The sequence below is a fragment of the Malus sylvestris genome, chromosome 15, assembly GCF_916048215.2.
Source record: "Malus sylvestris chromosome 15, drMalSylv7.2, whole genome shotgun sequence".
Lineage (NCBI taxonomy): Eukaryota > Viridiplantae > Streptophyta > Magnoliopsida > Rosales > Rosaceae > Malus > Malus sylvestris.
In genome coordinates this window covers 15759132-15830700 of record NC_062274.1, presented here as the reverse complement: position 1 = coordinate 15830700, position 71569 = coordinate 15759132, and the positions used below count along the sequence as shown (strand labels likewise).

The window sequence follows — 71569 nt, the reverse complement described above, 5'->3', positions numbered from 1 at the left end:
TACAAAGAAGTATGTGATTGTTCTAGGATCCAGCTTCTTCTATATTGGATTGTATGTTCTTGCTTCTGTTGTGCATCCCTAAATCCTCAAGTGATATAACACTGGTTTACTGCTAGTCCATAACTCAAAGGGTGTCTTAGGAGTAGACTTGCTAGGGACTTTACTTAACAAGTAATTTGCAGTTTTGATTGCTTCTCCCTAAAGGAAAGTAGGTAGCTTCAAATTACTCATCATGCTCCTTACCATTTCGATCAAGGTTCTATTTCTTCTTTCACTAACTCCATTTTGTTCAAGGGTACCGAGATTGGTGTATTGAGCAACAATTCCATGTTCTTGGAGAAACAATGCAAAAATACCAGGCTGTCTCCCAGATTCACTAAACTTTCCATAATACTTTCTACCCCTATCAAACCTTACCACATTGATTTTGTAGTCTAATTGATTCTCAACTTTTGCCTTATAAATTTTGAAAGCAGTAAAAGCACTAGACTTCTCAGCCAACAAGAATACATACCCAAACTTGGAAAAGTCATATGTGAATGTAATGAAATACTTGTAGCCATTGTGTGTTTGTGTTGGAAAAGGCCACAAATGTCTGTGTGGATTAATTCTAGCAACTTTGTATTTCTAGTTGAACCATTCTTCTTCTTGTTTGTCAACTTACCCGTAATGTAGTTAGTGCAAATTTTGAAATCACCATAGTTCAGTGACGGCAAAATTTGTTCTCTAGTTAATCTTTGTATTCTCTCTTTTGAAATATGCCTTAATCTCTTGTGCCATAACTTGGATGAGGTGTCGTTTGTTAGTGTTTGTTTGTGCCTTATTATGTTAACTACACTCATTGGTATATTGCAATTAAGCTTGAACATGTCACCAGTCACTACTCTATCACCAATTAGGTTGGAACTTCAAAATATTGCAAAGCCAATCTCATTAATATCAAACTTAAAATTTGATTTAACAAGCCTACTAACTGAAACTAAATTCCTTCTAATGGAAGGCATATAAGCAACATTAACCAAATCTAGCAAAAAACCAGAAAATAATTCAAGCCTAACTACTCCAATTAACTCCACTGCAACTCTAGCTCCATTGCCTATGAACACTGACACCTCATCTTTGTTTGGCACCCTCTTACTAATGTACCCCTGCAATGAGTTTGTTGCATGAATTGTAGCACCAGTATCAAGCCAGCATGTATCATAAGATATCTCAACTAAATTCGATTCAAAACAAACTGAAATTTTATGCACCGTACCTTTCTTTTTCTTACTTTCTTTGTTTTCTTTCCAACGTTTATACCTAGTGCACTCCTTTTTCTGATGTCCTACCTTTTTACAGAAGAAACATTTCATTCCAACACCCTTATGAATTCTCAGACGGTTATTGCCTTTATTGACTCTTCATGCAGCCCTTTTATTGTTTTTCTGTGGAGGGTTGCCTTTCTCATTGGGAGGACTTGCAAGATTGACATTCTGCACTGCATTGACTTGTTTCTTCCCTTTATCTTGTCAAACATTTTGCTCTTCATGCACACAGATAACAATCAACTCATTCAGGTCATATTTTTCTATCTGAGCTATGTAAGTACTCTTCAAGTACTCGGGAGGTAAGGAATTGAGGGCGAGATGAACTAGAAAATGATCATCTATCTTGATATTAAGTGCATTAAGCTTTGCAGATACATCAACCATCGAGATAATGTGTTTTCTCACAACACCACTAAGGTACTTAGTGGTTATAAGAGTGTTCATGAGTGTTCCAGTTTCTACCTTCTTGAACTCTTTGAACTTTGCTTTTATGGAATCAATGTATGCCTTAGCATTGTCTGATTCAGTGATAGCCCCTCGAACCAGATCAGACATTGATCTTTTGATCACTAGCAACGCCATTTTATTAGCCTTAATCCACTTTTCATATTCATTTTTTTTTCTACAGTTGTACCTTTAGTAGGCTTGGCTGGTTCATTCTCTCTTAAAGCTAAATCGAAATCCATGAGCTCTAGAGTTGTTTCAATATCTTGCCTCCACTTTTTATAGTTGGTTCCATTGAGTGTTTGAATTGAATTCAGGGAGCTAATTACTGAAAGATTTTCAAATGAAAATAAGCATTCATGACTCTATATTCTGTATAACTGAAACAACTTAACATTTGTTTGGTTTTTCAAGTTTAATTAGTATCAATGCAAAACATATAAGTTGCGCCATCCACCTTTGTTTGGCAATTAACTTTCACAACCCATGCATCTTATATGTTTTCTACTGAGCTATCAGTAACCGAACCAATGTCGATTAGTCACACCTTTATTTGGGGATATAATCTCATTGTTATGGCTACTGATACAAGTTGATCAATTTAACCCTTGAATTTTAGCAGTTCTTGAATGATTGAAATGAATTTGTTGTGTTTCACTCATTCAATTACATCTCAAAAACATTAATCATGAGCTAGAAACTTTCGATTATCAAACATGCTTAACAATCAGGACTTCTAAAGCAAACAATTTCTCAGTTTTTATAGGCCAAAACAGTTCTTTACACCAGTTATGCATGGTAGACAGTTTTAGGGTTTCTTGAATGCAAGCACAACATTCATGGCACTTGTTTGCAGTTCTCTTATGCATATTACTTAGTCATATACTTAGTCGAGATTCTTATAGATATGCAAGGAAAATATCTCAAAACTTCATACATGCAAGTATTAATCATAGCAGCAGGAAAGAAACTAGAATCGAAATTTAAAGAAACATAAGTTCATTCATATTGCATGCATGATTTCATGTACGTCAATTCTTTATGGATTTTAATCACACATACGTTGGCTCTGAAACCAACTGTTAAACCTAATACGTTCATGTATAATAAAACACCATTGAACTAACCTTGAGAATCTTCCTTAACACACCAAGCATTGCAGTTGCAGCAAGCTCATTCTCGAACACTATGAATTTCAAAGGTTGATCTTCTGCACACTCACCTGCACTGTATTACTCAAACTTATGAAAAGTTCTCTAAGTATGTGTATTGATGGTGTATGCAGGGACATTCCCTTTGTATTTATACTACTACAACCCTTGCGTACATTCCCATAATCATACACTAGGATCCCTTATTGTACAAGGATATAATGTACCAAATCTCAATCCAAATAGGATAGTATCAAGAGCACTTATTCTCCAATTATAACTGGGTTATATACCTTTACTTGGAGTCCAAGTTATAGCTTATGGCTAAACCCTAATCACACTTACATTCCACATCAATCCTTATTAGCTATATTGACCTATTAGTCGTTGGATTAGAGTCTAACATCCAACAAAAAACAAAACCTCAAATGTGCAGTATAATTGAAATTAACCTCAAACTATTGAAGCAAACTGTTAGATAAGCTAAGTGGAGGAAATTAAAGAATGCCAAAACCACAGTAATTCATTTGACATTGACATTTTGACGAATATGTTATAAGCAAAATCAATTCATTTATAATACATATGGTGTATGAGGCTGTGTTTCTAAAAAGTTTCTATGTATGGAACATGCTTCTTTTTCGTGTGTAACCGATGAAAGTGACATTTGATTAATACATGCCTTGTTTTTTTATTAGTAACCCATTACCTATGCATGGATGACTTTATTTGGAGGTGATCATAGATGTACGAGAATGAAGTGTTGATTACGAAAAGAATAATGTATATAATTTTGTAAAGGCTCATTGATGCGTTAGGGTTACTACACTAAATATGTATACAATCAGCTTCTTTAAAGAGATGATCTTTCTGCAAAAAAATGAGATTACAGGATCAGTAGCTTGGTAATGAGATCGTGCGTTTGACATTTGACACGCCTTATTTTTTTTTCTTTTCTTTTCCTGCAAAGGAGCTTCCACGGAGAAAGAACTGTTTCACGAACAACAAATTCAGATATGTGGGGATCCTCCACCTTATCATTTTGGGCAATTTGAAAATTCAGATATCGCTTTGTCTTTGAACCCAACCTACAAATTGTGCGAATTTTCTTGCTTTTGCGACGAGGTCGATCTAAGCTCTGGTTGGAACCGACGTCGGTCTTCTCCATCATAAGGGCAAACAGATTTCTGATTAGGTTATTATAAGGCATGCTTCCATCCTAGCCACACGATGATTGAAAACAAATCCGATGGCTGATTATCGTGTGAAAGCTAAGTATAGTGATTTACGTAGAATTATTGGTAGGTATGATCAATTGTCAATGCATGCACATTACAGTAATAATAATACTGCATATATGATTGATAGCCGTTCATTAATACAAAAATAATCGAATTCAAATGCTTTGACATGTTACTATTTTGTAGTTACTTGATTACTTCGTTGTGTATGCTCCCTGTCGAGGCTACACAAGGTCAAGTGATGCATATCAGTTCGCCAATGTATTTATTGAATTATTGGGATAAAATCAATGACTATAACCAATCAAAAGAACTTAATAACAACCATTAGTAGCTCTTAATAATGGCTAGGACATTTTGGACGTTTTTTGACTAATTGGATTACTTTGTTTATGTAATTTTCAGCTTTAGGTGTTTTTATGTTTATTGTCTTTTTAATTTCTGAATGTAAGATCAAAATGGTTATAAAAACAATTTCTTGCTGTAAGATGAGGGAGTTGAACGTTTTAGTTGATGAATGAAAATTCTCAAAGTGTTTCTCTGTTTCAGTTTTGTGCCTTTCTCTTTGTGAGATTATTCTGCTTTGTTCTTCTAGTTGTTTACGTTGTAGGCTGTTACTAGAGATGGGGTTTTGGGGTTTTCAGGTTTCTCCTCGCACTAGGAGATAGTGGACCTTATATATCAGTTTTCCTTTTCGTTTTATTCGTTTTTATCCGCTGCACCCTTGCATCATCAAGTCATGTTAAATATTTCTTTGACATTATATAGTTAGCAGATGAAGAAAAATTCAAACATAAAATCTCGAGTGCATCAAGTGGCTCTCTACCACAGTGGAGAGGAGTGTTCCTCTTACACTACAGTGTAGATTCGAACCTTGTCGGTTTCCTAATCTCACATCTAATTTAACAAATTTATCATTTGACATAAAAAAACATCTTGAGTGCAAAAATAAGTGTACTTAATTATAATTAATGTTTTATAACCTTTGTAATGTACAGTAGAGCCTAGTACAATTCAATTTGGATAGTGCTATTCACAATTTTACTTCTCACACACTTCATTTCAATTTTTGGTTGTCGGAACAAATAAATTAAAAAAGATCAATGACAAAAAAAATTAACAGAAGTGGATGAGAGGTGAAAATAAATGTGTGGGATGACACTTTTCTTCTATTTAAGACACTGAAAGAGATGGACAAGGTTGCCAATTGCATGTTATTTTATATATATTATGGATGCTTTTTAGGGGATGTTGTTTGCATATAGTAATGGTTTAGGAATTACGAAAGATTAAACAAAATCATGCATCTTTTAAAGTTGGCTTGTTTCTAAAGATTGGACCTGTAAAGTGGATAACAATAGATTTACATGTTTATCTTTCGACTAACCTATTGCCCAAAAAACAAATATCTACTTTTTGTTCCATAGATTTAATGGTAGGTTTTGGACTACAATTACCACCAATTCGTAGTCTGCCAATATTTTTCGTACATAATTTTGTAAGATGTCTCAAATTCGAATCTTATGACATCCACAATAGGAGAATAAAGAAAAAAACAAATGGGTAGAGAAATCTCTTGCAAAAGTAAAAAATTGCAGCATTTATTTTTTCATGGGTAGCCCAAATTCTTTTGTTGGTAAAAAATGAAAATGTAGCCCAATTTATTTGGTTATGTGTCTGTTTATATTCTTACATAAACAATTGGTGTGCAGTGTATGCATTTGTCGACATTTGATCGGGTTTAGTAGAAGAATTAGTTGGGCCGCTCACTTTTGGGCTATGTACTAGGTGTGGTACAGTGGCATTTCCTTCTAACTTCGCACATTTTATTTTACTTTCTGATTGTTTTGATGTGCTTTTGAAATGATCGAAAACACTTTTAATGAAAATATTTTTAGAACCAATCATTAGTAAAAATGCAAGTAAATCATGAAAAAACACTTAAAGTACTTCATGGAAGAAGCACATAATTGATGTTTCTTGCAAAAAGCACATTAAGTGCTTTTGAAACCCAATAATATTTTCTGTAAAAGTGTTTTCAGTCATTTTAAAAAGACATCCAAACGATCCAATATAATAGTATAAAAAAATTCGAATTTAGGACCACGAATGCAGCTTTTAAATATCTCCTCAATTGCAAAGGATCAAATGGCAATTTTCAAGAAGTTTGAAAACTATCGGAGCTCAACATATGATGGTGTATTCTACTAATTATGTTTTGGCTGATAAAAGGTGTGGTGTGTTTTTGCCATTTGGAGCTCTGCATAAGATTATGTATTCCATTACAGTGTTTAGTATTGGATAGGAATCAACAATCAATCGTATATACATACATATATACATACATACATATATATATATATATATTTATGGTAGGAATAAAACGAGATTTATATAATAAACAAATAAATTGCAACTGTGTATATTGACAAAATTCGAATAAACATGACTGATATTTAAATAGATGAAATGAAGATTGAGGCTTGCTTACCGCAATGTCCTTGAAATAGAAATTAGCCTTTACTTTGTGCTTGTAGTTTTGTAGACATCTGATTTACCAGGATTCAACGATCTAAGTCAAGATCTAAAATGATGAGTATGATCAAATTAAAGGATAAACTAAATTAGAAATTATTTAATAAATTTAAAATATATTTAATAAATTAATTATTGAATTTAAATCCCATCATATGACAATTAATATATTTTAATTATATATGTATTGTGACAACTCTTCCCTACTTTTACGATTTTATTAATTTTAAAAGAGTGAATTGACGAAAATGCCATTTGAGGAAAGATTGTTGACTTTCGTTGACCGTCTTTTCATGACGTGTACGAGTTACTAATTTTACCGTATTCTCTAAGTACTCGACGATACGAATGCGTAGGCGCAAGTGAAATTGAAATCGGAGTCACAATTAAAATTTTACGAAACACTGAATACTGAGGGCAAATTAGTAATTTCATGTTTAGAGATATTTTGTGTTGTTTTGTGAGCCACGTGGGGCCCACACCCCACTTCTGCCGTATTTCATGTTCCATCCTCCCAGAAATATGGGTCTCTCTCTCTTTACTCACCCAATCTCTTGTTGCCACCTCACCTCACCTCACCACTCAACTCTCTCTCTTCACTTATCTCTCTCATAAATCTCTACCTCTTCCGTCTCTTTAGGCTACACCATCTTGTCTCTCTCAGAACTCTCTACCTCTTCCGTCTCTTTAGGCACCAAGATGGTGTAGCGGCGAACACCAAGCCCTGATGACACACGCACCAAACAACCTCTATCCTTCTTGCTCATCTTAAACACTCTCTTAGATTTGATATTGTGCTCGATGCATAAATGCAGCAATGGCAGCCACCATCACCATACTTCTCATCGTTTATGAAAGATTTTGAAGATATAGGCCTGTGTTTGTAGGATTTAAGGACATAAACCATGAGGGGATGTTTTCCCCAGTTTTTCCCGTGAGATTCCGAGGTTTTGCAGGTAATTCTTGGCCAACTCCAGTCACGGTTCCGTCTCTTATTGGTATATTTCGAACCCTTACTTCACGAGCTTCATTTTGACTTTTATTTCATTGCAAATGGTTAAGTTTTGAGATCGAATAGAGCTCTGGTTTGCTGCCTAGTTTCCGTCCGAATCCGATAACCTGCAACCGGGTTAACCCGGCTCGATTTAAAAAAAAAAAGGCTAATCCGAATTTGTGGGCCAAATCCGACCTGGCCCAAACCCAGATCCGACTTGGACCCATTTCAAATTTGGAGGGAATATTCTGTTAACCTTTCAGTTAACTTTAACAGAATCCATCTGAGAATGGAATATTCCGTTAAAGTTAACTGTTGATCGTTAGTTGACTTTTTCGGAATTTTCTCGGAAACTCTCATAGGTTAATTTCGACGCCCTGAGTCCTTTTTTGACATCCATTTAGTGAAATTCTGAAGTTTTAATATGGTTGACCACCGGGGCGTCTCGGTTGACCGTTTAGGGTTGCCCGTTGACTTTTCGTTGACTCTTTACAAAATTTGTCTGGGACCCCTGTTAGCGTATTTCGATATCTTGATTCCAAATCCACCATCCGTTTCTCCAAATTCAAATGTTTTAATTGGGTTTTGCTAATGGGTCTCTATTATCCTCAGGTACGTTTAGCACCGGTTTTCCTAGTTCAAACGGCTATGACCTCACAAATATCTGTAAGTGGGTCTTTGCTTTTAAATATTATATAATTATTTAGTTTCCATTTATATATTTGAAAATGAATTCCTTACGTATGCCTAGATTAGTCTAATGTTTATAAAAAATTAGTGAAATGATGGAATTTACGAAATTATCCTAACTCCTACGGGATGCACATGTATGCATACTTTTGTGGGATTTTAATTATGGCCATGATTAATATTTATTAAATAGTATGATGTCAACGTAAATTATTAATTTACCGCTGTATGATTTTATTTACGTAATCTGCTCGTCGTTGCTGTACCGGTGTTAATACTTGCTCGGGCCAGGGCCAATCTTTCACGTGTATGTTCATATCGCACCGTACGCTCACTTTGGATTTATTGTAAATGCCAGTCCTGTCCTAAATTGCTATAGGCAATTAGGACTCGTATGTGATGTGCAAAGCGCCAGTCTTCACGTGATTGTAGTACTAGAGCGTAAATCATTATTACACCAAATCATGTTCATGTCAGAATACATCTGCATGAACTAATGTGTCAGCATATGTCGATGAGCACTCGATGCGATATGTTCATTTCTGCGAGATATTGTGATTACTGGTAGTTATATGCCTATTTACGTATTTTGTGACGTATTGAATTCTTGAGATATTGCAGGCTATGGTAAGTGTTTTCGTACTATACGTATTATGTATATTTGGAAACTATACTTGTTTTACTGCAAGGGGGTTATAATGTTTTCAAAAAGATTTTTATAAAACTTTATTTTTAAGCCCACTCACCCTTGTTTTTTCGCCCCTCTAGGTTTTAGTGTTGTTCGTGTCAATGAAGATTCTTGGCAAATCTTGGTATAGGTGGTTACCTTCAATGGTATGATTCTCATCCTACCTTACTGCACTTTACTTATGCTCTGACATCATGTGTTAAATGGGTCCATTCCCGCTCACAAGCGCACTCTTATATTTAGGCACTTTTAGGTTTAAATTTATTCATATTTTCCACATCACTACACTTTATGGCTTCGTCACCCTCCTTATGTCAGCTAACATAGCTCGATTCGGAGTCTAGGTGGATATTTCGGGTCGGGGTGTGTCATATATAACTATAACATCCCAAACCTAGGTTCAAGTCAGTTTTGCTCTCCATGGTCCATCTTTCCAATCATTTTTTTTAAGAAGGACAAGGTGTTACAAAGTGTGAGAAACTTTTGATGGAGAGCAACTTGTGACAATGAGATAGAATGAGATTTCTACTAAAAAGAAATTTTAACATTTAGTCTAGTAAAGTTTTCTACTATCTAATGTTTTATCACTTGAGCTCAAAATGCTATTGTTTGAAGACGGAAAACCGTCAAAATGGGAAGAACATGCGAACGGAACACGTCATGAAAAGCAAGAAGTTTGTATGACGCCACTTGCGGAAATATCTTTGGTTGAGATAACAGTACATGACGGTGTGGCGGGTACACTACGTTTACTCATGGCAGGGTAACAAGTGGCAACGAGGTATCCATTGAAGGACCTCAATTTTGCTATCCATAGTCCATTTGAAAGCCCAAACTCAGGCTCAAGCCCAATTTTGCTCTCTATAGTCCATCTTTCCAATTTTTTTTTTTTTTAAGAAGGACAAGGTGTTACAAAGTGGGAGAAACTTTTGGTGGTGAGCAATGTGGGAAAGTGAGATAAAATGAGATTTCTACTAAAAAAACTACAACATTTAGTCTAGTAAAGTTTTCTACTATCAGATGTTCTATCACTTGAACTCAAAATGCTGCTGTGTTGAGGATGGTGAACCGTCAAAATGGGAAGAACATGCGAACGTAGCGCTTCATGAAAAGCAAGAAGTTTGTATGAAGTCGCTCGTTGAAATATCCTTGGTTGAGATATAAATATGGGACACTTTGGATGCGGCCCCTAACTACTAATGTTTTTTTACTGAAACCTTTATGGTTTTGGGTTTTCGATTGAAGTCTCTGATATTAATGTATTTTTATGTAGCTTATTATATTTTTAACTTAAAAATGAAATTTGTATTATTTATATTAAAGAGATTTAAAATAAAACCCCATAATTTATGGAATTAAAAATATTAAAGATAAATTATACTCTCCAAGAAGAAGAAGAAGAAGAAGAAGAATTTTATATAAACTTGACATAGATATATTCTCAAATCAACGAAATAGAATGTACCTATATAAGTTTTAAAATGGATTAGAGAGAATTTTATATAAAAAATTGGTACATTTTATATTAAAGAAAGGGTACGGTTTTCATATAACAAATTGGTATATTTAAGAATGGGTACATATCAATTTTTTTTTATAAAAATTTAATGGGTGCAAACTTATTCTAATTTTATTTTTTATATTTTGGAAATGTTTGAATTGAAAATTAATTAGGAATTTAATAAGGGTGAGTATTAAAACTCTAAATCTAAATCAATTACTAATTTTTATTATAAAAATTATGTAATTAATGATAGGGACTTTGACCAAAATCTAAAAACTAATAAAATCTTAATCAATGAACATTAGAAATTAGGTAACGGATACTAATTTTTCCTATAAATAATATTGGTAGAGTAATAACCACACATAACAGTGCGGTGGGTACACTACATTTAGTTGTGGTAGGGAACTATGGGAGACAGTTTCATTTTCTTGACATATATTGTACACCAACAGGATCCTGGGGATCCGTTCATCATGTTCGTTCATTGTACATTATGCGATCAGTTTTTGTCAAGTACTGTTTATATTTATTTTTAAATAAAAATATTTAAAATGATTTATGACTGCACGATATACGATAAACAGACACGATTCACGAATCTCTGAAATCCTTACAAAGAGGATCCGGACTCTATTGTACAAAACGTTTTTCATTTGTACAACGGGTGTCCATTGAAGGACCTCAACTAAAAGTTGTACTATTCTGTCGACAAAACGTTTTTCATTTGTACAACGGGTGTCCATTGAAGGGCCTCAACTAAAAGTTGTACTATTCTGTCGACAAAACGTTTTTCATTTGTACAACGGGTGTCCATTGAAGGGCCTCAACTAAAAGTTGTACTATTCTGTCGACAAGAAAAGGTTTTGTATTATGGAATTATGAAGCGTGTTCAAACTACGATCAATCAATCTTGTGTGAGTACCGACATATGTATAAAGTTTCATGTATTCAAGTAGGTATGATTTCCGAGTCCCATGAGCAATTTAAACATCGTATATTTTACTGGGTAATGCTTTCTTATCAAACTTGCATATAAAGAGAGTGCATATAAGAATAAAGAATGGTAATCATGATATATTTTAACAACTATCCACTGCAAACCAACAAAATTTACAATCTTATAATATAATCATGTTATACGTTATGCAGTCTAATAAGAGAATATTTTCAGTAATTTATCGTAAATCATAGCCGGCAGTGGTATTAGTTTATACCAGGGAAATGATCTACCGAGCACTATCCTCTAAGATTACAGCCAACCAGTGCATTATTAAGAATATAACACATCTGCATGACAACAAGAAGACAGTGCAAGTTTCAGTCTTGGAGGTTGATGTTCTCAGCAAACTACTGCAAGTGTTATCGGCGTCCCAATGTTCAGTCATGGCCGTCGATTTTCATTACCCTACCGTATTAATCAAATTTTAAATGGAAAGATAAGGAGGATCACAGCTAATCTGTGTGATCTCACACTCCAACAAAAAGAAGGGAAAAGTTATTAGCAGTGTCTCATGAATTTCTGTAATTGTTCTACATTCACCATGAATATTTAGGTTGGTTTTCACCTCCACTCAACGATTTGCCTTCGCCCGTCAAATGCGTTAGATTTTCGATTACACTAGTAAATTTTACCCGCACATTGTTGCGGGAGCGAAAACATGACTATAGATTATGTTTTTAACATATAAATATGGAAAGAGTGTTATAAATACTAAACAGAAAATGGAACAAATATTAAAACAAAGCTGTCCAAGTTTATATAATTTATAGAAAAGACATTATCAAATGCCTTATCATCAGTATACAAAAATGGTTAACCTAGTATTTCCCCTTGACAGTAATCCTAAAGAGCCCATTGTTTATATACACAAAAAGAATGAGGAATTCATGTTAGGATCAACTATTTACACAATAAAAAATGTGAATCAGGTCACATTCTCCTTCCTCTGCAAGCTATTTTAAAAAATATTTATATAATTGTTGTTTTGCTTTTCTTAATAAAAAACATATACACAAAAAGTTTACTGCAAGCTTATAGCTAATCGGGTCACATTCTCCTTCCTCTACAAACAAATAAATCAAAATTCGATGCCGAAAACTATTTAAAAAAATATATATATATAATTGTTGTTTTGCTTTTCTTAAAAAAAAAAAAAAAAAACTCGGTTTATTTTTTGCTCTATCATTGTCATCAGTTTAAGTAGCAATCATTTATCCTAATTCATTGTCAAATTAGGCTACGAATTCAAAATACAAAACACGAAAATCCAAATTAAACGGAAAATTCAAAATTCACAACGCAAAAATCTAAATGCATCTAACATTTATTAACCAAAAAAAAGCAAGCTAGTCATGATAAACAATTTGATCAGTTAAGAAAATCTCTTTCTTTTATTATTTTACAACACTCTTGTTTTCAAAAATATTTAAGCAAAGTTATCCCTATGGCACTGTCAGCAACCAATTTTTTGCCTTGGTATTCAATCCATACATATACCCTCTTTAAAATTATACTCTCCATCAATCCCACTAAACTTTTGTCCAACGACTTACATAAGAAAACCAATTTTCTTAACCAACCATGCTTACTAATCCTTACGCTCTGTGGCAAGAAAACCAAATAACTCACCAAGACCCACAACACTAACCCACAAAATCAGCCAAAAGATACCAAATAGGGGAAAAAAGCTAAATCTGGAAGAGAGAGGAAGAGAGAGCAGGCAATAGAGGAAAAAATGCTAAATCTAGAAGAGAGAGGAGGAGAGAGCAGGCGGGTGGAAAAGAAGAGAACCAAACGCAATGGGACAAAAATTCCATTAAAACTTTAAAAGCAGTCAAAAGGAACTGAAAAACGAAGAGAAAGCAAAACGCGGCGATGAGAGACGCGTGGAAGTGAAGGGCACAACCGTCATTTAATTGTGGAAAGCAAGAAAGATAACAAACAAAAGGAAAAATTTTAAGGGCAATTTCGCCATTTCACTATTAATAAACAGTATTAAGAAACTGAGTTTTAGTATATATAATTTAGTCACGTGATGTACACGTAATGTCCATTTGAGACCCTTTAGCCCTCATCGGTGACTAGTTTTTATCATAAAGAGGGATTTTATTAATTTAAAAAAAGAAGGTTGTAAACCTAATCACACGTAGTAAAAATAAGGCCAATTTTTTTTTCTTGGTTCATGTGATGACATGACACTTTTAATATGATCCTTGTGGCCAAAAAATTATTAATTAAACCCCTGTGGTGAGCCTTGTTAGCAATTGAGGTCCAAATCCAAACTTTCGTTAGTGTTTCGTTAAATAAATTCATGTGACTATCACGTGGATAAGTCAAATTCATCATTTCAATCCAAATTACATCTTATTCTATGGACATTTAGCATGACTTAGGTATACCGTATGCATGTGTCCTTTTTGGGCAAGTTATGACATACTCTTATTTCTCTTGTGAGTTGGCATATGATTCCAGTGTACAAATCAAATTAAAATAAAGAGGAGATAATTTACATTAACCATTCACGAAAGAAAAAATAACTTCATCATTTCTCGTACCATAATTTATTTTGTAAATTTTACCACGCCAAATTTCACTCAAATTAAAGTTCTGCAATCTCTTTGTATAAAGTTAGTTGGCTTGTCTTTTTTATTTTTTATTTTTATTTTTGCATGTTAGTGATTCAACCATGCGTCCCTCTTAAGTCATAAGTGCATCATCATCGCAAGATAGATTTAAGAGAAATTCTAACACATCCGACGACGATAGCGGGTGAAATTGAACATTTAAAAAATCAAAACAGTTAAAAACCGAATTATAAATTTTTTTTGGATCAAATGATGAATTTTATTAGATTCTAATCGATAATTTATATCTTCCGCAAGAATATTGAAAATAAATTCAAGTCTTATACAATCTCATTTACGGTTACCATCAACTTTTGAGATGTAAGCTGCTGCTCTTCCATTGCAAGGGACCATATATCATAAATAACAGAGTCAACAAAACTAGCAAGGGACCATATATCATAAATAAGCTCTTCCATTGCCGCGTCAACTCCAATTTCTCTATGGGAAATTTTATTTGAACCCTAAAAACTTCTTTCCACATCCAACTTAAATATTTTTTCCATTAAACTCTCCACTTTACCCCTAAATTAATGTGAGATAAGAAAAATATATTGAAGGGAGATGAACCCATATCAGCCCCACCAACGCCCGCTGTTTTCCGGCATCTTCTTCATTGAGGCGGGTGAATCTTTTGTGCCAGCGTCTTCTTTTTTTCAAGCTTTTTTTTTTCCGTTCTCTCTGTTTCCATCTTATATTCTCCTCCTCCTCCTCCTCTTTATTGCTCACTTCCTTCAACCGACAAATGCCGAAAGCAAATTTGGGCCTACACAATTTTCGAGTGTTACAGAGTTGGCCACGTGGAGAATCACGACCAAGGGTACTTTTGTGTTGTATGGAAGGCGTTAGATGTCAAAGCTTGTGGAAGGTAAATGGGCTACCATGGATGGTAGAAGTTGCCTTGAAAAATCACCAACAAATCTCTGGCGGCGTTTGAGGTGGAAGTGACAGTGGGTGTAAAAAGACATTTTGATTTTGTTTTTTGTTTTTAAGTTTTATACAAGGGTGAATTAGGAATTTAAATAAAATATTTTAATAATTGGGTGTAAAAGGAGGTTGAATGGGTTTTAATATAATTTTTCTCTCTCTATTAATCATTCGTATCACATGGCATCAGATTCCACCATGATTTGCATGAAAAACCGAATTATAAATTCAAGATGCAATGCGAAAAATGACGTAATTAAGTTCAGACGTCAACGTTTCTAATTTTCTAAGACTTAAAAACTGAATTAAAAATAACAGTTGCATGCATTACTTGGCCATGACTAGATTCCATGTCAGTAGATCCGGCCAAGAATTTTGGATAATGACATCCACGTAATTACTGACTCTAAGTCCTCCTTTAATTTATCCAATCATTTTAGTTTTCTAATATAGAAAACTTCATTTTAATCCCTAAAAAAGATGAGTTTTAGATTATAACCATATGTAAGATTAAAATCCAATTTTAGTCCCTAGCACATTTAATCATATCATTTATTAGTTGTATTTTGATGTTTTATTTTATCTTTTTTATTTTTATTTTGATGTATTAATTACATTTAAATTTAATTTTTATTTCATTCATCATAATATATTTTAATGTCTACATTTAGGCAACTAAATTTTTTATAATATATATTCCGATAACAATTTTGTATGTTCTTCATTTAGGTACATTAATACATTTGAATATTTTGGTATATCTATCGGTACAAATATGTAGTTACATTGATTCAATAAAATGCATTTCGATCAATATAATGCATTTCGTTACGTATACTTTGATACACACACTTGAGTATTGACTTTTAGGTACATTAATTCAATTATTATTTCGGTAAATACATTTAGGTACATACATTTTGGTATTGATAATTAGGTACATACATTTTCGGTATTGACATTTAGGTTCGTACATTTTGGTACATACATTTTGGTATTGACATTTAGGTACATTAATTCAATATAATACATTTCAATGCATACATTTAGGTTCATTATAATATATTTCAGTACAATCATGTAGGTACAAATATTTTGGTAAAAAAAAGTCAATTTTATATATTTTGGCACAATCATTTCTGTACACTTATGTATCTATATATTTTTGTATCACAAATTTTTTTTAATATTTTCTCATTTATGTTCATTTCTAATTAAAAAGATTAAATATGTGCATATTAATAAAATTAAAATTTAATATGGAGAGATTAAATAAAAATACACATTAAATAAGAAAAATTGAATGTAAATCTTGATAATAGTACACTCAAGGGATTAAATTGAATATTTAATCTAGCATCAGGTTTTTTTTAAATTTTGATCTTTTGCAAGGACTAATGTTCAAAAACCCCTTTCTAATATGGGCAGATCAGCCTTATCATCTGTTTCTTTATATATACAACTGCGTTTTGAACGTTTCATTCGGAGTTGTTGGATGATATTTTCAGTTGAGGACTCCCACGTTTCCTAAATTTTCATGAAAGGACACTATTTATGGAATTTGTGCAATTTAGTTGGATAAAATAGGAATTTCAACAGGTCGGTTTTTTAAGTTGAAGGACTCCCATGCTTCCAAATTTTCATGCAAGGACATTTTAGGTTGCTATATAAGAATCCAGTTTTGCAACATATCGTACCACGCAGAACCAATTTGCTTTCTTCTCTGCTTTTGGCTTCTTGTTTGCTTCGAGTCGTATTTTAATTGCTCCATTTTTCGTCGGCAAAGATGACTATCCTCACCGAGCAACCTGAGCTTGGTAAACCCTTCTACCCTTTTCCTTTAATTCGTTTTTTTTTTCTTTTTCCGAGCAATGGTGGCGGAGGGAGGAGTTGAACACAGAACCTTGGGTGAATGGTTGAATGCTGGCATCCAAGCGAGCTGCAAGCCCTTGCCCTTTGTACCTTGTTTAACTCTTTTGCATTGGTTTTATGTTCCGGTTTTTTTTATGATTAGTTAATTAATTATGATATTAATTTGCTCGATAGGGTTACAAATGGGGGAAAAGAAGATTATTTCTTCAGAGATCAATGGAGAAATCAGTGAATTAGTATTGGATGGTGGGTTTGTGGTGCCCAAAGAGATCTCAAAAAATGATGGAATTGTGGCACAAGAAATTGCAGCGTCCAATGAGGCTTTCATTGCACCTGAAATTAATTCATTTGGCCAGTCTTTCAGGTCTGCATAATTTTATAAAATTGTTCTTAACTTTTTGTCACATTTTTCATGTAGTTGTTGTGAAATATTGAGGTCTGACGTGCATACGCAAATGCAATGCAGGGATTATAACGCTGAAAGCGAAAGGCATAAATCTGTGGAGGAATTCTACCGGTTGAACCACATTCATCAAACTTATGATTTCGTGAAGCGAATGAGGGAGGAGTATAGCAAGTTGAATCGAGTCAAAATGAGCATATGGGAATGTTGTGAACTCCTCAATGAGGTTGTGGATGACAGTGATCCTGACTTGGATGAACCACAAATTGAGCACTTGCTGCAAACTGCTGAAGCAATTAGAAAAGACTATCCCGATGAAGATTGGTTGCACTTGACTGCTCTTATTCATGGTATATTCCCAAATAAAATTCCTTAATTCTGATTTTAATCTTAGCTGTTCATTTGTTAGAATATATAACGGACTTTTCTACCACATTTTTAAATGTGAAAATGTCTTCAATAAACTTGAATACTTAATTTTAAGTGCAGTTAACCCGCAATGTAGAAGGACTCATATATTATAGTTTACAGAATTCTAGAATTAGAATGATCCACAACTGCTTATGACCTTTTCCAATGAAGTTCTCTATACCCAATTTCTGGGATTTGATAGAAGTGCTTCTCCTCTTCCATTAACTTTAATCTTGCATGGGTTTCAGATCTTGGAAAAGTGCTTCTGCTTCCTAGCTTTGGAGAGCTTCCTCAATGGGCTGTTGTTGGTGAGTGTTGTGTTTTGACTATTGAAATTTGATTACCCTTTCGCAATTTTGAGCTATTTCAACTGAAAAAGTATTCAAATTTTATGTTGCAGGAGACACACATCCTCTCGGGTGCGCTTTTGATGAATCCATTGTTCACCACAAGGTATATATCATTTCCCATGAAAGATTTAGTTAGACTGAAGTAAACATCTTAAATGTGATCATAAATATATAGTCAATCATTTCTTTGTTCTTGCAGTATTTCAAGGAAAATCCGGATTACAACAATCCTTCCTACAACACTAAGAATGGGATCTACTCAGAAGGATGTGGACTGGACAATGTCATGATCTCTTGGGGTCATGATGACTACATGTACTTGGTACGTCTTTCACTTCATGCGTTCAAATTTCAAACGTTACTATCAAGGCAACCCTGATTTTGTTAACTGGTGTGTTCAAATTAATCTGCGCAGGTGGCCAAAGAAAACGGAACAACTTTGCCTAAGGCTGGATTGTTCATCATCCGGTATCACTCATTTTATCGTAAGTACCACGAAAATGCAGAATCCCTTCCAAGAATGCAAATGTGACCAAATGCTAACTTCCAACTTATCATTATGTTGCAGCTTTACATAGGGCAGGGGCATATAGACACCTTATGAACAAGGAGGATGAAGAGAATCTTAAGTGGCTTCAAGTATTCAAGTAAGCTCCATTTCCACTTCACTTAATTTATGTATACATATGTATGTATATATCTTGTGATTGCAAGATTGCATGAACAAAACTGACCATACTGTGCTTTTCTTTTTGTGATGTTGTGCAGCAAATATGACCTCTACAGCAAGAGCAAAGTTCGAGTTGATGTCGAAAAAGTGAAGCCATATTATTTGTCCCTCATTGAGAAGGTGAGTACCGTAGTTCCTCGAGCGGATTCTGAATTTTCGATTATTTACTAACTCATATTCTGATTGATTTGGATGTGAATTTTTCTGCAGTATTTCCCAGCAAAACTGAGATGGTGAGCCCTTTAGGTTTTCGGCGTGATCTATATATTAAGGAAAATTGAACCTTTTATGTTCTGCTTCAAGATGTTCAATGTTGTACAAAGTGTTTGATTAAAAAAGAGGCTGTTGAGTTGTATTAAATTCTATGTGAGGAGTTGTATTGTATGCTTGTAACTTTTAATAAATGTATTCTTCTTGTGCCGCTGCCCCATATTCAAAGATAAATAAAGAAAATTGTATTTCTGCATCTTTCATTTCAGTAATTCCATAAGCTTCTAAATATGTTCTATGCTTTCTCAACCTATTTCCTTGGGTCGAAAAATTTCTAGATCCGCCAGTCTGCGAACCAGCAGCCCAAGTTCATATATTGCAGACAAAATGGTCATGTCTTGTTTCTTCAACTGCCATGGCACCCCACAAGAAATACTTTCCTACCCCGAGCGTATCCTCTCTCTCTCACTCATCACCTAAGTACCGAGTGTCGAGTGAGAAAGAGAAGAAGAGTATCTTCTCCACCCCACAAATTTCATGAGAATTAGATCCCACTGAGACAAATCACTGTTTGGAATTTTGTTCATCAAGCTGTGATTAGTGGAGTATTTTATTAATTATTCCATTTGCCATACGCAATAGCAAATGAATGTTAAGTAAATAAGAAAAGATCAAAAGCCAAAGTCTTGCATTCTTATTAATCAATTCCCATGTTCAAAGTGACAGATGCATTAGTAATATAATACATTCAAAATCCTACAATATCGGAAGCCGATCGTTAAAAATTAAAAAATAAAGTATATTTCTTAAATCTAATGCGAGAAAAAACTTAGGTTGTTACTCAAAAGATATTCTTCTTTTTGTGTAATATTTAGCATCAGATCATTACGTAACCTAATCAAGTGAAAAATAAAAATAACGATATATCTTCTTACAGAAATATTCCCCTAAAGCAAATGCATTGCAAGATATAATATCGTTATAAGATGGTAGCTTACGATAACAAAAAATATAGGAAAGAAACAAAAGAAGAGTGGTCTTACTGTCCTGGTGGATTTGACAGATCATATAAGATAAACCAAATCACAATCTATATATAAAGTCCAATGTGACACATAAACTAAAACAATTACATTAGCATATAAAAAATAAAATCATATACAATTATTTGGTAAATTACGTAACGCATCAAAACCATTGACTAATTACACTATTTTTTTTCGAATAGTAGCAAAAATATTTCTTTTGCTTAATGGCTTTTTTCTTCTTTCCACCTAGAAAGTTGGATAGGATCGTTGAATTGAATTCAAGAATAAGAGCTTTTTGTAGTAATTGATTAGAGCTTTATGGCTCGTTTGGATGTGCTTTTAAAATGACTTAAAGTATTTTTGGTGAAAATATTTTTGAAACCAATCCTAGGTAAAAATCTACTGTATCATGAAAAAGCATTTTAAGTACTTCATGCAATAAGCACATATCTGGTGCTTAAAAGTGTTTTTGGAACTCAAAATCAATTTCACCAAAAGCGTTTTCAGTCATTTTAAAAGTACATCCAAACGAGCTCTTATTCTTATAGACCGCACTGTTGTATGTGATCCATCGATTTTATAAACGCTAAAGAAAAATGCTAAAGAGACTTTCTCAAAATGGACTATGTATGAAATCTGTGTTGCCTTATAGTTTACATCAATTTACATGCTAACATTATAAATTATTATACCAAAATATATGAGACGACAAAGAATACATGAAGAGTCGTTTTTGCGAGAGTCTTCTTAGAATTTCACAAGCGATAAATTAGAATATTTAATTTAAACCACACAAATTTAGCTATTTAAAAAAAAAATAACAGTATGATACACTGATGCATTATAAAATTTGTCTATTGTTATCTGAAACTGAAAAATTGCCTCAATTAAACAAAGAAGGTCGCACGTGCCGTGCACACGTGCGCTGCGTCTGTTCTGTTCTGTCTGTCCACCAAGGCACCAGCTCTTCGTCTTCTTCTCCGTCAAAGCAAAACCGCCAAAGAACGCCATAAAATTTCTCAGATTGCTTACCATTTTCGCCCCCAGTTCAAATTGCTAAAAAAAGGTCCAAGATTTTAGGTATTCACCTAATTTACCCCACAATTTCTCGTTCAAGCTCTAGTCTTTGATCCAAAAATCACACCACTAAAACCAATTCTCACAAACCCCAAATCCCCAAAACTCAGAATTCGATTCCGCAGTCGATTTCCAGCTAGGGTTTTTATCTCTGTGATGAGTTTTGCCTCTTCTGTATGGCTCAAAACCCCCCGTTTCTTCTCCACCTTTTCATCCTCAACCTCTTCATCAGTTTCGCCATAAACCCTAGTCTCTGCGCTGATTCGGACGATGATTTTTCGATTCTTGGGTTCGAAATTCATGGGGACTACTCGCCACCTTCGCCGCCTCCGAGTCCGCCGCCGCCACACCCTCCCCCGCTCTCGTGCCAGGAGGGTCTCAACGGAATTGGGTCTCTGGACACCACTTGCGAGCTGAATTCAAGCTTGATTCTTGAAGATAATGTGTATATAGAAGGAAATGGGAGCTTATATATACTTCCCGGTGTTAATTTGAGCTGCCCATTATTGGGTTGTGAAATTGTGGTTAAAATTAGTGGGGAATTTAGTTTAGGTAGAAATTCAATGATTATAGCCGGGTTAGTTTCGGTTAATGCTTCGAATGCGAGCTTTTTAACTGGTTCAGTAATAAATGTTACGGCATTGGCTGGTGCACCCCCGGCGCAGACTAGTGGCACCCCGGATGGTGTTCAGGGTTCTGGTGGAGGGCATGGTGGGAGAGGTGCTAGTTGTGTGATTGATAATACAAAGCTCCCAGATGATGTTTGGGGTGGGGATCCGTATGCGTGGTCATCGTTGGATGAGCCAGTGAGTTATGGCAGTAAGGGTGGAACAACTAGTAAGGATGAGAAGTATGGTGGGGAAGGAGGTGGGAGGATTTGGTTGGAGGCAAGAAGTTCAATTGATCTTAGTGGGAGTGTTTTGGCTGATGGTGGTGATGGTGGGATTAAGGGTGGTGGAGGTTCAGGGGGCAGCATATTTGTTAAAGCTCGTAGAATGTATGTACTTTACCTGTTTTGTGTTAAATTTTAAACAATGACTCACTAAAGATTATGTATTAATATGCTCAATCATGGATGCTAATAGTTTGTTTTGTTGGATTACTTGTTAAGTACCTCTTGCATTACGTAACTACAATTATTTTTCTTGAAGAGCAGGACTGGAAGTGGCAGGATAAGTGCAGTGGGAGGTAATGGATTTGCTGGAGGAGGAGGTGGAAGAGTTTCCATCAAAGTTTTCAGCAGGCGTGATGATACAGATATCTTCGCTCATGGTAAGTAAAAAGTTATCATTTTGTAATATAATTTTGTATATCAAAGCAAAGAACTTGCTTAAGTTTCTCTTCGGTAATATGTAAAGGAAGAACTTATTTTTGGGAGAACCATTGGAACTACTTTGTTTGTACAGTACCACTGCTATGTTGGTGATGTTCTGCTTCTTCTGGCAGGGGGAAGGAGTTTAGGCTGTCTTGAAAATGCAGGTGCTGCGGGAACATATTATGATGCTGTACCTCGGAGACTTATAGTCAGTAATCATAACTTATCCACACAGACTGACACGCTTCTGCTAGAGTTCCCTAAACAGCCACTTTGGACAAATGTTGACATCCAAAATCATGCCAAGGCTTTGGTTCCTTTGTATTGGAGCCGTGTTCAGGTCATTGAAGAACTAAACCAACTTTTATGGCTCTGTGATGAACGGCTCTTCTTGTCTCAATTTTTATAATTATAAATACAAACATGCTATTTAAAGTCATATTATGCTGAAATCGTAATGCATTGTACAGGTTCGAGGTCAAATTCGTTTATCATGTGGTGCAGTTTTGAGTTTTGGTCTTGCACATTTTGCTTCATCAGAATTTGAGTTGATGGCTGAAGAGCTTCTGATGAGTGATTCTATTGTCAAGGTAAGCGTAAGACTTATCCTTTTTATTTATTTATTTCTTTCTTTCTATTCTTAAATGTTTGACTATCAGGGAAAAAATTAATTGGGGGTGGGAGTGGAAATAGGAAAACGTCATCTCATTTATCGCAGTATTCTAAAACTTGAGTGTCTACTGTCTTTTTCTGATAAGCTCAGATATTTGGGGCTCTTCGAATGTCTGTCAAAATGCACTTGATGTTGAATTCTAAAATGCTAATAGATGGTGGTGCTGATTCAATTGTGGCAACATCCTTACTTGAGGCAAGCAATTTAGTGGTTCTCAGGGTATGTTGAAACTAGAACCTTGATTTTACACTTATAAGACGCATAGAACCTTGATTTACATTGTCAAATCATGCTTCCATATTTGGTTGTCAGGGGGCGTCTGTGATACATTCTAATGCTAATTTGGGAGTTCACGGACAAGGTTTCTTGAATTTGTCTGGGCCAGGAGACCTGATTGAAGCACAACACCTGATTCTGTCTCTATTTTTTAGTATCAAGGTAAACTGCAGATTTGGTGTGTATTTTTACGTACTCATCATTTCGTTAAAACCATGTTTTATGAGTTTTATGGTGCAGAGTTTTTAAGTATCCACCCAAGTATCATATACCTAGAATTGTTGGCATCTGAGGGACAATTTATTTGGAATCAGTTCTGTTACTTAAATTTGGAAACTTGTAATGATTTGTTGATTTGCTTTTTAACAGTATAAGAAAACACTTAAAATATGTATGAAAACATATTCTCTGATTTTGTTTCAAGTGTAAATTTGAAGTGTACTATATGATTTGTGCATTATTAATATCTTGTGGCCATGTACATACTGAATTTTCTTCTTTTAATACTGAAGATTGGACCTGGATCTTTACTGCGAGGGCCCCTGGACAGTGGCAGTAGTAATTTGACGTAAGTTTTAAATTCATAGTTCTCAATGATGTCATTTTTTTCCCATTGGAATTGATTTTCGTTTTGGGAATGGTAGGAAACCCCAACTCAACTGTGAACTTCCAAACTGCCCCATGGAATTACTTCATCCACCCGAAGATTGTAACATGAACTCTACATTGACCTTCACTCTTCAGGTCTCCCATTGATCCAGATTGGGAACTAAGTACTTATCTTTGTCAATTTGGTTAAATGTTTAAGAAGGTTAAACAGAGTCCACCTTGTTTTTCTGATAAATGGTTAGCTTCCTGCTTCAGATCTGTCGAGTTGAAGATGTTATTGTTCAAGGAAGTATGACTGGATCTGTTATTCATTTTCACTGGGTTAGAGCTGTATCGGTCCACTCTTCTGGGGTAATTAGTGCATCCGGGCTAGGTATGCATTTGGACTCTTAGTTTTTTTTTTAACAATTTTGACTCAACATGCAACCTGGATGTTTGCTTGGATTTGAGGCGATAAATGATTACCTAGACCATGCATTCGAAGATCATAGGAATTTCTATTTCTATGCACAGGTTGCACTGGTGGGGTTGGTAGAGGAAAGTTTTTCGCAAATGGGCTTGGTGGTGGTGGTGGGCATGGTGGCAAAGGTGGGGATGGGTATTACGATGGAAATTTTATTGATGGTGGTGCTTCCTATGGAGATGCTGATTTGCCTTGTGAACTTGGTAGTGGTAGCGGAAATGATAGCCTAGCTGGTGCAACTGCAGGTGGTGGTATCATTGGTAAGAAGCATTAAATAAATATATCGAAACATGTGGAGAAAGTTTTAGAAGATATCAACTAATCAATGGATTAAACATGTCTAAATGGTTAAATTAGGTTTCGTTTGTGATGAGTGATGACTTTCTTTTTGTGATTGATAGCTAATGGTATTGGGTCATATATTCTTTTCTGAACAGTAACATGTTTCCTTTTTTTTTTCCCCTCTCCCTGAACAGTAATGGGTTCATTGGAGCGCTCATTGTCAAGTTTGTCTCTTGATGGTTCACTTAGAGTCGATGGAGAAAGCTTTGGAGAAGAATATTTGGAGAAAAATGATAGGATCTTTTCAAATATAGGTCCTGGTGGTGGTTCTGGTGGAACTGTTCTATTGTTCGTTCAAACATTGGAACTTGGTAATTCTTCTACAATCTCAACTGTTGGTGGACATGGTAGTCCTAGTGGTGGTGGTGGAGGAGGTGGTGGGAGGATTCACTTTCACTGGTCAGACATACCAGTTGGGGATGCATATCTACCTATAGCAAGTGCGGGAGGAAGCATCATTACTGAGTTAGTATCCGGAAATAGATACTGCTTTTCACAATTTTGACATATATTCATCGTACATTGTTGAAGTAAATTTCTTTTAAGTACTACTATAATTTTCTCACTTAATGATAGGTGTACACTAGAACACGTGCCACTTCTATTAAGTTTCTTTAATATAAATATTGTTCAAATATAAAATAGTTTTTTTGTATAACAAGCCGTTCTGGTGTTGAGATATCACTCAAGTTTTAACCCTCTTTTTCATTTCCTTGGTGCAGGGGAGGTTTTGGTAGAGGTCATGGTCGGGCTGGACAAAATGGGACTGTTACTGGAAAGGCCTGTCCCAGAGGGCTTTATGGTATCTTTTGTGAGGTAGCTTCGCTATTTATATTTGGATGACATTTTGACCTAGTTTTAAGATATAATATGGATCTGTTCATGCTAATATATCAAGCATCGCGTTAAGAAACTTGTTCCATAAGTGAAGCCTTTTGTTGTAAGCTTATTTTGAAAATTCTAGTTGATGTCAGTTTTACATTGTTTAATTGTTCAATTGGAATATTTTGTATCAATATTTGCCTTTGTGATTATAGGATTGAACATGTTTTCAATGAATTTGCTTAGTTTCTCTTGGTTTTCATGTTTATATATTTTTTTTCCCGGTAAAATATCATTTTTATGTTCACTATTTGACCAAATTGTACTGCAGGAATGCCCTATTGGCACCTTCAAGAATGTGAGTGGCTCTGATAGAGCCCTTTGTCATGCTTGCCCATCTTTGGAGCTTCCACATCGTGCCATATATGTCACGGTTCGAGGTATCCCTAAATTTGACTCTGGCTACTATGGGCAAGAGCTTTGCTATGATTTTCTTGTGAGCTTATTTAAAGAAGACCTGGAAATTGTGATCGATTGGATTTATTTATTTTTTTTGTTCAGAGTGGTGTTACGTGATTTGCCTTGATTATATTATTCTTTGGGTAAATCATCACTTTAACTTGTTGAAATTTTGTCAGGTGGTGTTACCAAAACTCCATGTCCATACAAGTGCATTTCTGACAGATATCACATGCCAAAATGTTATACAGCATTTGAAGAGTTGGTTTACACTTTTGGTGGACCATGGTGGTTTGGTCTTATTCTGTTAAGTGTCCTCATCCTGTTAGCTCTCGTGCTTAGCGTTGCACGGATGAAGTATGTTACAGGAGACGAATTACCGACTCCTGTACCTGCTCGACAGGGCTCTCGTTTAGATCATTCCTTCCCTTTCCTGGAATCATTGAATGAGGTTCACCTCCAGTCTTAACTTTGGCTACTTAGTTTTTATGACTGGAAGAATGGTCATTTAAAAACCAAATTACAGTGCCCTGTAATCTACGACATATCATGTTAGATGTGACAATCCTGTTCTTGTGTAGGTTTTGGAAACAAACAGAAATGAGGAATCTCAGAGTCATGTGCATAGGATGTTTTTCATGGGGCCAAATACATTCAGTGAACCTTGGCATCTACCTCATTCCCCTCCAGAACAAGTCACAGATATTGTGTAAGCTCTCTTTCTCTTTGGTGTATTAGGATTTTGGTGGTAGGATGCCCACTGAAAAATAATGGCAACAAGTGGTACCTTAGTTATGCACTACCTTTATGCTTTGTGCTTGATAATTAGTTCATTGTTTCATAGTAACCCAAGTTGCGTAAACTTCTGCAAGTGTTTTAAAGTATTTCATTACATGGCAGGTATGAGGCTGCATTCAATAGATTTGTGGACGAGATTAATGCTTTAGCTGCCTATCAGTGGTGGGAAGGATCAGTCTACAGCATTCTTTGTGTTTTTGTTTATCCACTTGCATGGTCATGGTTACAGAGTCGAAGGAAAAAGAAGTTACAACAACTGCGTGAATATGTTCGATCAGAATATGATCATTCTTGCTTGCGTTCTTGTCGTTCACGTGCACTGTATGAAGGACTCAAGGTACATCTAAAGAAGTCATAATTCTCTTGCCAACGTCTTTTGAAGGGTACCTAATTGGGGGATATAAGAGTTGAATTAACAGTTTAGCATTGTTTACTGTTTTGTGCCACAGGTAGCTGCAACTTCTGATTTAATGCTTGCATACATGGACTTTTACCTCGGTGGAGATGAGAAAAGGGCTGGTCTTCCTCCCCGTCTTCATCAGAGATTTCCATTGTCATTAATTTTTGGAGGAGATGGAAGTTACATGGCTCCTTTCCATCTTTGCAGTGATAACATTCTCACTAGCCTCATGAGTCAGGTTATCGATCTACCTTTAGGGCTGTGTTCGATGTGAAGTTATTTGTTTCCTATTGCTATTTGTATAAAGCATAAGTTCTGATATTTGATCTGCTTTCAGAGTATTCCACCTACCATCTGGTATCGGCTTGTAGCTGGTCTAAACGCTCAACTGCGATTAGTTCGGCAAGGTCACTTAAAGTTGACTTTTGGTCATGTTATCAGCTGGCTTGAAACGCACGCAAACCCTACTCTTAGTGCATATGGCGTACATGTTGCTCTTGCGTGGTTTCAGCCTACAGCTTCTGGGTATAGCCAGTTTGGACTTTTGGTATATGCTATAAACAATGAAAGTGTGCCACCAGCACTGGAGGGTCAAGATGCATTGTCACCGCGGGATCATCTGTCACGGTAACATTCAGCTCCTGATTATCTTTCTAGCAAGTTACATACCATATGGCTCATGTTTTTGCCACCCTATTTGCAGTACACCAAGAAATCATTGGGAAAACCCATTTGACCATTTGAGACTCATCGACCATTGGATGTCACAAAAAAGATTTTCTGGAGGAATTTTACTCAGCAAGAGCTTAAGGACGTTTAAAGAGAAGAAAGCTATATGTTATCCCTTTTCTTTCATAGTTTATAATGGCAAACCGGTTGGCCATCAGGTATTGAACATGCCTATATTTATATTATACCGACTTGGTCTTTTTATTGTTCCTCGTTCTGAAATCCGGTTGTTCTTGGATGCTATTCTAATTCTCCCTGGTACTTTCTTCCGTTATCACAGGATCTTGTCGGTTTGTTCATCTCTATTCTACTCTTGGGAGATTTTAGCCTAGTCTTGCTCAGTCTGCTGCAGCTATATTCCATTTCACTGTTGAACTTTTTCTTGGTCTTATTTATTCTTCCTCTCGGTCTACTATTCCCCTTCCCGGCTGGGATCAGTGCTTTGTTTAGTCATGGACCTAGACGGGCAGCAGGTCTTGCGCGTATATATGCTTTGTGGAATATCACATCCTTGATCAATGTCGTAAGTTGTTCTGGACCAAATGGCTTTCGTATCCAAAAGAATGACATAGGATACAAGCAGGCAATGCCCTTTTTCAACGGCATGATTCCTGACATTTTCCGGTTGTTAACAGGTTGTTGCATTTACTTGTGGATTGATTCATTATACGACCCACACGAGGAAGAAGCATTCAAACTTTCAATCCTGGAATTTTAGCATGTAAGTTGTTAAACCTTCATTCCGCCAAAGTGTTTATATAGTGACTGCAGTGCAGCAACGTAAAGTTCTTGTATCAATACAGGGATGAAAGTGAATGGTGGGTGCTTCCCTGTGGCCTGGCACTGTGTAAACTCGTGCAGTCGCGTCTCATCGATTGCCATGTGGCGAACCAGGAAATTCAGGATCACTCGTTGTACAGCAAGGACCCTGACGTGTTCTGGCAGTCCTGAAATATGTTCATTGACAAAGTTCAAGTTTTATTTAATTTTAATATTTGGTTTTTTTTTTTATTTTTGGGTAAATATGTGTACCCTATAGCTATATGCATATTTCTTTTTTCGATCGAGGTCATCTTTTAGGTCGTGGCCTATATTATTACAAAAAGAGAAGAAAAAAGAAAAGTTCTCGTACAAATGTTTCGAGGTATAGAGCATCATCTAACCGTCGTCAACCCAAACACAGTTTTTCAACAACTCTCCATGCCTTTCATCCATTTGCTTGTGCCGGTGTATCCGAATCGGTTTTCGCTCGCTATGTTCATAAATTTGCCTGACATTATGTAAACCCTACTTATCAATCCTCGAAAGTCCGAATTCGTGACATGTTTGATTACGAAACGATCGTGTTGTAAATGAAATAAAAATACTAATCAACATTGTTTCTAATTACAAGGGACTTGGCTTGGCCCTACATCGTACTCTGTTTTTAGGCATGAGAACTTGTGATTTCCTGCAAACTTATTAGGAGTGGGGTGGGTTGTGGTGGGTCTGTTCACTAACTCGACGGCTTAGGCGGTGCTTAGTTTGATGTCAGCATAACGAAAGCGATTGTTTATGTTTGTGTGCACGTATCATAAAAGTCTTTATCCACGATAACGATACGAAGCTCGACTACTCCACTTAAAAATTGTTCATCAGCACACTGCAACTGGTCATAAACAATTAAAGTAAATCTTTTATACCAAATAAGACGCAAACTTATAACAATAAATGAAAAAGGTGTTAAACTTATTGCAGTCATATTTGGAATAGAAATGTGATTGTGTAAATCCTAGTAGATAAGAGAATGTATCTTATATTCCTATTAGGAGTAGATTACCTATTAAATGTTGTAATCCTAAAGGGAAATGTTTTTACCTATCCTACTACTGTAAATAAAGGCACAATGGGATGAATCAAAGACACCTCACAATTAAATCACTCTCTTCTCCCTCAATATTGCCGGCCCCCTCTCTCTCTAAACCGTAGATCGTTCAATCAAATAGGCCTACAACATGTTATCAGCACGCTCTTTCCAAAAGCTAATGAATTGACGCATTGTAGGAGGAGGCTATCATCCACTAAATTCAAAGGCTTATTCGTTTTCTGCTAATCATGTACGCTTAAAATAAAAGAAGATATTTAAAACGTCCACAAAGCATGAAAACATTCCTCATGATGCATGAACCCTCTATGTTTATATTTTCCTTTCGATATATATATATATATATATATATATATATATATATATATATATATATATATGTTCATATATTTGTCAATATATATATTTGTTTCATGCATTGCACAATTAAATTGTTATGTGGAATTTGTGAGTCAAACTATATAAAATAAATTAGAAGCATATTTAGGGTTTTCCTAAACCCTTAGGGATTTGAAAAAAGAAAGAAAAAGGAATTGGACATGGTGCGGCACACCACCGCACCATCACTGTGGAAGCAGCCACCAGGCCTCAGCCTGGAACTAACCTCGGCAGGGCCTGAAGTCACATGCCCAATCCCGCTGCCTTGGCCCGTAGCCATGACACCAGCTCTTCGCGGTTGGGCTTCCCGCCACCCGTGCCCATACCAAAGCGAGCACTTTGCGTTCACCCCAAGCCCGCTTCTCGAGCCCAATTTGATGGGTCTAAAGCATGCTGCCGTGCCCTCCCCTCAACCCAAACTGAAACCCAGCTGTGGCTGAGGTTTCTCCCGCACCCCCATGTGGCCTGCAGTCACTCCCGAGGCCCTTTTGGGCCTTGCCTTTTACTCAAGGCACCCAACCCTTCTTTGGGCTATGCTATATTTTCGACCCGATACTATTATTTTAATATTATTTAGCTTCTATAATCGACCCCGTATGGCCCGATTTATTGAATTAATTAAAAGAGACATGCAGTCTATTAATCTGATAATGAATCCAAAATTATTGACATGAAGATCACTTTTGGATATTAACGATTCAATAATTTATTTTTATACTTTGAATCGTGATATACTTTCGTAGTAATGAAGCTCTCACACTTGAGTTCCCGAAGAACCTTAAATCCACTATATTCAAAATAGTATATTACATTCTGTGTTTCTTGCAGAAACCTCTCATTATGAACAAATTGTTCATAAAGCTAAATTGAACCTGTAGTTTCAAATTTAGTGTCTTGAAAACCGAAATTTTCATTCAAAAGATACCACATGAAACCTGTAGTTTTCATGCATAAATTAAACCAATACATGTCTATAGAACCTGTATGTTCTACGATATATGTCTATGGTTTACCATATGACTACTCACATTTTCCCCTCTGTTTTAGGGACATGTTGAACTTAAACAAGCTCGATTTCTTCGCTCTAGAAGTCTCTGGAAGAAACTATCTGAAGTAGGTTCAAGACTTGAACCTCCATCTAATTGCAAAGGGCATTAGAGCCATCATCGAGACACCTATCGCCGACAAACCTGTTGACGAAGCTCAGAAGGCTACTGCAATGATCTTCATACGAAGACATATCCATGATGCACTGCAGACTGAGTATCTCGCTGAGGAGGACCCACACACCTTCTGACATACTCTGGCCGACCGTTTTGACCACCAAAAAGACATATACTTGCCTGAAGCAAGATATGACTGGCAGCATCTTTGCTTCCAGGACTTTAAGTCCGTGAATGAATACAATTCTGAAATTTGTAGAATCCGTTCACTGTTGAAATTCTGTAAAGTGGAACTAACTGAATCAGATCTCCTGGAGAAGACATATTAGACATTCCATGCCACCAATATTGTCATGCAGCAACAATATAGGGCACATAAATTCACCAAGTTTTCAGAATTGATCTTTGTTTTACTTCTTGCTAAAAAGCAAAACCAGCTTTTGATGAAGAATCATCAAACTCGACCCACTGGCTTGAACGCCGCGCCTGAAGCACATGCAACCAATTCTAGCAGCCATAAACGACGAAAAAATCGTCATGGTCGTGGAAATGGATGGCATGCCCAACCACGGGCCTAAGGTTAACAGAGTGCCGCACCTAAGGGAAGAAATGTGACCCATCAGCGTAAATCACTCACCCCTATGGCCCCGAACTTCAAGAATAAGGGCAAAGCTATCGTCGCTTCTACTGAACTGGACATGTGATATCGCTGTGGATCAAAGGATCATTGGTCATACGTATGCCGAGTTTCCCTTGAGGCTATTGCCAAGTATCATTCCCGTCATAAGTCTAACTTTGCACATGTGGATCATCTGGAAGATGTAACTACATCAATGAAGATATCGGATTTTTAGAAGGCGTCAGCGCCTATGAATGAATAAATTAGCCATGTTTTTAGGGTGTTTACCCCTAGTGGCCGGCCCTACCCCCCTATTTTTCTAGGTTTATGGTTTAATTTTGAACAAATTTTCTAAGTATTTGGAATAATTTGTTTGGTTTTGGTTTGTTTTGAATTATGGATTGTTATTTGAATGGATATTATTTTCTCAAATTGCTTAATTGAATGAATGGACTTATATTTATGCATGTGATCAATTCAATCAATTTATTTCTAGGTATGTCTAGTGGAGAAGTTGGTTGTCTGGCAGATAGTGCAACCACGCACACCATCTTGTGTGAACGACACTATTTTACTAACTTAATACCCAAGAAATCTCATTTGACAACTCTCTCAGGCTCATCCAACCTGATTGAAGGATACGGAAAGACATGTATCATGTTGTCCAATGGTAAATCTTGACCATTAAGGAGGAATTCTATTCTCCACGTTCCGGAAGAACATTGCTGAGTTTTAGAGATATTCGAGATAATCAATATCATATTGAAACCACTGAAGATAATGGTTCTGAATTTCTTTGTATCACTTCATACAAATATGGCCAGAAGCGTATTCATGAGAAGTTGAAACATCTGCTGAGTGGGCTGTACATCACAACCATTCGCGACATAGAAGCCCACACAGTGTGGCCGACCCTATGCATGAGTTACAGGACATTTTGTTACTTTGGCATGACCGTTTGGGACATCCTAGACGTGACATGATGCGCCGTATCCTCAAATCTTCACATGGGCATAAGTTACATCCCTATGTTAGACTCTCGCCATGCAAAACATGTTCTTTAAGGATGTCGAATACTTGACCTTCATATACAAATATTATTCACGACCCCCCTAAGTTTCTTTAGAGGATTCAATGGGACATTTGTGGACCTATCCAACCAACATGCGGACCATTTAGATACTTTATGGTGTTGGTTGATGCATCGACAAGATGGTCACATGTTTGCTTGTTGTCCACACACAACGCTGCGTTTGCTAAACTCCTAGCTCAAATCATTAAGCTAAGGGCGCACCACCTTGATTATCCAATTAAGTCGATTCGACTGGATAACACTGGAGAGTTTACGTCACAGACTTTTAACCATTATTGCATGTCGGTAGGGATTGATATGGAACATCATGTACCTCATGTTCACACCCAAAACGGCTTGGCAGAAGCTTTCATAAAGCGCATTCAATTGATCGCTCGGACTTTGGTTATGAGAAGCAAACTGCCGGTATCTGCCTGGGGCTATGCAATATTGCACGCAGCTATGTGGGTTCGCCTGAGGCCCACTGCTACCCAACCACATTCATCGTTACAGTTGGTCGCTGGATACGAGCCTTACGTCTTGCATTTACTGGTGTTTGGGTGCGCCATTTATGTGCTAATAGAGCCGCCGCTAAGTACCAAAATGGGTCATCAGAGAAAAATGGGAATCTATGTCGGTTATGATTCACCATCAATTGTTCGCTACTTAGAACCCTTAATATAAGATCTTTTTACCGCACATTTTGTGAATTATCACTTTGATGAGACAGTCTTCCGGTCGTTAGGGGAAAATAAGCATGCTAATATTCCTATAGAACACCGCGAATTGTCGTGGTACGCTCCCACTATGTCTCATTTAGATCCCTGCACTGCCCAGTCTGAAACTGAGGTGCGACGAATTAAAGATCTTCAGAGCATTGCTCAAAGCATGCCAGATGCTTTTAATGATCTAGTAAAGGTGACAAGGTCACATATACCCGCTGTAAACACACATGTAAGGATATATGTACCTTGTGTATGTCAACAACCCGCCTGGGAAGGACGGACAATCCCCGAAGGTGGGGAGGCCGCACCCTCCACGCGGCAAGGTACATTGACGGCTAGCCAATCATCTGTTTCGATCCTGAAGCGTGGCAGACCCCTTGGTTCAAAGGATTCACAACCCCGGAAGAGGAAAATGGCACCAACTAGTGACCCTAGTTTGAATCAAATCATCGCCTACTCATCCGTTCCAATGCATGAAGTTATTCTAGATTACGGTGATCCTTCAGACGAAACATGCTAGCTTCCCGAGAATCTCAAGATTTCGGCCCACTATGCAATATTGGATGAGGTTTGGAATAGGAATAAGATGATCGTCGACGATACATTTACGTACTCAATAGCTACTGACATCATGCTTAGTGATGACATTGAACCATGTTTCGTCGATGAATGCCGATGTAGAACCGATTGGTCAAACTAGAAACAAGCAATCCAGGTCGAACTCGATTCACTCTTGAAACATAAGGTATTTGGACCTATCGTTCCTACACCACCACGCGTGAAGCCTGTTGGCTACAAGTGAGTTTTTGTGAGAAAGCGTAATGAGAAGAATGAAATAGTGCGATACAAAGCATAATGAGAAGAATGAAATAATGGACGTGGTAACCACGTATCTCTATAGGGATCTAGATACTAGAATTTACATGAAAGTTCCAGAAGGACTTCCATTAACTGGTTCAAATAGTTCTAGACCACTGAACACGCTCTTAATTAGGTTGAGGAGGTCACTTTATGAATTGAAATTCGGGCGGATGTAGTATAACCGTTTGAGTGAATATTTGACAAGTCAGGGTTATGTGAACAAAAAATTATGCCCATGCGTGTTCATAAAGAAGTCATATTCCAGATTTGCAATCGTTGCAGTTTATGTCGATGACATAAACCTCATTGGGACTCCCGCAGAGCTTGAGGAAAGTACTGCACACTTAAAATCGGAATTTGAGATGAAGGATCTTGGGAAAACTCGATACTGTTTTGGCCTAGAGATCGAGCATTGTTCGGATGGAATCCTAGTACATCAATCGAACTACACCCAAAAGGTGTTGTGTCATTTTAATGAGGATAAAGCGAAACCTTCAAGTACACCCATGGTCGTTCGGACTCTAGATACTAAATGAGATCCATTCCGTCCAAAGGAGGATGAGGAAGAGATTTTGTGTCACATCCCGGCCCGAGCCCCTACCATATCCCGGGCTCGACTCCACCGTAGCACAATATTGTCCGTTTTGGGCCCCAACCACGCCCTCACGGTTTTGTTTCTAGGAACTAACACGAGAACTTCCCAGTGGGTCACCCATCCTGGAATTGCTCTCACGCGAACTCGCCTAACTTCAGAGTTCCTATGGAACTCGAAGCCAGTGAGCTCCCAAAAGGTATCGTGCTAGGTAGAAATGAGAATATACATACAAGGCTTACAAGATCCACTCCCTTGGGCGATGTGGAATGTTACAATCCACCCCCCTTAGGGGCCCGACGTCCTCGTCAGCACACTTCCGGCTAGGGATTAGCTCTGATACAAAATTGTCACATCCCAGCCCGGGCCCCCACCATATCCCGGGCTCGACTCCACCGTAGCACGATATTGTCCGCTTTTGGCTTCAACCACGCCCTTATGGAATTGTTTCTAGGAACTCACACAAGAACTTCCCAGTGGGTCACCCATCCTGGGATTGCTCCCCGCCCGAACTCGCTTAAATTCGGAGTTTCTACGGAACCCGAAGCCCGTGAGCTCCCAAAAAGCCTCGTGCTAGGTAGAGATGAGAATATACATATAAGGCTTACATGATCCAATCCTTTGGGCGATAATGTGGTTGTGAGAATCACGATGAATTCTTCGTTGAATTATTTATTTTCAACTTGAATAAAATTGTAAACGGAGATTTTAATTGTATTCACCATAAAAGAAATGATGGAAATAGTTCTAGTTCCTTCTCGTAACGCGACAGTTGAAATCTCGGGGACGAAATTAATTTTAATGGGGGATGAATGTAATACCCTGAAAATTTAAATATATGAATTATATATTCATAATTATGAATATGGGGGAAAATTGAAAATAAATCGATTTATGGTTATGAAGAATTTAATCGAGAACTTTTAAAGTTTTGTTTCCAGAAATTATTATAATTTATGGGTTTGTATTATTGAGATTTATGTCATTTTTGGAGAAATTATATTAATTCATTTAAGTTTAGTTTTAAATTAAACTGGTTATGAAGTTTGAAGTTTGGGAATTAATTATTTAAAATCCGTAGACCTTTCGAAGTCACAATTTATGTTTTTGAATAGAACTCGATCTCACGAACGCTTAGGCTTAAACCGTTCGTGAAACAGAGTTATAACGAAGAAGTTATTAACGTTTAAAGTTAGGGATATTCTGGTAATTTTATTTCCATTTAGAATGCTCCAGAAAATCTGGAGCAATGAGTTGTGCCACGTGTGTGGCTATGATGAAAGGAAAAAACAAATGATGGACGACTGTGATTAAAAGAAAAGAATAGAAAGGAGAGGAGAGGGAAGGAATCAGATGATAGGGGCCAATAGGGGGAGAGAGCAAGGAGAGGAAATGAGAGATGGGAGAAGGAGGGAACCCTTCGACCCGGTTGTATTCATGACTCGACTCGGCCAGATCTTCCAATTCCAGCCACCTTTGATGACGGGAAGGGTGCCAAATTAATCCTTACTTTGAACCCAATCGTTCCCTCTTCCTGTTACACCCTAAAAGTAAGACACTTGGCCTTGAAATTAGGAAAATCGCACCGGTGGGTGCGGCAGCTCTTGCTCGAGATTCCCCAAATTTTGAAATGTTTCCATCCAATTACTACCACCATTAGACTCCCCTTAAGGCCTGGAACAAAGCCCACACATTGGTTGGGACGTCGAAGTTGTTTTAGAGTCGAATTAAGAACACCAAAAAACAAGGGTTTTCGGCAGTTCGTGGCCAATTTGAGATGTTTCCCAGCCAAATGGGACTTGGCCACATGTATGAAACTTGCTCCACTCATTGAGATCTACATTCCTGTAAAATTTGGTAATATTAGGAAATAATTGATATTTTCCAACAATTTGGGGTGGCTGACCACCACCGGCGGCGGCGCGTGGCCAGTGGGCCGACGCCGTATTTTTAAGCTAATTTTGATGTTCTGAAATCAAATTTAATAAGCACTTGGTGTAATACCCTTGTTTGAAGCTAGATGGTGATTGTTAGTTATGTGTAGAAATATCAGAGTTTAATTGAATTGGAATTTGTGAACTACGAATGACTTGATTCCTGTTTAGGGTACATAGGCAATCTAACGAGACGTTAGATGCAACCATAAAATATGTAAAGTTAAATAAATTCGAGATTAAAGGTTGTTAAAATGGAAATTGGTCCATAAAGGGAAATGGTGTTAAAAAATATGAAGGTGATGTCGTACATTTGGTATGGAATTATAATTATGGAAACTTAGTGAAACTTAAGTAGAGATTGTAATTGTAGGATGTCGTACATTTGGTATGGAATTATAATTATGGAAACTTAGTGAAACTTAAGTAGAGATTGTAATTGTAGATAGTTAACTAAGCTAGTAAGATTAAATATTTGATAATTAATCTTTGAATTAGAGGTTGCTTGATAGAAGAATTTGGGGAATTAAGTTGATAACTTAATTGATTGTTACAGTAATTAAAAACATGGTTAATTTTATAGGAATTAAATCGTTTGGAGATTTAGAAGAAATAATAAAAGAAATAGTAGCAAACTAAACAAGAGTTTAGTTTGGGCCTATCACTAATATTATTATTTCCCGAAATAAAACAAATAATTCGGGGCAGGGCATTACATTTTGGAACCCGAAGTTCCTTACCTAAGTGCAATTGGGGCTTTATTGTACTTGACTCAATGCACTAAACCTGACATCTCATTTGCTGTGAATCTTTTGGCAAGATACATCAATGCGCCCACACACAAGCACTAGAATGGTGTTAAAGACATTTTCCGCTATCTTAAGGGTACAACGGATTTGGACTTGTTCTATACCCACAAATCTTCGAGTGTTGCCGCCCCCTATGGTCCTCGGATTGATTTTCGCCTTGTTGGTTATGCATATGCTGGATATCTGTCTGACCCACACAGGGCACATTCTCAAACGGGTTATGTCTTTACCGTTGGAGACACCACTATATCTTGGAGGTCTACCAAGCAAACACTAGTTGCGACTTTGTCAAACCATGCTGAGATTCTTACCCTACTTGAAGTATCGCGTGAGTGTTTTTGGCTGAGAGAAATTATGGGACACATTCGAAGCACTAATGGTCTTACATCAGTCGTTGACCTTCTTACGACGATCTTTGAAGACAATGCAACATGTATCGAGTAGTTAAAGAAGGGATACATCAAGGGAGACAATACCAAGCATATAGAGTCGAAATTATTTTACTCATACCAGCAACAGCAGTATCAGACCATTGAAGTCAAACAAATCCGTTCCTAGGACAACCTGGCCGATCTTTTCACTAAGTCATTGCCCAAGTCTACTTTTCAGAAGCTCGTCCAAGGAATCGGTATGCGTAAATTATCTGAGTTGAATCGCTTGTAGTTCTTTTATTTAGAAGTTATGTCTAACTCAAGGGGAGTATCTAGAAGCATACTCACATGATCTTAATATACTATTTTTTCCTACGATTAGGAGCATTTTCCCACTGGGTTTTTGCTACCTAACGAGGTTTTAATGAGGCACCCATCATAGGATGATCATACTCCGTTAAGTTCACTACTTTCGTCCTGTTTGACGTTTGTTTAAGGACATTATGCATACTTCTCACTTTTCTCCTTAGTTTATGGGTTTTCCCCATGCCTTGGGTTTTACCATAGCGAGGTTTTGTGAGTTTTACTACAAATGCATACTTCACTTAAATTTGAGACTCACGATCACCTGTTGTGCCAATGACTTCATCAACTATTCTACCTTATATGCTGAAGATTTGATGCGATGGTTTGTTAAGTATTTACACACTCAAGGGGGAGTGTTGCAGTCACATTTAGAATAGGAATGTGATTGTGTAAATCCTAGTAGATATGAGAATGTATCTTATATTCCTATTAGGAGTAGATTACCTATTAAATGTTGTAATTCTAAAGGGAATTTTTTTTACCTATCCTACTACTATAAATAAAGGCATAATGGGGGTGAATCAAAGACATTTCACAATTAAATCACTCTCTCTTCTTCCTCAATATTGCCGGCCCCATATCTCTCTAAACTCTGGATCGTTCAATCAAATAGGCTTACAATAAAACCAAGATTTTTGTTATGTGGTTTAATAATGTTGTTTCTTACCTATAAATTAAAAAAAAAAAAAGTTTGACTTCAGATGACGAGTCCAACACTTGATAAAAACCCAGTGCAGACGGATCTAAACCTTCTATTTCGTTTCTTTGTCTGTCGCAGGTATGGTAGGAGATCATCTCCGGATCCGTTCCACTAAATTCACTCAATTATCAAATTCGAGCTCTTGAACTTTGATCTAACGGTTAAAGTTATTATAACTTTTAAATGAGCTCCTTGATTTTAGCCATTAGATCAAATTTCAAAGGTCCAGATTTGTTGATTTGAAGGATTTGGTGGAAGAGATCCCAAGACGATCCTTTCCTGCCGTATCTAAACTCTAAAGCCTATATAACGTTAATGTCTATTTTTTGTTTTATGGATTGAAAGAGAAAAATCCTATAAGATTCAAAACTCTGTGTTGGGCCACAATGGGAACTAAATTAAGAGATACGATTTATGCACATCATTTTTCTCTTTCGATGTTTTATTTCTTCATTTTCTTTTACTCTACTCAATTTAAAATGAAATAAATAAGGGTGTGTAGAAGTCAATTCCGGATTAAAACCAAACCATCTTCCTCTTTCTCTCCTTATGTCCTTATGTCCTTATGTTCTTGTTTGGTATAAATATATAAATGTATGTAACCATCCTCTCCTTATAACGGTGACAAATGCGTTATTTTCTGTGACAAATGTACATTTGTCATGTCTCACCACAACTATTATTTCATAGAAAATATCTAGGGAGAGTGCCACGCAAAGAAACAAGTATAACTACTTTTCCCTGTCAAAAGCACCTAACCTTCTCTCCCTTGGTGAGTCTCAGAACAACAGAGAGGAATAATGGGGGAGCAGAGCTTGGAAGCTCCACTCTTGGGCAGTCATGGTTTGGCCAATAACAGCAAAAAGACTGCCAGACCTCTCTGGCTCCTCCTATTTACATTTTTAGCCATCATCATCTGTCAGTTCTCTCTCTCTCTCTCTCTCTCTCTCTCTCTCTCTCTCTCTATATATATATATATATATATATATATATATATATATATATATCTCTGATCATATATATGTGTGTGTGTGTGTGTGATCTTTGTGTTCTGGTTTTTGATATTGTAAAAACTTTCAGTTTTCTTTGATTATGGAACCCCGATTTTCTGTTTTTCTGTTTGATCAACATGATTGAGTTCATAAAAGGCAAGTCTGTGGTGCTCAACCCTGCAGACTGCAGCTATGGAGGAGACCAAAATATTCATAATTTCAACTCGATCGTTCTCTCATAGCTTAATTTCCACTATAAGTTTTACATTTTATTTTCTCCGGATAATTTTCCTTGTCAAGGTTATGAAGCAATTCAATTGGATCTCACCAAAATTACAAAAAAAGGTTGTACCCAGTGCACAAGGCTCCCGCTTTACGCTGGGTCTGGGAGAGGTGAATGTCGGCTAACCTTACCCCCATTTATGAAGAGGCTGCTCCCAAGTCTCGAACCGGAGACCTACCGCTCATGGGCGAAGGCACTTGCCATCGCACCAAGTGCGACCTCTTATCTCACCAAAATTACAAAAAAATAAAAAATTTATGCACACACGTCAAACTGTGATTTATTTAGAAACAAAATCAGAAAATTGGTATCTACCCTTTTTTTTTTTTTTTTAAGGTTCTTGTTTATACAAAGTAGAAGCATAATTCTTGGCCACACATTGTAAAGATAAATGCTTTAATAATTGACCATTTCTATTTTTCATTTAATTTTCTAGTTGTAGGCCTTATATTTGGAGGGGACACAAAGGGCTGGTTACTTGAAGGAGCAAACAAAAACAATGAGGGGAAATTTGGAGGCAATGAATCTGACATTGTTGAGTCAGGAAATGGAGTTGTTGCTGCAGATGATGCCAGGTGTTCCGAAATTGGAGCGTCGATGCTCAGGCAGGGAGGGCATGCTGTTGATGCAGCAGTGGCAACTGCATTGTGCCTTGGTGTTGTTAATTCCATGGCAAGTGGGATTGGAGGTGGAGGTTTCATGCTAGTGAGATCTTCAGCAACCTCCCAAACCCAAGCTTTTGACATGAGGGAAACTGCCCCATTAGCTGCTTCACAGGTCTAAAAATTCTATCTTTTTGGCTGAAATGCTAGTTTTGTTCGTAGAGATATTGTATAGGAAGACCGGACGCATTATGAAACCTCACTTCTGTTTGATTTTCTTCGACTTTGATCGCATTTATAGACATTGTTGATCCATTATGGTCTAGAATGGTCCTTTAGAAGTTCGATTTCAGGTTAATCGAAGCGAATAACATCAGAGACTAGAAACCTAAAAGAATCAACCATGTCAGTGGATATGATGGAAGTTGAAGAAAATTTAGCATAAAGTGAGGTTTTCTTAAAGAGTCCTGCCAATGGGTCTAATCTAATCCTTTAGGCTGATCGTTGTCATTGTAAACAAACAGAATATGTATGCGAGCAATCCCAAAGCCAAGGCTGAAGGTGCACTGTCTATGGGAGTTCCGGGTGAGATAGCCGGTCTCCATGAAGCTTGGTTGCAATACGGGCGTATTGCTTGGAGGACTTTATTTCAACCTGCAATAAAACTTGCTAGAGATGGATACATAGTTGCTCCTTATCTGGGAGGATATCTAAGTACACATGGAGATAAAATTTTAAGCGATCCTGGCTTGAGGCAAGTGTTTGCACCAAATGGGAAGATGTTAAAGGCAGGCGATACATGCTACAATGTGGAACTTGGCCGGAGCTTAGAGGCGGTGGCAGAACTTGGGCCACAAGCATTCTATAACGGCACTCTTGGCGAGAAATTAGTCGAGGATGTGAGAGAGGCTGGTGGGATCTTGACAATGGAGGATCTGAGGAATTACAAGGTGAATGTTGTGGATGCAATGGCTGCGAATGTGTTGGGCTACGCTGTTTTCGGAATGCCTCCTCCTTCGAGTGGAACATTGGGGCTGTCTTTGGTGGGTGGTTTCTCTTTCCGAATTCTTTTTTTTACCATTTTGTTCTTCAGAAAATGCAATAGCTTATGAAAGCATTAGTTTTCAATCCTAATGGGATGACGATGGCAATGCCTTTCGAAACACAGGTTCTGAACATTTTCAACAGCTATGGAACCACGGATGCTGCGAACGGAGATCTTGGTCTACACCGCCTGATTGAAGCGTTGAAACACATGTTTGCAATCCGAATGAATTTGGGCGACCCTGCTTTTGTTGATACAAGTGAATACACGTCTGCTATGCTTTCCCCATCTTTTGCAAAGAAAATTCGGCAGAAGATATTTGACAACACGACTTTCCCTCCAGAGTACTATTTGCACAGGCACGATCAGCTGACTTTTGTAGTTCAAATTAGAGCTTTTCTCTGAGTGATTACTCTAAAATTTTTTTCAGCTCATAATTAACCAGGTGGAGTCAGCTCAGAGATCATGGAACAAGTCATTTCTGCATAGTAGACGCAGATAGAAATGCAGTATCGGTTACAAGCACCGTAAATTACCCTTTTGGAGGTGGAGTGCTTTCTCCTTCTACTGGAATTATTCTCAACAACGAGATGGATGACTTCTCAACTCCGACAGAGGTGTCCCCCGACCATCTCCCTCCTGCTCCAGCAAATTTTATCGAACCAAATAAGAGACCTTTATCTTCCATGACTCCACTTATAATCACCAAGGTACAGAAACTGCTGCATTGCATACTTTGCGTGTCCTTAAGATAATAGTAGCTAGTAAAAGGAAAGTTTTCGGCATTTGCAGGACAATCAGTTGGCCGGGGTCCTTGGCGGTAGCGGTGGTATGAACATAATTCCTGCAGTAACCCAGGTTTTCCTGAACCACTTTGTATTGGGGATGGACCCTTTAGATGCAGTTCAAAGTCCAAGGATCTACCACAGGGTTTGCTTTCTTGCTTCAGTTCATATCCATGATAGATGTTATGAACTCTCTACGTTTATTTAATTTTTTTTCTATTAATTCCGTGCAGCTGATACCGAACATTGTTTCCTACGAGAACATGACTGTGATAGACGGGGATCACATTGAGCTTTCAGATGAAAGAAAGCTCTTCTTGCTAGAGCGAGGTCATAAGATGCAGGCTAAGGCAGGGGAAGCCATCACTCAGCTCGTTGTTCAAAGCCTTCGAAACCCTGCAAACATAGGCCGGAAAAGCGGAAAGAATTCTACCGAAGAAATTTTTCACGGTAGACTCACCGCTGTAAGTGACCCGAGAAAGGATGGGAGGCCTGCAGCCGTATGATTGCAAGTTTCTGTAGATTAGGAAGGAGAGGCCTTAGTCGGATTGTGCAGATTTGTTCGTACATAGAAAGACATCACGCGTAGCGTAGGTTAATTTCAGTAATGTTCTCCTTCCCTATGTGTTTTTGGATGAATTTCAGCAATATTATAGTGTGTTCCAACTTCCAATTAAACCAATCACAATTTTCAATAACCAAGAAAAAATAATGGTATTTATCCTCATTGCAGTTGTTGCACAACAGGCAAACAAAAACAAAATCAAACCCTTCGAGTAACTCGATTCAACGCATAGCAAACTAGCATCTAAAATGGCATCTCTCTAATTCATCTTGTCCATCAGCTGTATCGGTGCCAGAATGCTAGACTTGTTCGTCTCAACAATGCATCCATTCATGACCATTTCTTCTAGCATGAAATGCGCTTTCTCCAAATGGAACATGATGTCTAGTTCACACTGCAAATTCAAGAGTAGGAAAACAAAAGTCGGAAGTAAATACCAAGAAAATGTTGGTTTAGCTCGGAAGTTACAAGAAAAGGTAACTACGCACTCTGTTTCTGGAAGAGGAGCTTACCACATTGCCGAAATGGCGGTCCATAGTCTCAACCAACAGATGTATGAACTCCAAAATTGCAAGCTCATTCTGCAATGGAAATGACAAGAGGGAAACAACGATTGGAAGACACGGTTGGAGGCATCAAAAGAACAGGTTTGTGTTTTGAGTAACTTACTTCATCATTGTCAACTCCAACAAGGAAAAACAACGAAGCATAGCGCCTGTACACAATTTTGTAGTTCCGATGCTCAACAAACGAACACTGTTCCATGTACAAATACACATCAGCATCATAAACATGGATAACGGCTTTGCATAGTATCTACTAATAACAAGAAAACAAAAAACTAACTTCAGTTAACTCAAAAAGAACGACAAGTTGATCAAGTTTGATATACTTATGCTATTTAACTACAAAACTTTATGACACAGCCCATCCAAATTCCATGCATATGCAAGCAAAGAAATAACCACTACCGGTGCTAAACATGACTAGCATTAGCATTCCCCACCCAGTCACCTATGCGTAAGCATCCTAATAACCGACCAACGCAACCCGTTAGGCGTTTACTAGACCTCGTTCAAGGTAGGAAGGCAGGTAGTGAACTCTTCCACATGAATTAAGCTCAGCAAGACCCAAAAATATGAACATCGAAAAGGGTTCGTGACAAATGAGATTGCCCACCAAAGCCCCTAAACATAAAATCCTAATGCAGAACATGGATCATAGGGTAATGAGGGTAATGTAGCAAGTGCTTGATATTCACAATCTGTATTCTAACTTGAAATCATCAAACTTATACTCGGAGTTTCGAGTTCGATCTAAGCGAATTAACAAGAAGAACACCTTATTTTCTGAAACAATAACTCGACGCACCCAGTAAAAATTAAGAAAAACAAAACCAAAATAACCCAACAAAGTTTCGGATCCCAGTTCCACTTTTTTTTCGATGAACAAGCAAAATCCATCGTCACCTAATGATATTCCAAAGTTCAACAATTTAGCATGAAAACTCAGCATTGAGCAATTGGGCATTGCTAATTTCGTATGAAATAATAGAAAATCGGAGATTCTGGTTCCGATAATTAGATTCGATGATCAGGCGTAGAAATCGATGAAAGGGAAGTGCAGAGAGAGAGAGAGAGAGAGAGAGGTACCTGTTGCTCTGTGCGGGCGAGGCATTTGCGGACGATTTCAGGTTCAAGAGCTCGCCGTTCTTCAAGAGTGAGGTATTCGTAGTATTGGGCAAGCCGGGTCTGCCCCTGTTTGTTCACCATCAGTATAAATCTGATCCCCATCTCCTTCCTCCTCTCTCACTCTCCAACTTCTCAGACGGACGCTGGTTTTCTGCAGCTCGAGCAGCCTCGTGGATCTGTTGTTTTTTAACTATATTTTCATAACAAGATATTTGTTGTAGCATAAAAACATCATTTGAATTAATCAGATTTTTAAATTTAGTTTACTATTTAATATGGTATAAAAATATAATATGAATAGCATTAGTATTACTCGTGATTATCCACATCAAATATTATCTAAAATAGTATAGAAATATGATATAAAAACATGATATGAATATTATTACTCTTTTTATTTTGTACGAAGCCTCGAGGATCTGTTTGGCTGAATCATTTTTCACAAGCTTTCCCTTTTCTTATTAAAAATATATTTTCTTTTTCCTATAAGTTTGGTGGAGAGTGCCGAACGTGTCTCTTTGAATAGCTTCTATATTTCGGCAGTGAGATACCGAATATCTTCCCAAAAAAGTTCTAAAGTTGTGTGCTACTGAACCTTCCTACACGTGTTTGGTGCTGGTGCTGGTGCGGTGAACAAGCACAGACCATATCTTTTTAAGGGCTAATTTGAGCTATTATCCTTGAAACTTGATTTTTATCTCACTTTGTTTTTTAAAACTCAAAAGTCGGACTTTACTTTCTAATACTTAAAAGTCGCTCAATTTTAATTACATGTTTCTGTTATTTTGTCTTAAAGACATATAATACTAGAAAGAATGGGTGGCATATCACTTCTTGATCTTCCCAAATGACGTCTTGGTAATCCATTACTTTTTTTCATGGTAGACTGCATCACAGTAAAATATTCTGCAAACAAAAGCCTTACATCCCCGAACACCTACAACAATAAGACTTCGATTCTCGCCCTCTCTTTTGAATAGATGAAACTAAAATTAAGGAGCATTACAGTAGCGATCTCAATTGCAAGCATAGCTGATTTCCTTGTTCAACAAGTTGTCCTCTAAACCATTTTCCTTATCCAGCAACTGGGTTGGCGGATCTTCCTCTTTCTTGTCCTCGATGACATCTTTAGCACTCAAGAAGCTCGGCTGGTTTGTCGAAGATAGAAGCCGGGCCACATTCTGTCAATTATCACAACCTTGTTCTGCTGCTCTATGATTCTCTGCAAATCATCCATTAAACAATCACTTCATGTCAATCATTAGTTCATGCTTTATCGAAAACTAAAAGATCGATGAATTTTATAGTTAATGTACGTTAATAGAACTAGTTACAAACTTTTAATCAAAACAGAGTTGGGGACCCTAAACAGACATTTAACTTAGAGCTGGCCCTGAGGGTAGTTGGAGTAGGCGCCTGCCTAGGGCCCCACTTCAGAAGGGCCCCCAATTTTTTGACGAAACTAGGCACGCCTAGACGGAAATAGGCGGGAGCTATGCAGGCTTATATGTAAACGCTGGCATCTGGAAATCTTTTGTTACAGGGTTGGTCTCGCGCAAGGAAGAAGACAACCATATTCCCAACATCATTTTAATTACACGATTTACTTAAGATGGTCCCACCATCTTTTTATTTTTATTTTATTTTTATAGCTGCATATCTTCTCCCTTTTAAATAGTCTCCACCATCTTCTTTTTACTTTTTTGCTTCTCTCTTAAATATCACCTTTATGTTTATTTTTATGAGGTTTTATTGCTCTATTTTAATATCACACCACATATATCTTTATTATGTACCTAAAAGGTTAAAACTCTCACCTTTTTGAAAAATGACATTATTTAATGTTCAAATTAATTAGTTTATATAATATATAATAAATTATTCAAATCTGCCTCATCCGCCTAGGTTCGTACACAAAAACAACTATCCTCTTCACTCTAGTATTTTCCCTAGCTGTATGATGTTGTCTCTGTGATCTAGCCATTCATTCATTTATTGAATGTAATAAGTAACATTGTAACAATAGAAAAATGATTGGAATTTGGCGTACTAGGTAAGGACTTATCTTTCGGTTTGAATTGGTTGAAAAATTAGATTATGTAAACTTAATAAGTGCATTTGCATCTAAAAACGTGAGACGGGTAATATTTGAGTAATGTTTGTATATCTTTTTTTATATTAATTTTTAATGATATTTGATGTAATAGACTTTTCACGTATTTAATGATTTTTTTTTTTACACATGTCAATGTACAAAGGGTCAGGAGTAAGAGAACTCTAGGACCTCACTTCGAAGGCTCGCCTAGGGTCCCCAAATTCTCAGGGCCGGCCCTGATTTAACTATACATAGCTCACGTTTTAGTATTCTTTTACTGTATGTTTAGTATCCCTCCCATTCTATTTTTTGTTAAACATCTGTATGTCTGCGTATGCCTCCTAGTTTTATGCATGATATGACGCACTCATATGGAAGGGTATATAAGAATGTCTATGTTGCAAAAATTAGATAACCGAAATTAGGCTCATCAAGTCTCAAATTTTTGTGCTTGCAAGTATACGAATCAAATGATAGTATAGCATATAAGTACGGATATCGTCTCATAGAGATCGAATTGATTCTAAAAATCTTACTAACTAAATTGAAACAACTTGTGTTTGTACCATACTTGACCAATCTCGAAACTACTGAGCACTGATCAACGTTATACCGTCAAGGACCCAGAACAATTTCCTTCCAACCAAGAGGCCAATCACAGCACGACACGTGTCGACATCAGAAGCCAATCATAGCGCGGCACATGTCGACATCAGAAGCCAATCACAACACAACACGTGTCAATGTCAGAATGAAACTAGAAACTCTCTTCTATAAATAGAGATCATTCTCTCACAATATTTCCTAATGTCATTTGTACTAAATCATTCACTAGTACTCACTAAAGGAGAGCTTGAACATATGTACTTGTGTAAACCCTTCACAATTAATGAGAACTCATCTACTCCGTAGACGTAGCCAATCTGGGTAAACCACGTACATCTTGTGTTTGCTTCCCTGTCCCTGTCCATTTACATACTTATTCACACTAGTGACCGGAGCAATCTAGTGAAGGTCACAAACTTAACATTTTCTGTTGTACCAAAGTCCTCATTGATTTTGTGCATCAACATTTGGCGCCGTCTGTGGGAACGACACTTATTCCCACTCTCTTCAGCTTTGCCAAGCTGGTTTCCACCATTCGTACACTTTCTTTTGACTAGGCATCCCTCTCCAACATGGGGAGCGAAGGAAGCCACAACACACAGAATGACACCCCTCTAGCACCTAGTGCGAAGCAACGAAAGAATGAAGGAAAAAGGGTTGCTCTTCAAGTTAAAGTCAATGAGCTAGAAGCTCAGAACAACAAGATAGCAATGAAGAATGAGGTCCTCCAGGAGCAGTATGAGAAGCTCTTTGAGACGCTCCACGAAACTAGGCGTACTCAAACACGCGAGCTCGTTGCCCCTGTGGACATCAACCATCATCTGGGTACCCCCCAACACGGAGGGTCACCTCCCTTTGACATGGGTATCCCTGATGAGGAGTGAGCTAATCATCAAAACATTGATCAACATGAGACTTCTCTCAACCTAGATGCTTCGACCCGAAGCAGGAGAAGTGGAAGAAGACACCTTCTTGCAAAAGGGTTGGAAGGATCGAAAGCCGTTTATCGTGACTGCCAAGACTTCCTAAAGCAATGTCGAGAGAATCCCCTCCACATATGCTCGAAGATCAATAACCCAAGGGTTTCTGAAAGACTCGGTCCCCTCCCACGACCCAGGCCCGCTGCCAATTTAGGGAAGGAACAACAGGTCCTAGAGGAACATGAAGGTACAGGGGACTCTGAGGTATTCCAACAGACTCGCCCTAGAAGTCAGTACGGCGAGTCCAAGAAAAAACCACACGCCCTTGCTCAAACTTTCCTACTTCCAAGAGGCAATGGAGACTTACGAAAGAAAATTCCAATGGTACATGTCTCCACTCAAGACCCTCTTGTCATACATCTCCTTGAAGAAGTAAACAAGTTGAGGCCGAACGTCAGTCCAAGACACCTGACTAGAACCAACCCAGGCCTGGCCCTCTCATAAGGAGGATCTTCGACACCCCCTTCAAGCGAAGACAAAACAAAAGCTTGGTTTACAACTATATACTGGAAAGAAGGACCCAATTGAACACCTTAACCTCTTTGAGTCCACCATGGCATATCAAATGCACACCGACAAAGATCGATGTCGTATCTTCCCCTCCACCTTCTCTGGCGGAACTCTAAACTGGTATTGCCGTCTTCCACCTGAGACAGTAGACTCATTTGAGGAACTGAGGAAACTGTTTGTTTCTCAACACATCTTCCAGACCGATCGCTTGCATTCTACAGATGACTTGTACACTATTTGCCAGAAGCCGGACGAGTCACTACGAGAGTATGCCGGTTGCTTTAGCCATAAGTATTCTCACTACGCTGAGGCAGATGACAAGATCGCCTTCAAGGCCTTCACGATAGGCCTACATGATTGTTTCTTCAAGTACATAATCAATGCCAACACTTGGAAGACTTACTCTGAGGTGATGGCACATGCTTACAACCACGCTTCCGCCGAAGCAAGAACATACCAAGGGAACCCCCATATGGTTAACCCATATCAACAAGTAGGAAGTGGAAGTCAAGTTCTACCAAGTGAGGAGATCTTGGCCATTCAGACACCCATTGCATCATCTCCTGCCTCATTTAGCTACTCGCTAAGTCACCAAACGTATTTGTCTCTTTTACTCTCAGCAAGCCCATTATAACAAGAGGGATAAAAGTTCGTATCAAGACAACCATGGGTGAACGTACCGTCGACTATTATGACTATGGGGCCAAGCCTCACTCTTTTAAAGTGGATGACTAGGTACTGAAGGAAATGCTATTATAAGAAGGCATACACATTACAAATGTTTTGACTCTTAACCGCTTGAGATCTTTTGTCACACAAGCCATTCGGCAAATATTTAAAGAATAGGGAATTCAGACAACTTCTTCTGAGTCTTTTGCGTTCCTAGCACTGGAACACTTTGTCTATGCTGACCTACCATTATACTCCAACTCAGAGCTTCAACATGCATACTTTGACACAAAGTATGTGATACTAAGTATTACAACCAACATGGTTCACATATCAAAAGCATGGATCCCTTCATGCATAGCAAAACATTCATAAGCATCACTCATATCAATCAACATAAACATCATACATTCCAACATATTTATACATAAACATTATACATTCCAACACATTCATACATAAACATCATACATTCCAACACATTCATACATAAACATCATACATTCCAACACATCCATACATAAGCCAACTGTGTTTCGAAAGGGTTCAACATACTTTGTGTCTTTGACACTTGCTACAATGTGCCTCGGCACCTTGCCCGTATTCTCACCAAACAGGTGATGAAATGTGAAGAAGGAACTCATCTTCATGCCACCAACTAGGTGATGAAATGTACAACCCATACTCTCTTTCATGCCACCAACCAGGTGATGAAATGTACAACCCGTACTCTAATATCATTTGACAACTTGCCACTCATGCCACCAACCAAGTGATGAAATGTACAACCCATACTCTCTTTCATGCCACCAACCAGGTGATGAAATGTACAAATTGTACTCTAATATCATTTGACAACTTGTCACTCATGCCACCAACCAGGTGAAGAATGAACTCATCTTCATGCCACCAACCAGGTGATGAATGTACAACCCGTACTCTAATATCATTTGGCAACTTACCACTCATGCCATCAACCAGGTGAAGAAGGAACTCATCTTCGTGCCACTAACCTGGTGATGAAATGTACAACCCGTACTCTAATATCATTTGACAACTTGCCACTCATGCCACCAACCAGGTGAAGAAGGAACTCATCTTCATGCAACCAACCAGGTGATGAAATGTACAACCCGTACTCTCTTTCATGCCACTAACCAGGTGATGAAATGTACAATCCGTACTCTAATATCATTTGGCAACTTGCCACTCATGCCACCAACCAGGTGAAGAAGGAACTCATCTTCATGCCACCAACCAGGTGATAAAATGTACAACCCGTACTATCCTTCATGCCACCAATCAGGTGATGAAATGTACAACCTGTACTCTAATATCATTTGGCAACTTGCCATTCATGCCACCAACCAGGTGAAGAAGGAACTCATCTTCGTACCACCAACCAAGTGAGGAAAGCAACTCACCATTCATTCCACCTACCAGAAGACGAGTGGTACAACTTATACATGTGAACTCCTAGCATTCACAAATAATCAAAAACCCTCAAGCTTGACAACTCAACTAAGGGAGCACTTATGCCCAACAAGAGTTATAGTCACCAACAAAGTCTTATTACAAGCGTACAACAACTTCAGTCCATGGCATACGAAGATCAAGCTATTCAGCCCTCTTGCATCTGCTTCAGACATTTCCCTTCTATAACAATGCAAACACTACAACTCATAGAAAGCTTCACACACTCTTGATCAAGACAGTGTGAAGCAAAACCAATTTATGGTGCCAACAAGAGCTTCATCAAAGGAGTTCAACCATAATTCTCAAAAGCTTCACCCACTCTTGATCAAGACAGTGTGAAGCAAAACCAATTTATGGTGCCAACAAGAGCTTCATCAATGGAGGGCAACCACAATTCTCAAAAGCTTCACACACTCTTGATCAAGACAGTGTGAAGCAAAACCAATTTATGGTGCCAACAAGAGCTTCATCAAAGGAGTTTAACCACAATTCTCAAAAGCTTCACACACTCTTAATCAAGACAGTGTGAAGCAAAACCAATTTATGGTGCCAACAAAAGCTTCATCAATGGAGGGCAACCACAATTCTCAAAAGTTTCACACACTCTTGATCAAGACAGTGTGAAGCAAAACCAATATATGGTGCCAACAAAAGCTTCATCAAATGAGTTCAACCACAATTCTCAAAAGCTTCACACACTCTTGATCAAGACAGTGTGAAGCAAAACCAATTTATGGTGCCAACAAAAGCTTCATCAATGGAGGGCAACTACAATTCTCAAACCTTTGAAGCAAATTCAAGACTGTTCGAAGCAAATTCAATTTATATGGTTCATCCAAACCTTCAACTACTACAAGGTGTGACTTGCATCACAATCTCTTGCTCAACAGTGTGGAAGCAAAATTTGTATATGTTGTCTCTCCCACATTTTCAAATTTCTAGTTTCCCCAAAAAAAAAAAAAAGGAAATTCAACAAAGCTTCATCAATGGAGGACAACTACAAATTCTCAAAAGCTTTACACTATCTTGATCAAGATAGTGTAAGCAAAATCAATTCGTGGTACCCAATAAAGCTTCACCAACAAAAACTTCATCAATGGAGGACAACTACAAATTCTTAAAAGCTTCACACTATCTTGATCAAGATAGTGTGAAGCAAAATCAATTCATGGTACCCAACAAAAGCTTCAACTCTAAAGCTTCACCAACAAAAGCTTCATCAATTGAGGACAACTACAAATTCTCAAAAGCTTCACACTATCTTGATCAAGATAGTGTGAAGCAAAATCAATTCATGGTACCCAACAAAAGCTTCAACTCCAAAGCTTCACCTACAAAGCTTCAACTCCAAAGCTTCACCTATAAAAGCTTCACCCACAATAGCTTCATCTACAAAAGCTTCACTAACAAAAGCTTCACCTACAAAAGCTTTACCCATAAAAGCTTTGTTGATACACAAAACCGGAAGTCATGGAACAACGTAAATCCGACCGTGAATCTGCAAGTAATATAAATAACACAAGATGTATCGTGGTTCACCCCAAGGTTTGGGCTACGTTCACACTAATTGTATTTATCTGAGAGTACTTGTGAGGGAGAGAGTGTGAGAGCTTTGCTCTAGATAGGAGAGCCTTGAGAGGGTGAGAAGCCTTAGGAATTGGCCTCCTCTCATTGTGAGGGTGAATGGTCCTTTTATAGAATAAGGACTCCTCACTTATTACATATTTGCCCCTTCTTTTATCACATAATTACATTTAAGTCCCCCGAGTATTTGTACGAGATCTAAATACGAGATCCTAAATATGGTATAAATAGTAGTCCCCCAAGTCTTCAGTCAAGAGAGTCTTTTGGCTGAAGACTTGAAATTCAGTCTATGTGTGGGCCGAAGTAACTAGATGTTGTCTTGAACTGATGTTCGATATGATCAATCTGAAATGATGCTCAACTAGAAGTAGCACATGCTGCGAGGTTGCTCGGCTCGTGGCTTATGTTGCCTTGGTTGGCTCGGCTTATGGCGTTGAAGGTGAGGGAGTCCCTTTTATAGAATAAGGGCTCGCTCCTCAATACATGAATGATGGGCTAGAGTTGATGCTCACGGCGATGCGGTTGCTCAGTAGGCGGCGATGCTCTCTAATGGTAGTGATGGGATCCCTTTTATAGAATAAGGGTTCGTTTCTCAATACATAAGTGATGGGCTAAATCCCCCGAGTATTTTTCATGAGTGCTCTCTAATGAAAGTGAGGTAGTCCCTTTTATAGAATAAGGGCTTGCTCCTCAGTACATGAATAATAGGCTAAGTCCCCCAAGTATTTTTCATGAGGCCTAGTTGAGGCCCAATATATGGTACATAATGTAGTTCCCCAAGTCTTCGGTCAATAGAGTCTGTTGGCTGGAGACTTAAATTGAATCCATGTATGGGCCGAAGTGGCGGTTATTCGGATGCGGTATTTGTATACCCTGCACTGAAGCTTTGCAAGTGAAGCTTTAAAGCTAGAGCTCTGTAAATGATGCTTTTGAAGCTAGAGCTCTTTAAATGAAGCTTTTGACATGAGTGATGCTCATAGATGTTGACATGAGTGATGCTCATGAATGTTTATGTATGATTAGATGAGTGATGCTCATGAATGTTTATGTATGATTGACATGAGTAATGCTCATGAATGTTTATGTATGATTGACATGAGTAATGCTCATATATGATTTGGAGTACTGGGCGTACTTTTGATCACCTGATTGGTAGCATGAAGGAGTGTACGGGTTGTACATTTCATCACCGGGTTGGTGGCATGAATGGCTAGTTGCCAAATGATATTAGAGTACGGGTTGTACATTTCATCTTTCATCACCTGGTTGGTGGCATGAATGGTAGTTGCCAAATGATATTAGAGTACGAGTTGTACATTTCATCACCTGGTTGGTGGTAATAGAGGCAGGTTGCCGAATAATTTTGGAGTATTGAGCGTACTTTTGATCACCTGGTTGGTGGTAATAGCGGTAGGTTGCCGAATAATTGTGGAGTGCTGGGCGTACTTTTGATCACCTGGTTGGTGATAATAAAGGGTCTGGCTCTTTTGGGCATATGGACCTTTGCCCTCCACGTGACATTGCAGCCCATTATTTTGGGCTTTTTTTTATATTTTTTATTTTACCCTCTGATGGGGTTTGTACATATTACCCTCTGATGGGATTTATACAGATGTCTCTTAAAGATAAAATAAATTACATCATTCTGGTGGGTGTTTATTCCTTACTTTTGCTTTCTGCTTTTCTTGATGCTTTTCCACCACTCTCTCTGTCTCTTCACCTGGCAAACTAAATGAATCATAATCATAAGAAATTTTTTTGCTTTTCTTCTTTTCTCTTTCCCTTTTCCTTTTCACTTTTTCTTTGCACCTCTGTCTTTGCTTTGCTGTCATGCATGTGCACACTATCTTTTACTACTTTGTCAAACGCTCCAATTTGCACCTTTTGAGGGCCCAGAATTGTACCAACACCTCTTTAAGCACGACGAGGTTGAGCTCGGAGCAAAGCAACACCCACCGTCGACTACTAGCATCAACAAATAGCATCTGCTAAAAACCTTGTAGGTTCTTATGAAGGGGCAAACCCAGTTGCCTAGCTAAAACTCGATTAGACCAGAAGCGCCAAGATTGACAGTGACGGAGGAAGGACGCACAGAAGTAAACTGTTGCGCTAGAAACCCATCTTTCAGGGCGAAGGCTGATCCGGACTGAGGGTTCTACAGCGCCTCCGGGCATTTAGCGACTGACTTGTCAAACATCGCCAACCTTTTCTGGATCACTTAGTTTGTTAATGGGTCAAACACACACAAAGAAATGGCGGATATTGCTTGGGCCTCAGCTACTGCAGCTCATGATGACATGGTGTTGATGATGTCCTGATCAACCGCCTCCCTTTGTGGAATACGTGAGAACAGTTCGTGAGCTGTCATATCTCGTCCTCGCTCTCGAACTCGTACAGGCACACAACGCACAACTCAGGCAGGTTAACCAGGCTCGAGAACTTCGCCAAGGGAAAGATTTCCCAGATCATAACGGTGGAGATAGGGTGGAACTCCGGGAATCGAATTAGTGGGTCAGACCAGGCGTTGTCGGGCCAACGCGATAAAGAAAACTTCATCAGTATCAAGCATGAAAGTGCTACTGAAGGTTGAAGCGGACGTTAACGGAGTCCTGGTGGTAGATGAAGTGGCCGGAGAGGGACCCATACGGTAAAAGTGTTATTGAGGCCACTCCTTCCATCGCTTTTCCAAAATTCCCTCATTTTGATTCCTATACCGCTTTCTCACCCTTTTCATCCATTTCAATTTGTCTCCTCCGCCTTGGGCTTCTCAGATGTCAAATTTCTGCATTTTCCCAAGAAATGTTAAGTGTTGGCGCGGTACTACTGCAATTTCTCGAGAGATCTCCACCAGCAATTCCACAACATGTGGAGATCTATCCACTGCACTTTCCTCCTCTGAATTACCGGCGAGAGAGCTGGCAGGACCGTCGACGATCTTGAAAGGCTTTTAGGGAATCGAATGGAGAGGAAGCGTCTGGTCCGCCTGGTCCATACGACTAGCCTGGACCTCGCTATAGACGGAGGTGACTTGGCCAGTGACTGGAGCAGGAACTGCCTCTACGGCGGTGGCGACACCGTCTTTAGCAAACAGTGATGCTGAAGCCATGGCTAAAACACAGACAGTGTCTCCGAGATCTTCGAGTTTTTTAGGTACGATTGCGAATGGAGCGTGAAATCCATTGAATGATGATGCACTACTGATGCATGCTGCTTGCTCAAGATAGAGAAGAACAAGAGAGAGAACGTGGATTTTGAAATAATTTTGTCCTCAGTGTGGTGATGGTGGTGTTTGGGTTTTGGGGAGATTTTGTTGTGGTTTTCTTTCTGGTTTTGTCAAATTTTTCCAGATCCACAGCGGAGGTGAAAAATTGAGAGAGAACCGACATAACTTTTCATGTCGTTTCCCACAGACGGCGCCAAATGTTGATGCACAAAACTGGAGGTCTTGGAACAACGTAAATCTGACCGTGAATATGCAAGTAATGTAAATAACACAAGATGTATCGTGGTTCACCCCAAGGTTTGGGCTACGTCCACACTGATTGTATTTCTCTGAGAGTATTTGTGAGGAAGGGAGTGTGAGAGCTTTGCTCTAGATAGGAGAGCCTTGAGAGGGTGAGGAGCCTTAGGAATTGGCATCCTCTCATTGTGAGGGTGAGTGGTCCTTTTATAGAATAAAGACTCCTCACTTATTACATATTTGCCCATTCCTTTATCACATAATTACATTTAAGTCCCCCGAGTATTTGTACGAGATCTAAATACGAGGCCCTAAATATGGTATAAACAAGCTTCACCAATAAAAGCTTCACCCACCACAAAAGCTTCACCTACAAAAGTTTCACCCATAAAAGCTTCACCAACAAAAGCTTCACCCACAAAAGCTTCCCCCACCACAAAAGCTTCACCCATAAAAGTTTCACCCATAAAAGCTTCACAAACAAAAGCTTCACCCACCATAAAAGCTTCACCCACAAAAGCTTCACCCACAAAAGCTTCACACTATCTTGATCAAGATAGTGTGAAGCAAAATCAATTCATGATACCCAACAAAGCTTCAACCTCAAAGCTTCACCTACAAAGCTTCAACACCAAAGCTTCACCTACAAAGCTTTTAAAAAAAAAAATATATATATATATATATATTTTTTTTTTTTTCAGAAATTCGAAAAGAAAAAAAATTCGAAAAAAAAAATTGAAAAAAAATTGCCTAGGCCTCCTTTTCTTTAGGCCTAACAACTTCATAACAAATATATATGAAGAAGGAGTTTTGGGCTACCACTTAGAAAGGAAATGCCTCATTCGTCAACTCCATCGACCAGAGACTTTAGGGACTCCTACCATATGCTACTGCACCTTGATACTCGAAAGTCTCACGACCACTCAGTGACTTGGATTTTTCAAGTCTCCAAACGAGAAGTTTTCCTCACTCGGAAAATTAAGGGAGCACTACCTCAACCTACATACTTCACTCACAAAGCTTCAACATACAAGCTTCAACAAAAGGAAAGATTCAAAGAACATAGTGAAGAATGCCTTGGTGTATTTAACACAATATGTTGAAATGAAGCAAAGCTTATTTATTGATATCTCCGATAAGTTACAAATATGTACATATACATAAATCAAAATAAACAAACAAGAGGGAGCTTTCACAAAGGTTGCTTAGGAGAAGTCTCAGTAGTTGGCAGAGCCCTAGAAAGATGAGGCACCAGAGGGTGATTATTCGGAGCCTCAGTACTAGGCAGAACCCCAGAAGAATGAGGCACCGAAGGTTGATCATTTAGAGCTTCATTACGCGGTACAGCCTCAGAAGACGAAGGCAATAAATGCCTTTGGAACAAACCCACAAACCTTTGATGATCAAGTAAAATCTGACCATCAGATTCCTGCAGCTGGTCGAGCTTCCTCTTCATGTTTGTAGCATAGTCATGTGTGAGCCTGTGCAACTGTTTATTCTCATGCTTGAGCCCTCTGATCTCCTGTTTAAGACTTATCACTTTAGCCGCCAATGATTCAACTTGGCGAGTTCAAGAAAATAGGCGTTGGGCCATATTAGACACAGAACCTGCACACTGAACACTGAGAGCCAGAGAATCCTTAACAGCCAACTCGTCAGACCGTTTGGAAAGTAGTCTGTTATCTTTGGGAGTGAGAAGGTTCCTGGCCACCATTACAGCGGTCATATCATTCTTCATCACAGAGTCCCCAACGGTAAGATGACCAGTAAGGGATAAGAAGGATGGGCGCCATATGTTGTCTTGAGAAGGCATGGCTGCCTCTTCACCAAAGTTCAAATCAAAACGACGGTCGGATGGGCCATACATTCTTAGAAATGATGAAGGAGAAATGAGGTGCAATAAATCTTTGAAGTAAGGGGAAAATTCCTACAAGCAATAACTCTCTGAATGTACTTCTTGCACACAATTGGTGCCCTTATAAAAGAAAAGGCAACAGGGTCGTTGGTTCAAAAATCGAAGAGACACCACTCTTCGAATTCCGAAGAGGCACCACTTTCCGCACGCAACATCAGCTCATCAAGTATCACAGATAACTTTGCCAAAGATCTTTGACAAAGGTTAGACACATAAATTTTGAAGGTCCAGCTACCTTACTATTACCCACAAGGGTAAAGGAACAGCACCACTACTTGATAACTAGAAAGTCCCAATGTGTGTCAACCTCCGTGCTCCGGGGCAAGGCAGACTGACAAAAATCCTCAACCTTTACTCACATTCGAGAAAACACTCCCAACAAGATTGCTTGCTTAAAAATCGAAAAGGCACCGCTCTTCAAATCTTGAGAGCTAGACTTCCAACAGGATTACTTGCTCAAAAATTAAAGAGGCACCGCTCTTTGAATCTCTAGAGTCAGACTTCCAACAGGATTACTTTCTCAAAAATTGAAGAGACACTGCTCTCTGAATCTCAAGAGTTAGACTCCCAACAAGATTCATTTCTCAAAAATTGAAGAGGCACCGCTCTCCGAATCTCAAGAGCCAGACTCCCAACATGATTACGTGCTCAAAAATCGAAGATGCACCACCCTTCGAATCTCGAGAGCCAGACTCCCAACAGGATTACTTTCTTAAAAATCGAAGAGACACTGCTCTCCGAATCTCAAGAGTCAGACTCCCAACAAGATTGCTTTCTCAAAAATCAAAGAGGCACCGTTCTCTGAATCTCGAGAGCCAGATCCCCGACAAGATTGCTTGTTCGAAAATCGAAGAGGCACCACTCTCCGAACTTTGAGAGCCAGATTTCCTTGGATAAAGCTTATCTGCAATCTTCATACGCAACATCAGCTTTCCAGATACCATAGACCCACTTTTTCAAAGTGCTCTGACAAAGTTAAAACACGTGAAACTTGCAGCTCCCACTACATTTCTATGACCAAGAAGGGTAAAGGAATAGCACTACTATTTGTTGTTAGGGAGACTCCTATATATGTCGACCTCCATCCTCCACAGCCAGGCAGACCTACAAATAAAAAAAATGCTCAACTTTTCTTCACATCCGAGAGGGCACTCTCAGCAGAGTCTCTCAAAATACTCAGCTTCTTTTCCTTCCGATAATACCTCTGCAAACAAGCCACACTAGAGCAAGAGTATCTCATATCATCAGGGTTAAAAGCAAGAGTATCCCATATCATGCTTTTTCCCTGTCTTTTCCTTTGGCCTTGTTCTTACCTGCAAGACAATGAGAAAGAGAGCAATCAGTCAGCACTTGGAATTAAGCTTCCAGTCAGGAACTGACTACCTGGAACCCCTTGCCTGATTACTTACCTGGCATTGCTCTCGAGTACTCATCTTCAACATCTTATGCTTCCAGAGAAGATACCACATCTGCCTGAGGAACAGATAGGGCAAGTGAGAAGGATACAAGGAAGCATGTGGAGACAAGCGTAACAAAATACGTGCTGATACATCCACTACTTTGTCAACAGCAAAAGTATCTCATATCATCAGGGTCGAACGTACTCTAGATTTGATGGACTTATTTTGACCTTCAAATTCTTGAGTCGGCCTTATACTTTGGAGGAAACCAGAAAACCCTCCAACCCAGTTCAAGAATAAGCCTGTGGAAAGTTACTTCTTCAAAAGCAAAAGTATCTCATATCATCTCTTCTCCATTTGCTTCTCCTTATCTTTGTTGCTGTTTACGACACAAGGAGAAGGAGAACAATTAACCGGAAGCTGAAGTCGAACCTCCGATCCAAGTTGCTTGCTTGGAAGTCTGATTGCTTACCTTGTCTGTTACCTCTTTCGGCAAATCTCCTAGCTCGGTGACTTGGAGGACTCCTACTATAGGGTTTGTATCACACTTGACCAAGCCCGAAACTACAAGTAAGCTTCAAGTGAAATTGATACATTACCTTGTGCATCTTCATCGGTTAAAGATACCACCCTTTGATGGAGGAAAAGTACTTCCAGAGAAGATGCCACATCTACATATGAGATAGATAAGGCAAGTGAAAATGATACCATACTTAGGTACTTAGAAGTTTCGTGATTACTCAATGGCTTGGATTTTGCAAGTTCCCAACCGAGGAGCTTCCCTCACTCGAGAACTTAGGGGAGCATTGTTTGTACCATACTTGACCAATCCCGAAACTACTGAGCACCAGTCAACATTATACCATCAAGGACCCAGAAAAGTTTCCCTCCAACCAAAAGGCTAATCACAACGCGACACGTGTCGACATCAGAAGCCAATCATAGCGCGACACGTGTCAACATCAGAAGCCAATCACAACACGACACGTGTCAATGTCAGAATGAAACTAGAAACTCTCTTCTATAAATAGAGATCATTCTCTCACAATATTTCCTAATGTCATTTGTACTAAATCATTCACTAGTACTCACTAAAGAAGAGCTTGAACCTATGTACTTGTGTAAACCCTTCACAATTAATGAGAACTCCTCTACTCCGTGGACGTAGCCAATCTGGGTGAACCACGTACATCTTGTGTTTGCTTCCCTGTCCCTATCCATTTACATACTTATTCACACTAGTGACAAGAGCAATCTAGTGACGGTCACAAACTTAACATTTTCTGTTGTACCAAAGTCCTCACTGATTTTGTGCATCAACAACTTGTAATTGAGAAGTTTTAATGGAAAAGAGAGAAAATTTGAAATTAAACTAAAAATGAAATATGACTTGAAAATAAAATGCACGAAATAATAAAATTAAAAACATAAGAAAATAAAACCTAGGGCATCCGAATTCACCGTAACCAATCCTACTTAATTCCCTTAATATGTTATGCTCAAGTAGTTCCCCAATATTGATGATCGATTTTCCCTAAATTATTCAACGGCTATGGCATTTGGTTGCATCAAAAGTATCCTTACTTGTCAACCCTCTATGGCATCTAGATGAATTTAAACAAGTAAGAACCCATTAAGCTCTATGGAAATCATTGGAAAATCACACAAACCCTAATTGTATGGCATCTACAAATAGGTGGTTATGGTATCAATTGCAAGAAGCTAAACCCAAGTTAAGTATGGCATCTACTCTAACTTGCATCAAATCAACCTAATTTAAACCTAGATGATGATCAAGCATCTAAAGAAAAATCAAGCGCATTACTATTAGCAAAATATACTCAATAAGGAAGAAAAACTTGATAACAACAATGCCACAAGGCAATTAAGTATTCATGATTAGGCTACATCGTAGCCCTAGCAAAGAAGAAACAAACTAGAAAACTCTTCCCTTTTCCCTTCCTTGCCGCAGCCCTTCTATGGTTTGATATGAATTGTGTTTGGTGGCTTTCTCTTTTACAATGGAGAACCAATCTCCATATATAAAACCAACAGCAAGCATTGAAAAGACCAAGTAGAAATGGTCAAATAAATGACCACTAATGGACCTTTAAGTCCTTATTAAAGAAAAATAAATAAAGGGAAATAATAAAAACTAGAAATTAAGTTCTCTCCTAAAGTCTATTGAATAGCATTTCCATGTCCATTTGATTTCCAAAACCATTGCAGTCTCATCTTCTTGTTGTAACGCATATACCTTGGCGCAGTTAGTTAACCTCCTGCTCCACTGGAATTACTCTAGACACCCAAAAAGGTCATTTTTCACTTCATTTTTCATAACTCCAGTATTTAATGCCTATAAATTTAAACAATATAAATTAGAGCATTTAACCCATTCATATATACAAAACCAAAGGGAAGTATATGATAAAAACATATGAAAATATGCACCCATGCCAGAAACTTGTTGTGTAAATTAGATAACAAAAATTAAACTCATTAAGTCTCGAATTTTAGTGCTCGCAAGTATATGAATAAGATAATTGTATAGCATACAAGCACGGATATCGTCCCACATAAATCGAATTGATTCTAAAATCTTACTAACTAAATTGAAACAAATCATAGTGGAGAAGCTTTAATGGAAAAGATATGAAACTTTGAAATTAAACTAAAATATGAAATATGACTTTAAATTAAATGCACGAAATAATAAAATTAAAACTTAAGAAAATAAGACCCAGGGCATCCGAATTCACCGTAACCAATTCTACTTAATTCCCTTAATATGTTATGTTCAAATAGTTCTCCAATATTGATGATTGATTTTCCCTAAATTATTCAAAGGCCATAACATGTGGTTACATCAAAAGTATCTTTACATGTTAACCCTCTGTGGCATCTAGATGAATTTAAACAAGTAAGAACCCATTAAGCACTATGGAAATCGTTGGAAAATCACACAAACCCTAATTGTATGGCATCTACAAATAGGTGGTTATGGTATCAATTGCAAGAAGCTAAACCCAAGTTAAGTATGGCGTCTACTCTAACTTGATTCAAATCAACCTAATTTAAACCTATATGGTGATCAAGCATCTAAATAAAAATCAAGCGCATTACAATTAGCAAAAGATACTCAATAAGGAAGAAAAACTTGATAACAACAATGCCATAAGGCAATTAAGTATTCATGATTAGGCTATATCGTAGCCCTAGCAAAGAAGAAACAAACTAGAAAACTCTTCCCCTTTCCCTTCCTTGCCGCAACCCTTCTATGGTTTGATATGTATTGTGTTTGGTGGCGTTCTCTTTTACAATGGAGAACCAATCTCCATATATAAAACCAACGTCAAGCATTGAAAAGACCAATAGAAATGGTCAAATAAATGACCACTAATGGACCTTTAAGTCCTTATTAAAGAAAAATAAATAAAGGGAAATAATAAAAACTAGAAATTAAGTTCTCTCCTAAAGTCTATTGAATAGCATTTCCATGTCCATTTGATTTCCAAAACCATTGCAGTCTCTTTTTGTTGTAAAGCATATGCCTTGGCGAAGCTAGCTAACCTCCTGCTCCACTGGAATTACTCTAGACACCCAAAAAGCTCATTTTTCACTTCATTTTTGCATAACTCCAGTATTTGATGCCTATAAATTAAAACAATATAAATTAGTGCATTTAACCCATTCATATATACAAAATCCAAATGAAGTATATGATAAAAATATATGAAAATATGCACCCATTAGTCTCCCATTGACAGGCCCAACTGTAAATCCTGTGTAACCAGCCATTGCTCCATGGACAGCGCTTTGAGCAAGAAGCATGCTGTACACGTTATCGGAGGGCATTTCTTGGAACCGCTCAGATCTTATACGTAGGATCTGCAAATAATGAAGTTCAATGCTTGATTAATTGTTCTAGTTCTTCCACTTGCTGAGAACATAATTGTTCCGCCGCGTTTATGGATGTTGTTCACGCTCTTAGAGTGAGCAATCGTGTTACGCGAGTAGAAACCCCGGTATCCTCCCTGCAAATTTACGTACTCCATTAGCCAATGATGCCACTGAATCATGCAATCCAAATCTCCATAAATCAGTTTGATACTTTAAATCACTTGCATCAACTCCGATAACTTCCTTTACATAATACATATGGTGCAGGCCACATACTATCTCCCTAATCACTGTGTTGAGTCCGGGACATAGACCCCCACATCTCACAATACAGGCATTAACATCATCCGATTCAAAATACACCTGATGACAAAGAAGCAACAAAGTCATTAACAATCCATGGTATTTAATCATGTCAAAATTCGTTTGTAAAATATACGAAAATACGTACTCTTTGGCGCGGTCCTGCCCTCCGGAATTGTGTGCACCTTGGACTATTGCTGTGAACAACAATCTGCAAAAGGCAGAAGAGAACACAAGAACTAATTTAACACACAGTAAAAATTGCAACCCAATATGAACAAGTAATTTCTTTATCAGAAAATTGGAGGGAAAACTGCATTCAATAAAGGAAAAGGCTCACCTTTTAGGCAACAGTGTCATCCACATTAACAAAGTACTGCCTGAAGATAATTTCAAAAAAAACAAAACACTAAAACAAAGTACTGCCTGAAACAAGAAAAAAAACTTATATGCACTTAAAATGTCACCGTAACAGTATTTCAAGTTAACTATATATAAAAAAAATTCAAATAATTATGTGTGATAGACTTAAAATACAACTAGAATAACAAATTAATATATCCTATAAATGTGTGTGATTAACTTTGTTTTGGAAATAAGATGTTTCAAACACCAATAGAGAGTACAAAAGATAGCATAAAAGGTTGTTCAAAACTCAAACGTAACTATCAAGAACAAAAGTTGTGTCTTAAAAAGACACACCGTACCGTTTGGTACGTGGGACAGGACGGAACGGAGTGGGACGAGGCATTCCGTTCCACGTTTGGTGCGCCTAAAATGGGTGGAACGCGTTGTTCCACGGAACGAGTTTTGGATGATTTTTCGTTCCACCTCACCCCCCTAAAACGACTCGTTCCACATTCGTGGAACACTAAATTATAATCTCTCCGTCTCCTTCTTCCTCCTTGTTTCCATCCTAGAGCATCTTTGCTCCCTCTCCGTTCCGTCCCGCCTTGTCCCGTTCCATTCCGTTCCGCCCCATCCTATCTACATACCAAACGATAATTAAGGAACAACTTCACACAACTTACTTGACGACTGAGTATGGAGGATTGCCTTGCAACGGGGTTCCGGTGGATTAAGACCATCAAAACACAGCGGATTTGGGTAGGTTGTATTTGTCACATTCAGGGGCTGTGTGCCACATGTATTTGTATGGTCAGATTAGGGTATAGGGTTTGATGTACTCTGCAGAACCATCTTCAGGTGTTCTTGTCACAATCTTATAACTACGATATATAGGTGGATCGATGCTCTCTTTATTTGTAAAAGAGGAGTGTTAAGTCGCTTGATGCACATGAGTTCCACGCGTTCAACAGATGCAACTGTAATTTGATCTTTACCGTAATTAGACAAAAGATTAATTGTGAAGTTTTTTTTATAAAATTCAGCATATCGTCCTGCATCTAAGTTCTTTAAATTTTGAGTTTTGTATGCACCTAAAATATCCTCTCTTTTTTTCTTTTCTTTTTTTATAATTTATCGCAAGTGTATCCCCCAACCGTATGCACGCTGTTAGAGTTTTAATATAAAAAATAAAATAGTGTTATAGGGAAATGATCATCTTTATAATATGATATACATTAGATTCATGAGGTAATTAAGTGTGGCGAATTTCAAGAAGTCCCTTTTTTATTAATGTGGGATTCATTCTCGTGTGGTGAAGTGGAGCATGTGTGGCCCTTGGGTTTTAGGACTACCTGCTCTGATACCATGTAGAGAGTTTAGGTTCCATCATAAAATCAATTGGAAATATGTGAAGTAGCCGAACTTACTTATAAGCTCATGCAAATTCCATATTCCCATCGATGTGAAATTCCTTCTCAACACCTGATTTTGTGTTATAAAAAAAATCTTTATTTTGTCATTAATTTGACAAGTTATTTAATAATGTTATAGACTAGATTATAGAGGAAATTATCATCTTTATAATATGATATATAATCGATTCAGGGGATAATTAAATGTGTCCCCTTGGAAAATAATATAAGATGGAATTCTAAATATTTTAGAACTCATCATAATACAAGTAAGACAATTTTCCATCAATTTTGGAGTTGAGCTGATGACCAATGAATCCACTGTAACGATCTTCTTTAGCCGCCATGCATATATCAATGACTTTCTTTGACAAGCAATCATCTTGGTAATATGGTTGGGCAATAAACTCATCAACAGGCATCCACTGAAAAAGAAGATGATCAAACACTTCAATCACTCAGAAATCGGAGTGGGAACAAAAATTAATTTCCCGATAACATTTTTGACACGAATATTTTATATTAGTCTAATTTACAGGATATGACGTCTAATTAACTGGCCTAACCATGATCAATTTCAAAGAAATCTAATGAGTAAAATTTGAGTATACCTTTGCAGCTTGGATTTCCTTGTCATCTACTGTGACCTCGTAGGATAATGGCTTAAGCATGCAGACAAAGAGCAAGTCTGACTGGTCAAATGCTACCAAGTGTGCATGCCTAGCAGAAGAAAATAGAAATTAACTTCATATGCGTATTTATATACATAGCAAACTAAGGAAAAATCGGTGCCAAGACCTCACCTGAAAGCTACCATTTTTAGGAAAGTTGTGTCAATCTGTGAGCATAAAAAAGTGTGATTAGTGGGTGTGATTAGATTATTATTAAGAAGTAATTAAGGCAATGATTAAAATTATGTTCTTACACCAGTTTCTTCTTTTACTTCTCGGATAGCTCCAGAAAATATGTCTTCAGACTGAGAAAATTAAAAAGAGAATCACATTATTTCTTGTCCATCAAGGAAACCGAAATTCCATGAAACAAATAAATGAGAATTATTCACCTTGTTGATATAGCCAGTGGGCAACTTCCACACACCGGAGCAACTACAAGGGCACTTCTCTTTTACCACGAGAACCTTAGTTATGTTATGTAAGTTGCATCAGTCAGAAAAATTTACAAATTATGCAATGGACCCGAAAATGCGAACAAAACTTTATTGAATTTCCATGGATATATACCTCTCTTTTTTTGTTGATCACAAATCCTGCAATACCAATTTGATGTGAGGGGCTAGCAGGAAGCACACATGGTTCCTTCGGAATCCAGTATGTTAGCATAATATATCCTGGTTCAGCATGGTGATAGTTGAAACCCTCCTGATCAATACAGGCCAGTCAGATGTGTTGTTGTAATTAACTAAAACCAAAAATTTAATAAGTTATGATGAGAATCGAGTGTTTCTGGGGTCCCATTGGACAAGAATATTATGTCCATTTGGAACGGTATAAAGAAAATTACCATAGCCTCAGCGCAAGGATGACACATATAGATTGAGAAATAGTCCTTTTTTTTACATATGTTATGGAATTGTTACCTGAACTGCAATTGGAACAAGATCAGCTTGCTCTTGCAGTATTTTGAGCCATACCCCCCTTTTTCCCTGCACATAATAGTACTTTTGAGCCATGTTTACAAAGTGCCTATCCATATTAATATGGTAGGAATGCGCCTCATTTTCCCATGTATTATACCTTCATTTTCCAGTTGGACAAGGAAGCCTGAAAAGCGGATGCAAAAGCATTTGCACTCGTGGGAAGGCTCTCCGAATTAATTATGACTCCACCATATTCATCGTTCCATGCATCAAGTAACTCCGTTGTCACGCTTTGGGAAGATGAGTTGGGAGATGCAACATGAGTTGCTGCTGTTTTCTTGAAGCCACCCCCAAGAAATGGCATGCCGTGAAAATTGAGCTTAGCAGTTGAGCTCTTTGAGAGAAAACATTTCTGCCGAAATCCTGAATAACATAATAAAAAGTTGATTAAAGTCCAGTTATGCAAAGACGTGTCTTAAGTCAATTGATTAAGGCAGTATGTCCATCCCCTTACACCCAAGATCAGTTTCTTCTCTTCCCTAAAGACTAGAGTAGTTCAAAGTATCGCCTTGTCGAAAACATTTGCTGTGCAATGTAAACTAGAAATACATATAATCTTATATGGCAAGGAGAAATAAGAACTGACCATTTGGCAACCACTGGAAAGTGCGATGTTTAGTCCAGGAAGCTGCAATCATTGGCCCGTGGAAACCCCCCAATGTTGCTGTTGTCATTGTTATAGTTTCGGAAACAAATTAAGACAGGACCAAGCTAGTATTTGTATATAGCCATTGCATGCAAATTGATGTGCAGGAAACGCAGAGAAGGTGAATATTGAAGGGAATAGCATCTGCAGGACAAGTAGTAGAGGAAAGAGAATATCGCTTAATCTATTATGCATATACTAAGTTATGTCAAGATTTGAAAGTGACATATTAGCGGCCCATCATTAATTAACGTTGCATTGCAGGTGCGTGATCTTATCACAAAAGGTTTCAGCGTAACTAGTAGTGAAATTTATTACATTGTATTTTTCTAATCATCACTTGGAGTTTCAACTAGGAACTAAAGGCCACCCCAATGGATGGAAGCAACTACAACTGCAACTAGTAGTACTGAACTTATCCTTACTTCCTTTTAAAAAGAATGATGATATATTCCATTCCATTTTCAAGCATTTCATGGACATTCTCTGCATATAAATTCTCAATCTTAATCCAATATTTAGAAAATTGGACTTCCATAATTTTCCATACCTTTAATAATTTGACAATGTTCTTATAAAATTCATCATGTTTTATCCTTTCCGTCACTTCATGTTCACGTTAATCCACTTCATTGTTCATCTTAATTAAAGCTTCTGGAAATGGAGGTAATTAGTTCGAATTTGCTTCCAAGTTGGCAGGAAGCAGGATTCCAAAGAGTTTAAAATCTTGATCTTCCGGATCACTTTCTAAACAGAATCATCATTTGAATAAGGATCATTGTCTCATTAACATTAGCATCACCATGATTTACTTAGCACTAAGGATATATTCACATTCTTTGATGCTCATAAGTTGCTAGAATATTGAACAGTTGGATTGGGACCACTTGTCACACCCGCAATCTAAGATAAATACTGTACATATTTGACGAATAGTGTAACAAAACCATGACAACTTCATACAAGAAGTATTTTATCATAAAAACACAAATTAATTATGTCACATCCCGGTCCGGGTCCCCACCACATCTCGAGTTCAACTCCACCGTAACACAATATTATCCACTTTGGGCCTCAACCACGCCCTCACGGTTTTGTTTTTGGGAACTCACACGATAACTTTCCAGTGGATCACCCATCATGGGATTGCTCTCGCGCGAACTTGCTTAACTTCGGAGTTCTGATTGAACCTGAAGCCAGTGAGCTCCCAAAAAACCTCGTGCTAGGTAGAGATGAGAATATATATATAAGGCTTACAAGATCCACACCCCTAGATGATGTGGGACAATTTTGTTTTTGGGAACTCACACGGACGGTTTTGTTTTTAGGAACTCACACGAAAACTTCCCAGTGGGTCACGCATTATGGGATTGCTCTCGCACGAACTCGCTTAACTTCGGGGTTCCGATGGAACCCGAAGGCAGTGAGCTCCCAAAATACCTCGTGCTAGGTAGAGATGAGAATATACATATAAAGCTTACAAGATCCACACTCCTGGGCGATGTGGGATGTTACAAATTACAACGTTTCATTTGTATAACAAAATATAGGAATTTTAACACACTCACCTTGAATCAATTTGTATGTTCCAGCGAGATTTTGAGTGATCAGAAGATTGAAATGGATCAAATAAACTACTTTTTAACCTTGAAGTTAAAAACTTGAATGATGGTATTTCGTGTACACTAAAAAATGAATCTAACAGTATTTAAAATTTATTTAACACTCATCAATTGATATTGTTTTTTTCAGTTCATGTACACTCATTAATTAATACTTTTTAAACTTGTATTTAATGAGACAATAATTGGTGGAATTTTTTTTGTGTTTGGTTTTAGAAAAGGATCATTAATTAATACTTTTTAAACTTGTATTTAATGAGACAATAATTGGTGGAATTTTTTTTGTGTTTGGTTTTAGAAAAGGAAAATCCAAATTTCGATTTAAAGCCCAAAACCAAAACCAAATTTCGTTACACACTTCAAGAACAAGGTGTATATGCTGATACTCACACGAGTGTTGACTTGGCACTAATCCAGCCGTCGATGTAGGGATTGTGTCTTGTCGTCAATTCTACGGCCCAGATTTCCCCATTCGCAAAATTCCACACGCGTCCGACCTCCGCAACCGGTAATGGTGGCACCAACACGTGCCAGCCAGTCCCTCATATCCGATTCCTCCTCCACCCTTTCAAAGGAATAGGATTATAACTCTTCTATTTTCATTTCCTTCCCTTATCTTTTCTTACATTTTACTTTTTATCTTATTATTTTTATAAAAAAATTAATATAAAATTATGACATGATTTAACCGTAATTATTATGAGAAAGAGATTAGGAGGGAAGCCTCCCTTCCCAAAACCTTCCACCAAAAATTTACAGCGAGAAGTCCGTACGGTCAAGGATTTTTAAGGTGATCGGCACCCTCCGACCGCCGCCATATTCAAAACCGCAGCTTCGCGCCTTAGGGCTCTCAAGATCAGTACTTGTCTCCGATAATTTGGTGATTTCATTTGGATTTTAGTAATGCGTGATGGTTGTTTGGATGCCGAGAAAGTGTAAGAAAATTGAAAGTTTGCGACGTTAAGATAGTAAAATTCAATCCGTTAGGTTAGTAAAGCTCAATGTTTTCAGCGTGAATTCAATTCGCTACGTTTTAGTTAAGTTATATTCAATTCGTTTCAGAGTAGTAAAGTTCAAGTTTTTGAGAAGCAAATTCAACTTTCATGACGCCCACAAAAGAAAAAAAAATTCAATTCGCTACGTTTTAGAAAAGATCAAGTTTTTCAAGGTTCTGTTTGTTTTGGTGGAAGTTGAGATACTCAGCAATTTACCCGAAAACGAAAGGTTCAGTCTTTTAGCTTCTATACAAAATTTCTGTGTTATTTCATGTCTGCTGATAGTCTGATAGAAGGTAACTTTTCTATGCACTGATTTCGATGGGGATATTAGGGTCGTATAAGCGCGTTTAACAGGGGAGTGGCCAGATTTTCAAGTTTGAATGATGTTGCAACGAAGCCGACCTCCTCCTCCTCCTCCTCCCCTTTCCGAGGTTTGTTTTGGCTGGCTGATTGGGGAAAAGTCCAGGTCTATGCCTCCATTAGGCTTGCTTCT

The 71569-nt window shown here is 37.8% G+C and overlaps 5 protein-coding genes and 2 pseudogenes across 5 annotated transcripts; 4 read left to right on the top strand and 3 right to left on the bottom strand.

Moving 5' to 3' along the window:
* The first annotated feature begins 16645 nt into the window (after positions 1-16645).
* LOC126601225 (inositol oxygenase 1-like) lies at positions 16646-19343 on the top strand. Its single transcript, XM_050267900.1, has 10 exons — positions 16646-16928; positions 17158-17347; positions 17450-17736; positions 18046-18105; positions 18198-18250; positions 18347-18469; positions 18563-18632; positions 18716-18794; positions 18916-18997; positions 19088-19343. The coding sequence occupies exons 1-10, from the start codon at positions 16898-16900 to the stop codon at positions 19112-19114; spliced, it is 1002 nt and encodes a 333-aa protein (XP_050123857.1). The 5' UTR covers positions 16646-16897; the 3' UTR covers positions 19115-19343.
* A 1666-nt stretch (positions 19344-21009) lies between these two features.
* Positions 21010-29213, top strand: LOC126604056 (uncharacterized). The gene is made up of 22 exons (XM_050271128.1): positions 21010-22189; positions 22349-22464; positions 22639-22847; positions 22978-23097; positions 23271-23399; positions 23493-23618; positions 23969-24024; positions 24101-24200; positions 24321-24438; positions 24579-24788; positions 25005-25335; positions 25593-25686; positions 26024-26132; positions 26331-26602; positions 26733-26860; positions 27052-27286; positions 27399-27587; positions 27687-27976; positions 28053-28236; positions 28359-28601; positions 28714-28799; positions 28882-29213. Exons 1-22 carry the CDS (start codon positions 21369-21371, stop codon positions 29027-29029), a joined length of 4314 nt encoding a protein of 1437 aa, XP_050127085.1. The 5' UTR covers positions 21010-21368; the 3' UTR covers positions 29030-29213.
* Positions 29214-40244: 11031 nt separating this feature from the next.
* Positions 40245-43917, top strand: LOC126604033 (glutathione hydrolase 3). Its single transcript, XM_050271085.1, has 7 exons — positions 40245-40450; positions 41244-41584; positions 41934-42452; positions 42578-42813; positions 42900-43164; positions 43247-43384; positions 43473-43917. Exons 1-7 carry the CDS (start codon positions 40333-40335, stop codon positions 43743-43745), a joined length of 1890 nt encoding a protein of 629 aa, XP_050127042.1. The 5' UTR covers positions 40245-40332; the 3' UTR covers positions 43746-43917.
* LOC126604034 (AP-4 complex subunit sigma-like) lies at positions 43913-45689 on the bottom strand. Its single transcript, XM_050271086.1, has 4 exons — positions 45457-45689; positions 44474-44560; positions 44317-44385; positions 43913-44198 (listed from the first exon to the last, which is right to left on the bottom strand). The coding sequence occupies exons 1-4, from the start codon at positions 45595-45597 to the stop codon at positions 44064-44066; spliced, it is 432 nt and encodes a 143-aa protein (XP_050127043.1). The 5' UTR covers positions 45598-45689; the 3' UTR covers positions 43913-44063.
* Positions 45690-63806: 18117 nt separating this feature from the next.
* Positions 63807-65471, bottom strand: LOC126602717 (ATP-dependent 6-phosphofructokinase 6-like; annotated as a pseudogene).
* Positions 65472-66298: 827 nt separating this feature from the next.
* Positions 66299-68660, bottom strand: LOC126605052 (nudix hydrolase 8-like). Its single transcript, XM_050272401.1, has 9 exons — positions 68397-68660; positions 67908-68173; positions 67751-67816; positions 67395-67532; positions 67217-67291; positions 67079-67129; positions 66957-66991; positions 66765-66873; positions 66299-66578 (listed from the first exon to the last, which is right to left on the bottom strand). The coding sequence occupies exons 1-9, from the start codon at positions 68482-68484 to the stop codon at positions 66402-66404; spliced, it is 1005 nt and encodes a 334-aa protein (XP_050128358.1). The 5' UTR covers positions 68485-68660; the 3' UTR covers positions 66299-66401.
* On the top strand, positions 67614-67728 carry LOC126606076 (U6 spliceosomal RNA; annotated as a pseudogene).
* Positions 68661-71569: the final 2909 nt, after the last annotated feature.

Bases quoted from the DNA above. Each gene is read 5' to 3' on its own strand.
- LOC126605052 (XM_050272401.1), bottom strand. From the start codon at position 68,484: ATGACAACAGCAACATTGGGGGGTTTCCACGGGCCAATGATTGCAGCT. The intron at 68,174-68,396 runs GTCAGTTCTTAT...TATGTTATTCAG, and splicing joins TTTCCAGTGGTTGCCAAATG to GATTTCGGCAGAAATGTTTT. The intron at 67,817-67,907 runs GTATAATACATG...TATTATGTGCAG, and splicing joins TGTCCAACTGGAAAATGAAG to GGAAAAAGGGGGGTATGGCT.
- LOC126604033 (XM_050271085.1), top strand. From the start codon at position 40,333: ATGGGGGAGCAGAGCTTGGAAGCTCCACTCTTGGGCAGTCATGGTTTG. The intron at 40,451-41,243 runs GTCAGTTCTCTC...TTAATTTTCTAG, and splicing joins ATTTTTAGCCATCATCATCT to TTGTAGGCCTTATATTTGGA. The intron at 42,814-42,899 runs GCACGATCAGCT...ATAATTAACCAG, and splicing joins CCAGAGTACTATTTGCACAG to GTGGAGTCAGCTCAGAGATC.
- LOC126601225 (XM_050267900.1), top strand. From the start codon at position 16,898: ATGACTATCCTCACCGAGCAACCTGAGCTTG. The intron at 16,929-17,157 runs GTAAACCCTTCT...TTTGCTCGATAG, and splicing joins CACCGAGCAACCTGAGCTTG to GGTTACAAATGGGGGAAAAG. The intron at 18,251-18,346 runs GTATATATCATT...TTGTTCTTGCAG, and splicing joins AATCCATTGTTCACCACAAG to TATTTCAAGGAAAATCCGGA.
- LOC126604056 (XM_050271128.1), top strand. From the start codon at position 21,369: ATGGCTCAAAACCCCCCGTTTCTTCTCCACCTTTTCATCCTCAACCTC. The intron at 24,439-24,578 runs GTATGCATTTGG...TTCTATGCACAG, and splicing joins AATTAGTGCATCCGGGCTAG to GTTGCACTGGTGGGGTTGGT. The intron at 27,977-28,052 runs GTAACATTCAGC...CCCTATTTGCAG, and splicing joins CCGCGGGATCATCTGTCACG to TACACCAAGAAATCATTGGG.
- LOC126604034 (XM_050271086.1), bottom strand. From the start codon at position 45,597: ATGGGGATCAGATTTATACTGATGGTGAACAAACAGGGGCAGACCCGG. The intron at 44,386-44,473 runs GTAAGTTACTCA...TTTCCATTGCAG, and splicing joins TTGGAGTTGACAATGATGAA to AATGAGCTTGCAATTTTGGA. The intron at 44,199-44,316 runs GTAAGCTCCTCT...TTGAATTTGCAG, and splicing joins ACCGCCATTTCGGCAATGTG to TGTGAACTAGACATCATGTT.